At 43.9% G+C, this 70,108-nt stretch overlaps 9 protein-coding genes across 12 annotated transcripts; 5 read left to right on the plus strand and 4 right to left on the minus strand.

The window, feature by feature from the left end:
- Positions 1-1,277: 1,277 nt before the first annotated feature.
- On the plus strand, positions 1,278-5,348 carry mmp9 (matrix metallopeptidase 9). The gene is made up of 13 exons (XM_084480117.1): positions 1,278-1,517; positions 1,681-1,919; positions 2,115-2,263; positions 2,370-2,498; positions 2,642-2,815; positions 2,939-3,112; positions 3,230-3,403; positions 3,521-3,676; positions 3,791-3,971; positions 4,077-4,210; positions 4,427-4,577; positions 4,882-4,985; positions 5,103-5,348. Exons 1-13 carry the CDS (start codon positions 1,383-1,385, stop codon positions 5,225-5,227), a joined length of 2,025 nt encoding a protein of 674 aa, XP_084336243.1. The 5' UTR covers positions 1,278-1,382; the 3' UTR covers positions 5,228-5,348.
- An 891-nt stretch (positions 5,349-6,239) lies between these two features.
- znf335 (zinc finger protein 335) lies at positions 6,240-20,205 on the plus strand. 4 transcript variants are annotated; one of them, XM_084480055.1, is made up of 28 exons: positions 6,240-6,354; positions 7,257-7,450; positions 7,815-8,091; positions 8,473-8,550; positions 8,840-10,027; positions 10,260-10,445; positions 10,549-10,746; positions 11,076-11,334; positions 11,612-11,789; positions 12,102-12,214; positions 12,345-12,363; positions 12,513-12,629; positions 12,749-12,825; positions 13,053-13,228; positions 13,678-13,901; positions 14,509-14,608; positions 14,698-14,786; positions 14,889-15,121; positions 16,110-16,224; positions 16,532-16,729; positions 17,079-17,221; positions 17,493-17,635; positions 18,005-18,102; positions 18,240-18,326; positions 18,592-18,675; positions 19,106-19,162; positions 19,269-19,374; positions 19,534-20,205. In XM_084480055.1, exons 2-28 carry the CDS (start codon positions 7,259-7,261, stop codon positions 19,665-19,667), a joined length of 4,869 nt encoding a protein of 1,622 aa, XP_084336181.1. In that variant the 5' UTR covers positions 6,240-6,354; positions 7,257-7,258; the 3' UTR covers positions 19,668-20,205. The 4 variants fall into 4 exon arrangements, with proteins under 4 accessions (XP_084336181.1, XP_084336184.1, XP_084336183.1 ...); XM_084480058.1 differs by having other exon boundaries at positions 13,068-13,228; XM_084480057.1 differs by having other exon boundaries at positions 11,079-11,334.
- Positions 20,206-21,040: 835 nt separating this feature from the next.
- On the plus strand, positions 21,041-22,905 carry LOC311359763 (uncharacterized protein; the record flags this gene model as incomplete). The annotated part of the gene is made up of 5 exons (XM_084479806.1): positions 21,041-21,215; positions 21,388-21,505; positions 21,640-21,749; positions 21,929-21,975; positions 22,738-22,905. 5 exons carry the CDS (start codon positions 21,041-21,043, stop codon positions 22,903-22,905), a joined length of 618 nt encoding a protein of 205 aa, XP_084335932.1.
- Positions 22,906-23,587: 682 nt separating this feature from the next.
- Positions 23,588-25,965, minus strand: LOC311359261 (pepsin A-like; the record flags this gene model as incomplete). Its single annotated transcript, XM_084479249.1, has 9 exons — positions 23,588-23,722; positions 23,906-24,004; positions 24,220-24,364; positions 24,472-24,588; positions 24,679-24,875; positions 24,967-25,085; positions 25,256-25,373; positions 25,508-25,649; positions 25,910-25,965. 9 exons carry the CDS (start codon positions 25,963-25,965, stop codon positions 23,588-23,590), a joined length of 1,128 nt encoding a protein of 375 aa, XP_084335375.1.
- A 1,125-nt stretch (positions 25,966-27,090) lies between these two features.
- On the minus strand, positions 27,091-28,826 carry prok1 (prokineticin 1; the record flags this gene model as incomplete). The annotated part of the gene is made up of 3 exons (XM_084479915.1): positions 27,091-27,210; positions 27,944-28,069; positions 28,749-28,826. 3 exons carry the CDS (start codon positions 28,824-28,826, stop codon positions 27,091-27,093), a joined length of 324 nt encoding a protein of 107 aa, XP_084336041.1.
- Positions 28,827-32,795: 3,969 nt separating this feature from the next.
- Positions 32,796-34,581, plus strand: lamtor5 (late endosomal/lysosomal adaptor, MAPK and MTOR activator 5). The gene is made up of 4 exons (XM_084480070.1): positions 32,796-32,923; positions 33,007-33,068; positions 33,416-33,533; positions 34,218-34,581. The coding sequence occupies exons 1-4, from the start codon at positions 32,889-32,891 to the stop codon at positions 34,276-34,278; spliced, it is 276 nt and encodes a 91-aa protein (XP_084336196.1). The 5' UTR covers positions 32,796-32,888; the 3' UTR covers positions 34,279-34,581.
- A 4,635-nt stretch (positions 34,582-39,216) lies between these two features.
- Positions 39,217-50,802, plus strand: slc16a4 (solute carrier family 16 member 4; the record flags this gene model as incomplete). Its single annotated transcript, XM_084479807.1, has 9 exons — positions 39,217-39,239; positions 42,170-42,305; positions 42,436-42,568; positions 42,996-43,139; positions 43,408-43,569; positions 43,737-44,444; positions 48,913-49,124; positions 49,649-49,742; positions 50,612-50,802. 9 exons carry the CDS (start codon positions 39,217-39,219, stop codon positions 50,800-50,802), a joined length of 1,803 nt encoding a protein of 600 aa, XP_084335933.1.
- A 3,467-nt stretch (positions 50,803-54,269) lies between these two features.
- On the minus strand, positions 54,270-60,621 carry rbm15 (RNA binding motif protein 15). Its single transcript, XM_084480066.1, has one exon. The coding sequence runs from the start codon at positions 60,494-60,496 to the stop codon at positions 57,920-57,922; it is 2,577 nt and encodes an 858-aa protein (XP_084336192.1). The 5' UTR covers positions 60,497-60,621; the 3' UTR covers positions 54,270-57,919.
- A 3,641-nt stretch (positions 60,622-64,262) lies between these two features.
- Positions 64,263-69,425, minus strand: alx3 (ALX homeobox 3; the record flags this gene model as incomplete). The annotated part of the gene is made up of 4 exons (XM_084480069.1): positions 64,263-64,652; positions 65,570-65,695; positions 66,181-66,449; positions 69,077-69,425. The coding sequence occupies 4 exons, from the start codon at positions 69,423-69,425 to the stop codon at positions 64,263-64,265; spliced, it is 1,134 nt and encodes a 377-aa protein (XP_084336195.1).
- Positions 69,426-70,108: the final 683 nt, after the last annotated feature.

Genomic DNA, 70,108 nt, shown 5'->3' on the forward strand with positions numbered 1-70,108 from the left:
GTATGTGTAGACACAAAAATCGCAATCTATTTACTAGGATTTTATTGGTAAATCAATGTGTTTCAAATATTTGTGTATTTGACATGCATGACTCTTCTAATCAAAAACAAAGAAAATATGCAATTCATACTTGCAAAAAAGTGTCAGATGAACACAAGGGTGTTATAATGTGCTAACGTGTTTGTTTGATCAGGGTTAGTGGTAGGGCTAGGGGTACGATGCAGTAAAGAGAGTATTTAGATGCATTAAATGTGGCAATGTGGTGGCAGCATAGAGGGGGGTGACTCCAGGATGCTGGTTGCCAGGGTGCCCACTTGATAACCCCAATGAAATGCTGCATACAGCATACTGCTATTAGTTGGGCCATTTGTCTTGTGTTTTTCACCATTGGTTGGTAGCTTAGTGGCCAGCGTGCTTATAAGGGTTGGTTTGGGCAGGGGCTTCTGAATATGTGTTTTCCTTGGATTGTGGCACAAGGGATTATAACATCTGATCCTGTGTATTAATGAAATCATGTTCCTATATTTGCAACCATAGAAACATATTTTTGTAGTTTGTATGTCCAATATGTCTGACATATTTATGTATTGAGCTTGTTGTAGCCATGGTGATGCTAGATGTTTTGTTTTATTCCTAAAACTGTCATGACCGGTTCATAAAAAGAGCTCTTATCCAGTAAACTTTTATTTAAAAAAAAAATTCCTCTGCATTAGTAATACAATTATCTGGTTCCCAGCAGGAGTGATACATGACACAAGGCACACAGCCAGCATCTGTCTGTACCTCAGGTGTTATCATGAACCTAAAGGGAAACTAACCTTCATTAAAAATCTAAAGCATTGACACATGTAGTATCAATAAGCAGTTGGACATTGAGACATACATACAAAGTGTAACAGGGATTTTAACTGCAACATTGCATTTGTCAATACTGTTGCCAGTTTGAAGTGAAACATTTGTCTTAGTGACTGTAATTAGATGTATTAAATAGTAGGCTATAACCACTAACTACCCCTAACAATCCACCCCCTTTCAATTTTTACAAAAAGAGAACAAAACAATCACAATTCATTGGGTTCTTGTGAAAGGCTAAATGGGGACAGTTTGGAAGTTCCCCACTTCAGTGTATCAACATACGTTTCTAAAGGGGAGGTCCTGAGGTTAGGTGTAAGAGGGGGTGAGGTCTAGTGACTAAGACTCTATGTTGCATAAATACAGCAGTGCTGCACTAGGAGTGCACAAAGGAGAACAACACTCACCACTCGTCAAAACAAAGGAGAGAAGCCAACACATTGAGATAGTTTACTCTGCTGGGTGTCTTTGTTTTAAGTTGAACTGCCTGAGTTCTCTCCAGCCACAGCTCAAATAGTTTTGACCTCAACATGAGGTCCACTGCGATAGCGTTGCTGGTTTTGGGGATGTGCACAATGGAGACGTTGAGCCTTCCTGTCAGATCTGTGTTCGTCACCTTCCCGGGAGATGTCATCAAAAACATGACTGACATGGAGATGGCAGATGTAAGTAGCAGATGGCATGATCACTTGTTTGAGAATTGGCCATCGAGGAGGTGAAGCCTTGAATTTAGATGAACAAAGCTCACCAATGTCAAAACTGATTTTTAAAACACAGTGAGCTCTCCCCTGTACTCATTTGTGCGTGTCTTTGTGTTCTCTACCCCAGAAATACCTGAAGAGGTTTGGCTACATGGAGACTCTGCAACGCAGCGGGTTCCAGTCCATTGTGTCCACCTCCAAGGCTCTGAAGACGCTGCAGAGGCAGATGGGTCTGGAGGAGACCGGACTGCTGGACAAGACCACGCTGGACACCATGAAACGCCCCCGCTGCGGGGTCCCAGACATTCAAAGCTACAAGTCCTTCGATGGAGACCTCAAATGGGACCACAACGACGTCACCTACAGGTGGGCAGGAAGGGACAGGAAGTGAACTGTTTGAAGGATTGCTGAAAGGGAGTTTTAAATAACCATGGTGATGCTTCAATACTTTTTAAATTACAGATTACATAAGAGTATCCAGATACAGTTGTATACACCATCGTCCCACATTGCCGTTGCCTATGAGTGATGTTAATGAATACATGGCTATCTGCCCTGTAGAATCCTGAACTACTCCCCTGATATGGCAGCCTCCCTGACCGACGACGCCTTCGCCAGGGCCTTCAAGGTGTGGAGTGACGTGACTCCCCTCACCTTTACCCGTCTATTTGACGGCAACGCCGATATCATGATATCCTTCGGGAAAGCCGGTGGGTCAAATCCGTCTCTCTCTCTCTCAATCCTTACCGTGATGAACTCGAATATTTGAAAATGAGTTGTTCTGATATACTTATTTCATACAATTGTCTATGCTAGATCATGGGGACCCGTACCCATTTGACGGCAAGGACGGCCTCTTGGCTCACGCCTACCCCCCCGGCGAAGGGATCCAAGGTGACGCCCACTTTGATGATGACGAGTTCTGGACCCTAGGCCAAGGGACAGGTAGGAACACGAAGGCCTATGAGAGAACCGACTTCCACATCACCCGCAGTATTTTACCGAACACCACCACCTAGTGGTCACTTCGTTAATGGCAATAAAAACGAGCTCTTTATTTTCTGTTTATCCCCTCTTTCCCAAACAAGTTGTGAAGACGTTGTACGGCAATGCAGAGGGAGCTTTGTGCCACTTCCCGTTCACCTTCCTCGGAAAGTCGTACAGCAGCTGTACCACGGACGGACGCTCCGATAACCTGCCCTGGTGTTCCACTACAGCCGACTTTGGAACGGACCAGAAATTTGGATTCTGCCCCAGTGAACGTAAGATCGACAAGTTATATTATGGGCCATGTCACAGCGTCTTAAAAGTGAAGCTTTCGGGGATGGGGGATTGCTGACAACATCGATAATCTTTCCCCATCCTTTCCCGTTTACTCCTCGCAGTTTTGTATACGTTCGGAGGCAACAGCGATGACAGCCCATGCGTATTTCCCTTCGTATTTCTTGGGGAGACGTACGACAGCTGCACCTCGGAGGGTCGTAATGACGGCTACCGCTGGTGTTCCACCACTGACAACTTTGACAACGACAAGAAATTTGGATTTTGCCCGAGTCGTGGTGAGTAGCCAACTTTTGCCTGGTGTATGATCGATGAATTACTGCCACCACAGCACAGTGGCTTTTTCCTCTAATACATTTTTTTTAATTTACAATTTAATTTCTTTGCTCCAACAGACACAGCTGTGATCGGCGGAAATTCAGAGGGCGAGCCTTGTCGCTTCCCCTTCCAGTTCCAGGGAAATACGTACGACTCGTGCACTAGCGATGGACGTAATGACGGCAGGCTATGGTGTTCCACCACTAATGATTTTGATACAGACACCAAATGGGGATTCTGTCCTGACCAAGGTGAGCAAAAAAAACAAAACACGACAATTAATTAAACACAGAGTCCCATTTTTATAAGATGACAGATTTGATGAATTATGACTTCTGAAGTTTAATTTGCTCTTTTTCTGCCCCTAGGGTACAGTCTGTTCCTGGTAGCAGCCCATGAGTTTGGACATGCCCTGGGCCTGGACCACTCCAACGTCAGAGATGCACTAATGTTTCCCATGTACAGCTTCATCGAGAACTTTTCCCTAAACAAGGACGATGTTGAAGGCATTCAGTATCTCTACGGTAAGCCCACTTGCTTAAAATAAAAACAAACCAACATCCAGTATTCTCAATAAAAAATGCAAATTCAATCACAAGCAACCATTATTGTCCAATTCTAAAATTGTATTTCCCCAGGCCCTAAAACCGGTCCTGACCCAAATCCACCGGGTCCCATCACCACAACGACCCGCAGACCAACCACACCAACCACCACACACACACCCACACCTGTAGATCCAGACAATGATGTCTGCCAGGTGACGACCTTTGACGCAATCACCGAGATTGGGAATGTGCTACACTTCTTCAAGGATGGGTAGGCCAATAAGCAATTCACCTGTCTGTCTACGTTCAGGAAAGAAAACATAAATTGGAAATGGCGGGGCCTTTGTTCTAACTTTTTATATTTTTTCTCCATCAGATATTACTGGAAGAAGTCCAACAGCAATAAGGCTAAGGGTCCATTTGCTATTTCTGAGGGGTGGCCGGCCCTGCCAGCTAAGATTGACTCTGCCTTTGAGGACCCAGAAACCAAAAAGATGTACTTCTTTGCAGGTGAGTGATCTTCCCTCAGTTTGGTAATGGGACACATAAACCAATTGCGGTGAAGAGCAAGTAGGGGTTAAGCATTTTGTTCAAGGATGCCCACAGTGGTAGGCTGCGGACATTGAGGATCAAACCAAGTACCTTATGGCTGGGATTCGAACACTAGTAGCCTCTACACTATCCTGCCCCCTGCATTAACATAAATATTTCCAATTGTGTTCAAAGGAACTCAGTTCTGGGTGTACACTGGCAAGAAGGTACTTGGACCCCGCAGCATTGAGAAGCTGGGCCTGCCGAGCAGCGTTCAGATGGTGGAGGGATCTGTGCAGAGAAAGAATAGCAAAGTCCTGCTCTTCAACGGGGAGAACTACTGGAGGTGAGATTCGCTGGGAACTGAAAACATAGTGGTTGAAACCTCTGAACCATCCCTACTCAGGTGGACCATGCTTTGTAATGGTCCAGTTCACATGTCACGTTCACATGTTTATCCAGTGCTGAAGTTCAGTCTACCCAGTATCTATAAGTGATTATGTCTATAGTATTGGTATTATGGGTCTACTACTATAATAACACTGAAGCATGCTATATCTACAATAATTTCTGGAGACTTTCTGAGAAACTCACTTGCTATGCCTGTATTAAAAAATCATGGTCAGTATATATGTCTTTCATGCTACCAGGCTTGATGTGAAGACACTCAAGATGGACAAAGGATATCCTCGGACAACTGACTTGGTGTTCGCTGGCGTTCCCAGTGACGTCCACGATGTATTCCAACACAAAGGTGAACATCTGAATAGTTACACACATTATTTGAACTATAAGAAAAATTCAAAGTACTTTATGTGTATGAAAAGTTTTCTACAGCTTACATGTCAATTTGAATCTCTCTCAACTCTAGGTCACATTTACTTCTGCCGTGATCGCTTCTACTGGCGTATGAATTCTCGTCGCCAGGTCAACCGTGTTGGCTACATCAAGTACGACCTCCTCCAGTGTTCAGACGCCTCCAGTCTGCAGGCCTGAGAATTCCTGACGTGAAGAACACTTGTGACAACATACAATCAAAATAACATTTAGTAATATCTTTTTGACTGTTCCTCTTAAACTGTGAACAGTCATATGCAATGCAAAATTGTTAACAGCCATTTTTGGGGGCCTGAGTCCCACACAATCACATGAGCGGCACCACGTAGTTTATTTGAAAGGCTCAGATGAAGGTACTTAAAGTGTGAGACTTTGTAGTTGCATCACTCTTCATTTGTGAACAGGTTATGGATGCGAACAGCAGCAATAGCTGTATCCATAACTGTTCTCTCCAAAACAGTATCTGCATCAGATCAGAATAAAGTTATGTCTGACAGGCTCAGACCATTTCAGTATTTAATTTTTAAGGAATAGATAGGCCCAATGTTTCTTTTGTCAAAATGTTGTTTGTTTTGTATAATTTGTTTATTTTGGCTTGATGCCAGTTATTTGCACTGGGTGGCATTGCGTGTCTCCTTCACTGAAATAATTTATAAAATGAGATATTTTGTATATTTAAGTTGACATTTAATTCCAATAAATATACTACAACTAAATATTTCTGAGTCAATACCGAATTCTTTATTTATGCACACATCATTGATAGGCATGGAATAAATGCATTACGTGACAATATATTCATATATTTTGGGATGAAGCTGCAACCGTTAATGTTTAAATGACACCCCAGGAATATAAATGTCCCTTTGTGCGAACATCCCATATATTTTACGAGTTAGTTTGGGGACTAAATTCAGATGAGTAGTTCATACATTTATAATCCTTCTACTCGAGGAACATATTACTCCGCACCGATTTGCGTAACACGCCTTCCACTCAACACAATAGTCCACCAAACGGCAACAAATATCTCGAATTGAAAAGAGCCGCGTTGGACCAGAATATTGAAAAAATAATGTAGCACTCAGATCACTTAATTAAAAAAATATTCCATCCTACGACTGTTTGTTTTCAGCATAACGATAAATAAGATCCGGTTTGAAGAACAGGAAGCAAGGACATACTCATGGCGCCCGACTAGAATGGCGGAAAAAGTACTGCTCGCAAATGTATTTTCTTTTCAACCGGCCTACAACTAGATATACGATTCAACTCGTGAACACACGGTAAGGAAAACAGACGTGAATCACGGGATGGAGGGTGAAAATTAAATAATTTCCTTCAGGAACGGCATTTGGGCGGTCTGTTGTAGCTCAGGCCCTCGAGGTCCCCAGTAGAGCTTCTAGAATGCCTGAGTGGAAAATAGGAGCTCGGAAATGGCGACGCCGAGCAGGCAAGAAGAAGGACAGCTAGGCCTGTTTATATTAGCCACATAGCTAGCAGGCAGCTAGTCAGTGTTCAAGGTTGTAGTATATGTTATGATACACTCAAGCAAGAGCCCAGCGTACAAGTCAAATATGTCCGGCCATAATAGTTTTCGCATGCGACTTAATTGTGGTCTCTCGATAAAACGCCCAAGTGAAACGTTAATACAGTTTGCAGATTTGTTGTAACGTATCCTTGTATGCGATAGAAGTGCGAAATGCAAACCAGCATCTGGTGAATTTACTTAGCATCGTTAATACATTGTGAACGTACTGCTTTATCTGAACAACTCAAAGTGTGCCGTGTCAGACTTCTCAGAGATTTGAATATATATTGTCAAGAACATACTTATTTTCGGTTTGTCTGCATAATGTTTAAAAACATAACTTAACCATGCTCGCAAATAAACAACTTACTCAATCCGTCCGTTTTTTCTTTTGGAACACACTCCAATCAGTGTGAAAACAAACACATATATTCCATTATTCCTTCTTATTCCTTATTATATTCTTCTTAAATAAGCCTATTTTTTCCATCTATTTTTTTTGTTCCTTGTCTGCATACATAATGTTTAAATTACATAATTTAAGTCCTGTTTTCTGTAATAGAGAAAATAAATAATGACCTAAGACATGTATATTACAATGCTGACTGTATTTTAACACATGGTATGACGTTGGTGTTTCGTGTGTTCTGTGTACAGTGATGGATTTGGAGGAGAATGAGGTTGAGAGCAGCAGTGATGCCGGCCCCTCTGGGCTGGAGGAGCCCTCAGAGAGTGGCATGGGTGTGGAGTCATCGGAGGCCATGTCTGCAGACAGCAGCGATGCTGCTGCTCCGCATGGACAGATCCCAGATTCTGACTGCCACGTGGGACAAAGCTCAGAGGGTCTTTTGGTAATACCTTTTAAAAAGCTCTTTTGAGTTCATAAACGGAGAGACAAATTAAAAGCAACAACAGCGTTGCCTACGCACAGGCTGCTCTCAAAGAAGTTGATAAGAACTTCATTGCCTATTTACTATTTAGTCATTAAGCAGACACTTGCATCCAAAGCATTCTACAGTGAATTTAGTTAACTGTCTTCACTTCAGGAGCAGGAAGGGGTTGGCTCAAGGATGACTGAGGACGTGGGGGATACGTTCCTTTGGACTGGTCGACAACCACCTTAGCCACTTCACTGCTCGGAAGGGACTTGAGTGTCTATTCATTCCCTCATCATAAGCACCTAAGCGTCTTCTTTTTTTTTTACCTCCATGTAAGGTGTTCATCCCGGAGACCAGTTCCAGCACGGACGTCCGGGTGTCTTCGGTGCACCTCCCGGACTCCTCCTCGGTGGCCCAGTCCACCAGCGTTTCCAGCGTCTCCACGGTGACACAGTCTGTGCTGGTGTCAGAGTCGGCCCAGGTGCTGGTCCACTCGAGCGTGGTGTCTGACGGAGCCATGATGGTGTCCGACTCGACCGCATCCACCTCCTCAGACCTGGGCTCTGCCATAGACAAGATCATAGAGTCAACCATTGGACCCGACATTATGAACGGTACGGGGCTGGTCGGTGGGGCGCTGAGAAGTGTTATACAGGTTTTTTGGGGGTTCTTTGAAGTGTTACCTTGGTCTGCTGGAATTTGAAATAAATGCAATTTGGGCTAATAGTTCACAGAAGGGGGGGGGGAGAAGTGTTATCTCAATGGTTATGATTAAGCTATGCTAAGATAGTAACTTTGTTGGGTTTGAGTGTTATGATGAGCGATTTTGCATATGTACTCATAGATTATTATGTTGACGATCATATAAGACATGTTCGTTTCATGTTAATTCTTTATTAAATATAAACAAATAAACCACCCATAATATAAACATTTTGGGTTCACCCCCCTTTAAAATCAACTAAGGATTCCTACCTCTGGTGTGATGTTTGTAGGATGCATAGCAGTAACAAGCGCAGAAGATGGAGGAGCAGAGACCACCCAGTATCTGATACTGCAAGGGCCAGATGATGGTAAGCTTGGTGTATCCTTATGTTGTTTAATATTTTTCCTCATTACTTCTATTCAACTTCAATTGCTTTGCTAATTTCTCCATAGTGTAGAGTAGCCAAGATCATCACATAATACCTACAATTTATTTATTTATTTTTTAGTTTTTTGTTTCTTCTTTAGATAACCCTTATGATAATTTAAGTTTAAGAAGGACAAGATAGGTCTTACCCTCAAATGGCCTACATGTTTGAGGGTATTTTCCTTTGGACCTGTATCTGAGTGGCCACCTATGCTATGTCTCTCCTCCAGGTGCTCCTATGGTAGCCCAGATGTCCTCCGCTCTGTCCAGCAGAATAGCCACCGAGGCCTCCGGAGAGGGACCAACCTCGACCTGCGTGGACCAGGGAGACCTGCATGGCAACCTGGAGCCCAACTACCGGCCTGGATACTCGGGCTACGCTGAGGAGAGCGGCGACCAGCAGCCCGACCAGCCCCAGCACTCCCACCCCTCCCAGTACATGGACTGCGGCCCCGACCAGACGGGCGAATCCTCCTCGTCCGCCTACGGCGAGTGTTCCGGAGACGAGCCCGACCAAACGCGCTCTGGGTCGGACTTCGCCGACTACAGCGGGGGCGACCGGGACCTGCCCGGCTACGTGGAGTGCAGCGGGGCGGACTCCAACCCCACCAGCCACTGTCACTACGTGGTGGAGTGCAGCGAGGAGTACCTGGAGTGCGGTGGCGAGGCGGAGGTGGAGCGTCCGCGGGGCTACATCGACAGCAGCGCCGACCACGGCGCGCAGACGGGTCGGCAGTACCCCACCGAGTACCGAGGGGACTGCGTGGCGGCGGCCGACTCGGAGCAGCCGGGCTATTCTCACTGCACTGCAGGGAGTCACGTTAGTGATGACGAAGACGATGATGACGATGACGACGACGACGACAATGACTTTGGTGGCTTCGACGTTGAAACCCACAACCTCGATCGGCCACACTCCCATCAGCAGCAGCATCCGCTGAACTGCTATGTGGAGAACAGCAGAGAGGGCTACGCGGATGAAGGCTCTTCCTCCTCCTCCTCCTCCAACCACCACCACCCCATGGCGGACACCGCGGGGTCCGGCGGGCTCCCAGAGGCCCTGGAGAGCAGCGAGAGCCAGCCGGGGGCCTTCATCAGCAGCAGCGGCACCTACAGCGCCAACCCGGAGCCAGAGCCGGAGCCAGAACCGGAGTTGGTGCCGATGCTGGACTCCCCCAGCAGGGAAGAGCCCCAGGGCTCCCAGGGGCCCGAGGTTACGCCCGGACCGCTGGGGGACTCGGACATGTCGGTAGAGATGGCGGAGGGCAGTGGGGACCGCCAGCCGAACTTGGCGGAGCTGGAGGAGATGATGGAGGTGGTGATCGTGCAGCAGTTCAAGTGCAAGATGTGTCCATACAAGAGCACGTCCAAAGACACTCTCATAAACCACATGCGGGATAAGCATTTCAGAAGCGCAGGTATAGGTTCTTATCCATAGTGAGTGACACACAATGTTGTTGAGTGACCAGTCAAAAATAAATACTAAAGACCCGCCTCTTCCGGATTCATAAAGCTTTCAAGCAGCACTCACATTTATTGGTTTCTTATTGAATTGTATTGGCTTGAATGTTTTCCGTTCTCAGTTAAATGAGTAAATATAGAACAATGTAATAAGCATTATTCATATTGTCCTCTGTGCTGGCTCTGCAGGGGTTGCTCAGAAGAAGCGAGGGCGCGGACGCCCCCCTAAGAGCGAGACCCTGGCCCGGCGTAAGAAGGAGCAGGAGGAGGCAGAGGAGCGGAGGGCCGCCAGGCAGAAGACGGATGAGCCGCCGCAGCAGGTGGAGGAAGAGGACGACGAGGTTGTGGACGCCGGGGCCATCGACGATCCAGCAGGTCTGGGTGATTTTCAACCTTGTGCTGATGGTCATTAATGTGCTTGTACATGTTTCCCTCTTGTGCTCATTATACCATTGTTAACCCACCCCCCAACCCCCAGAGGATAGCGACTATAACCCAGCTGACGAAGAAAACAGTGGCAAGCCGCCCCCCGCTACTGTGAAGCCCCCCCATCTTCCTCCTCCAATCTCCTCCTCTCCCTCTTCCTCCTCCTCACAGGGACGCCCTCGCCGTAAGGTGGGCCGTCCCAGGAAGTTCAGCCTGGTGGAGGAGGGCTACGGCAGTAAAGAGGGGATCGGTGAGAGCAGTGCCATACCCATGCCCATACACATACCCACAAAAAATTATAAATGATTCAAGCCTGATAAAGGGATTTATTTTGATTTTAAATAGGAATTGGAAAGCAACGACGCACGCCGTAATTAGATCATTAAGTCATTGCTTTATAAGCAGGACACTTTTTATACACTGAACGTGTGATTGATGGAGCATAGTCATTACTTATGGATAGGAATTGAAACAAGATGTGGCCCAATGAGCGCATGGCCTGGGCCACAGGCCTGCCTTTACATAAAGCTCCATGCACCTCCACTGGGACCTCATTTTATATACCCTCGCCTCTTCCAGAAGACGAGGGCAGTCCTGCCAAGAAGCCCAAACTGGAGATAGAGGCTGCAGACCCTGATGAGGCCAGTTCCTCTGGTCTGGGCAATGCTCCCACAGACAACGGATCTCCAGACACGGCTGAGCCCTCGGTCAGCCAATCAGACTCTGAGAACAAAGACCCGTCCTCCAATGCCGGGCAGGAGGATGACTTCCCTAAGAAAAGAGGCCGGCCCTCCAAGAGGTTCCTCCGTAAGAAGTATAGAAGATACATGAACCGCAAGTAAGAGCGCTGCGATTTTGACACCATACCCAGAATTTCTTTCTTACCGGAGTAATGTTTTAGTGTGTATATACCACTCGTGACATAATGGAGCAGGATTGTGTAGTTGCTAAGGTTATGGACTTTCAGTCCAATGGTACTGTGTTTTCTAACCCTTACTGGCTCCATTGATCTGAATTCATTGTACTTCACTCTGGATGTAATCATCTGCTCAATTAGAAAATAGTAATCGTAAATGCTCTCGCCCTAAGCTCAACACTGCCCCACTATGTTCCAGTCGCTATTACAAATCCCTCAAGCCGCTGCTGAGGCCCCATAACTGCTGGATCTGCGGCTCACGCTTCCTGTCCCAGGAGGACCTGCGCTTCCACGTAGACTCCCACGAGGGCAACGAGCCAGAGCTCTTCAAGTGTCTGCAGTGCAACTACCACTGCAAGCGCTGGTCCTCCCTCAAGGTCAGTCGGTGGCACTTTGCACAAGTTGCCCTCTGCATGGCTAAGTAGCAAGCAGTAGCAAGGCAAGGAGCAGTTATGCATAACATACTTATGCAACATAAGGCATGCTTTACAGGTAGGGAAACCTACAATCATAATGTTAATGTATAACCACATTGTCTTTTGTTGATCGTGTTGTAGACGTTTTTTACAATAATTTACACAAAAAAAAGGAAATGTAGAGAAACTGTAAGAACATGAATTCATTCATAAGGTCCACGGAGATGAGATGGATGTATTGTGGTTGTGATGGTTTGTGGCCGTCTATTGCAGGAGCACATGTTTAACCATGAGGGCAAGAAGCCGTTCAAGTGTGAGGAGTGCGACTATAGCAGCGTGTATAAGAAGGATGTTCTGCGCCACTCCGCCGTCCACAACAAAGAGAAGCAAGTGCCATAGTTCTGCATACGCACTAGCCTTGTAGAACAACCAATACAGACAAGACACCTAGACATGTTTGGTATAAACTTATGTTTTATTTGTATTTCTGCTAATCTACTGTTGTTTTTCTTATAGGAAAAGAAAAATGGAAATGGTAAGAATTTTTTTAAAATAAATAAAAAAAGAAATCTTTTTTTGTTAAATAAATAGCATTGAAGGTTTTTGTTTGCTGTTGCAGCGGCAACAAAAATCTGCGTTATGTTGACCTGAGGTGTTAAGTAATCTCTTCCTGTCCTCTCTCAGCTACCAAAAATCTCCCAGTTCCCGTGCCCAATTTGTCACAGGGTTTACCCTATGCAGAAGAGACTCACCCAGCACATGAAGACCCACAGCACTGAGAAACCTCACATGTGTGATAAGGTCAGCCAAACCTCAGTCCCCTCCCTCACTGATACATCTATTGACCTTCATGTTATCAATTATATTACTGTAATTGTATGATATTCCTACAATATCCGTCCTCTCTTTCACCTTGACAGTGTGGCAAGTCCTTCAAGAAGCGGTACACGTTTAAAATGCACCTGCTGACCCACATCCAAAGTCTTGGAGACAGCCAGTCAGTATTGCATTATGAGCCCTTCCTTTGTTATCCCAATAATAAATCATCCCAATCATTGCATCACAGAAGACCACGTTCTGAGAACACATGAGACCATGTTCTCCACCCCCTGTTACTCACTGTCTCCCTTGCATTACATTTCCCAACTGCAACTGTCCCATCTTTTCATAAGCATCTGCATGTGCTCCCTTTTTTTGTTTTTTAATCCTCCTTTTAACATTAAGGTTATCGTGTGGCAGGTTCAAGTGTGAGTACTGCGACTACACGTGTGACAACAAGAAAATGCTGCTCAACCACCAGCTCTCCCACACCAACGACAAGCCCTTCAAGTGTGACTACTGCCAGTACTCCACGTCCAAGGAGGAGTTCCTGGTGTCCCACCTGGCCATCAAGCACACCGGTAAGTAGGACACAAGCCATATCCACTCTAAAGAATAAGCTCACTGTACATGATCAGTCCTAGGTCCCACCATGTGAAGACACTGTTTTAAGTTATACCTCATCAGTTTATCATTAATTCCACAAATCAGACTATGTAAAGTCTAATATAAACAATAAAAAGTGTCTTTCAAGGTTCCAACACTGTGTAGACCAGCACCTGTAGAATCCCCTTTTCCACTTGTAGAAACGGATTCTCTGTTTCAGAGAATATCTCTGTAACAAAACAGGATACAAGGAGCAATTCTTAGCTCTGTGCCCCCTCCCCGCCCGTACAAGTTCTGCTTTAACAAAGTAGTACTGTTAGATCTTAGATTAGTGAATAATTTACCCAATCTCCCTCCCCAGCTTCTCCTTAAAAATAAATCCATTCCAGGCCTAAACCGTCCATGTGCATTCCTCTCCGGACAGGTGAGAAGCCATTCTCTTGCAGCCTGTGTCACTTCACCACCAAGCACCGGAAGAACCTGCGGCTGCACGTGCAGTGCCGCCACCCGGAGGCCTTCGAGGTCTGGAGTGCCACGCACCCTGAGGAGCCGGTGCGCCGCCGCCGCCAGCCCTTCTTCACCCTGCAGCAGATTGAGGACCTCAAGCAGCAGCAGGAGGACGTGCTGCCGGGAATGCAGAACACCATCGTGAGTACCGAACCACCTCCCTCTCGCCGCGCAGTTGTTGTTTTGTGACGTGTGCATGTGTGTCTGGCTGAAGAGGCACACAGGTAGACTCAAGGGTTTGAACGTGGTAACTTTCAGGTACAAGGGTGCAAGTTGAACATTTTGACGCGCGTCCTACTATGTGCCGTTGGTGTCTGGTGTGTCATCTGTGTCTGCCTGCAGTACTGGGTTACTGAAACGCTCCACCACATGGACATCATTGCCTGATGAATCAGCAGTAAAGGGGAAGATAATTCAGAGGGCTGTGTTATTATGGTGCTTTATCTGGCCCACTCCACTTCTTTTACAATGGATTCCACTCATTTAACCACATATATTCAAGCACTGATAGCGGTAATGGCTGTCTACGACACCCCCCCCGCCCCCTCCCCCTCCCCACCCATCTTATCTGGAGCTATCAGGGCTAGGCCCAAAATACACCACTGTGCTTGTCTTCTAAGTAGTGAGTCATGGGTTTAAAACTGGCATCCCTCCAATCAGCAATGGATTCAGCCATGTTCCAGGGGTAGGACAGCTCCCCGTCTGACCTGCTTTATAAGTAACCCCCTCCCTCCTCTCTCGTCACTAGGTGGCGCTAGATCCTTCCACGCTACAGCCCATCCAGGGGTTAGGGAAGGCCTCCGTCTCCCAAGATGCACATGGAAATACCACCATTATCTATGAATCAGGTGAGTGGTGCCTACACACATACCAATCACGTCTTCTTCAATTTGTAATTGGTAGTTGTTATTAAGAAGTCCCTCCCTCCCTCCCTCAGCGGGACCCAGCGACCTGTCGGCCCAGAACGCACTGGACCTGCTGTTGAACATGAGCAACGCCCGGGAGCTGGTGGGCAACTCTCTACAGGTGCCGATGGACTGGAAAAAACAGAAGAAAAAAAACATCCCACCACCACCAAACAAAACGTCATATCCACCTAACCCCTCTCTGATGGGATCTGTCCACCAGGTGGCGGTGATGAAGTCCGACAGCAAGGCCGCCGACGGGTCCACCCAGAAGGTTGTGACCTTCCACGTGTCTGAGAGCGGCGATACGGTGATGCAGGAGGCGTTTGAGGAGGCGGGCGCCATGGAAACGACGGAGCTGGCACAGATCGCCATGGAGGCCTACGAGGCGGGAGGGGACTTTAGTGTGGTGGAGCAGGCCGTGGAGCAGATCCACAGCCCTGACCCGGGATACAGGTAGGGATGGCACTCGGCACCCCACTGAGAATCGAGTGTCTACATGGCATGACCCCTGATGCAGGTGGGCAGAGCTAGGTTAACCCACTTAGAATCTACTGTCTACATATGGTGACCCCTGATGCAGGTGGGCAGAGCTAGGTTAACCCACTTAGAATCTACTGTCTACATATGATGACCCCTGATGCAGGTAGGCAGAGCTATTTTAAGGGGGTCACACACTGAAAGACCACTGTCCAACGACATGTTAAGTTATATAATTATATATAATACAATTTTATATATAGAAAAATAAATAAATTGGAGCACACAGACTTGAGTCAGAATATTACATCCAGGTCTGCTCAAAAGCCTTGGAGAGTCAGCAGCGACCCAGTATATTAGACACAGAACAAAATCCCCCGATGTTTGTTCTACTAAGCCGCACACTGTTAACCCTTCTTAAAGAATGTAGTGCGAATGAGCCCTGACCCAAGATCCTGTTAGAGGGTGGCTCAGATAGCTCACCTGGTTAACACTGTTACAGTCAGTGTCTTTAGGCCTGGAGTGATAATGTAGTGCCCTCAACCATTACATTGTCAAAAAGGAAGTAGGAAGTATTTTCCTTGCTACAATACGACTGCCTTCCAGTAGACCCCAGTCATGTACAATGAGTGCACGGGCAGAGTGTGTGTAGGTAGTCTGTTAGGTAGACCGACATTCAATCATTTCATTCAGGCCGAATACAATAATTGAGGGGCTTATAACAGGCCTGCCAAAAATATATATGCATTTCATTTACCCACTGCTGTTGGGAGGCAGACAAGAGACACAAAAAAGACAAAAAAATAAAGAAAAAAAAGTAAAATATATTGCGTACCCTAGCTTAAGTCTCACACCCTAACAATCCCTGATGATTTCATAGTGTTGAAATACATCCAGTCACCAGCTGTGTGACTGGATGGGCTAGAGTCAAACCTAATGACTCATTACTGTTGTGCGTTTGCAGCAACGATGAGGGAAGTCCTTCTGCCGTGATTGACGTCAGCGAATCAGAGAGCATGAAAAGTGAAAAGTACTACCTCACCTCTACGCTGGCTGACGGAGTGTTGCAGCAGGTGGAGGTATGTCCAAGAGCTCCACACAACTTGGGAGCGCACACCTCCTTTTTTAATGGTTCAAAAACATTGTCACTAAAAGTTTATAAAAGTTTAACTAATGCACCATATACTGTCAGTAATATCTGCCTCAACTGTTCGTAATGCTAAAGTGTAGTACTGTTCTATATGTCCTATCTGTATTTAAAAGGTATTGTGTTGCTATTTGAAAAAGAGATGTTGAACCCGTTTTGGATTCTTATATCGGTCGTGTGCCGCCTGTGACACCCAAACTTCCTGCATTGTTTTAACAAAGCCCTTCTCCTGTTGTCAGTTGAGCAGTGAGGCCCCTCAGTCCCCCTCCGCGGGGGGCTCCCCCGGTCAGAACACCAAGCGCTTCTCCTGTCGGATCTGTATGGAGGCCTTCCACGGCCGCTCGGACATGGAGAACCACAAGAGGGCGCACGTGGACCCCAGCACCTTCAAGTGTCCCGACTGCAACTACACCGCCTCCTCCTGGCTCCAAGTCAGAGTGAGTTGCCTCCACTCCTTTCTCCTTCCTTCCGTCCCTACCCAGTTACAGGTGTTTCTATATGTTAATATGACTTGAGGTGAGATGGATTTGAGGTTTTGTGCACATAGTCTGCCCATTTTCAGGGGTGCAACCATTCCTTTTAGTTTAACCCAGCTTTATTCCAGGATATAGACCATAAACAGATGCAAAATCATATAATGATAATAATAGTATTTTAGTGTTAAATGAATGCTTATTTATGGTAAGATTTATTTTGTTATGCATTATTATTTTGTCAATGCATGGAATAGATGCATACAATGTATATGCATTTTCTATAACTGATCCGGTTTAAATTTGCACCCAGGACCACATGAATCTACACGCGTACCTGCGGCCACACAAGTGCCCCAGCTGCAGCTTCGCCTCCAAGAACAAGAAGGACCTGCGACGGCACATGATGACCCACACCAACGAGAAGCCTTTCTCCTGCAAGCTGTGTGGACAGAGGTAGCGCACCAACCGTCTGGGCCCATCCCTGAATCCTAAATGTCACAGCGATTTGAATCTCCTATTGAATATCAGATCAGGGCTCCTCATTGCACAATAATGAATACCTTCTCAAATGTTCCCCCTTTCCGGTCTTTCTTTTGGTGGTTTCCCCATGTCTATTTGTGAACTTGGCTTGAGGGGGGAGTTGTGTCTAATCCGTGTGGATGCACCTCGGGCTGTAAACTTGACTCTTGACCCACCCACCCTTCCCTTGCACCGTCCCTTACAGGTTCAACCGTAATGGCCATCTCAAGTTTCACATGGAGCGCTTGCACAACCAGGAGAACGCCGTGCGCAAGGGCCGTGCCCAGACGCCCCAGCAGCAGACGATTATCGTCCACAACGAAGAAGAGGCCCTGGCCACACTGCAGTGTAGGCAAACACGACCATCGCATGATGCAACGCCAACCGGCCGAATCAATGCAACTCACACCTGGCACAGCAGAAACCAAACGCAAGGCAACATAACTAGGACTAGATACTATTTACAGTTTGGTAGTTTGGCTGATGCTTCTATCCAGGGTGACTTATAATGAATTAGTTTAAATGTCATGAACCAGTCCTTGAGCAGGTTGGGGTTAAGGCACCGGGCTCGAGACTAGTAGACTGACCTAACCGCCTGGTGACACTATGGTTCGACCCCTAAACCTTTAGGAGCAGCACTTTTGTTTCTATATTGTCATACTTAATACTGGTGATGAGTGTTGATTGGTTTGTGCTTTGTGTCCATGTTGAAAGCAGCCCTACAGTCGGGCCAAGCGGTGCTCACCCAGGAGCGGCTTCAGGCCTTGGGGCAGGAGCACGTCATCGTGACCCAGGAGCAGTCCTTGTCCGACCAGGTACACTCTTGACAGAGCACCGCCATGTTCTGGAGCTCCTTTATTCATCTAGCCATGTTTGTTAAGATCTACTTCTGTCCATTGATTGGGTTGATAACTAAGGATTGATTGATTAATTGATTGATTGATGTTGTCAGGAGGAGGGGTCTTACATCCAGCAGATCACCACTATGGATGGACAGACTGTTCAGCAGCTGATGACAGGGGAGAATCAAGTGACAGAGGTAGGGGTCGCTTTGGAGAGAACATTTACCTCAATTATCATTTTCATTCTGGATAAACCAATGCACCTTGTCCCAACAAGGTGCATTGGTTTACATATTGCGGGTAACTTTTTTTTTACTGGAGCAGCCATGTTTATAAACCAAGTGCTGCACCACGCTGACTCTAGAGTGTGTAGCTTTGTGTATCCTCCCATGGCCGTCCATGCTTTCATGAAACACTTGATGTCAGACTGAGGCTGTTCTCCAACGCTGTGTCTCCCTGCAGGTGCAGTACATCATCTCAGAGGACGGTGTGCAGCACCTGCTGCCCCAGGAGTACGTGGTGCTGGGCGATGGGAACCACATCCAGGTATTGACCACAGCCTGGCCTGTGAAGCCTGCAAGATCCTGACCCAAATGACATGCATTGTGTTAGACCAATAATCATGAATACTAGTCTCTAAATTCAATCACTTTTCTAGATATAGAATAATAATAATAATAATAATAATAATTATAATAATAATAAACAAAGTCAGAAATCATTAAAAAGCCACAGGAAAATATTCAAAAGCATACAGTCGCAGTAAGAGGGACGGAGAACGGAGGGAGAGATATTAAAAGGTATTAAAGTGTTTTGAGTGACGCTTTGAACAAGATTTGAGGGACAGGGCCTCCAATATGTTTGCGTACGGAGCTCCAGCTACAGGGGGGTTGAGATGTAGACCCTCCTCTCCCCCAGGTTGTGGTTCTGCTTGTGGTTGTTTAACGTTGTGGTTTCACATCGTCTCTTTCCCCAGATGGCAGATGGACAGATCATCCAGTATGAACACGACGGGTCATTTCTGCAGGAACAGGTGGGTTCAACCTTAAACCTTAACTTTTCTCTCTGATCACTCAGAGGGTGCAGAGAAAACCAAGTCCAAACTGAATGCTTCTCTCCACTTTCCTCTGTGTGTGCAGATTGCAGTGAGTCATGATGGTCAGATCCAGTACTTGCCTATCAGCTCCAAGCAGCAGATCGTCATCCCAGAAGAACTGGAGGCTGCAGCCCATTCTGCTGTCACAGGTTAGAACACACACACACACACACACACACACACACACACACACACACACACACACACACACACACACACACACACACACACACACACACACACACACACACACACACACACACACACACACGGTGGTTGATAATAGTTTTGTTTTTAACTATTATTAGCAGTGGCGGATGCAGCAGCCATGGTCGAGTCCCAGACAGTGTACACAACAGAGGCCACGGCCGAACAGCTGGAGCAACTCCAGCAGCAAGGCATCCACTACGACGTCATCACCATCACCGAGGCCCAGCAGTGAGGACGATTCAGACACGACCAGAGGAGCGCCGAGAGATCTCGCCTTGTCCGTTTAAGCGACCTGGGATTGTCACATAGAGGGTTTGGGTGGGAATGTATTGCACTGTTAAAAAAAGATAAATGGCTTTTTGTACATTTAGAATTGAGGAACAATCTTTTTTATTTAAATTGTAGGAACTCTTCATTTAGGATGCACGTCAAGCAAGATAGGCCTGCTGTGTAAATATTTGAACGGATCCACGTCCATGTGCCTCGAATGCTTTGATTTGCAAGTCAATGTTGGTTAAGAAGAGATCTTTTATGTTATAGAGTATGTACTGAACATTTCAGTTACAGAGTTACATGCAAGCAGAGTGTTTATTTTTGATCTGTAAAAAATACTATTTGGCTGATTATTAGCTTTGTGGCAACTGCTTATGAGTAATTTGTACATACTGTTCTAAGTCTCTTTCATGATGGATGGGGGAAACATTTCTTGCTGAATGAAAGCAAACTGTTTACTAAGTCATGGGGAAAGAACCAATAAAGAGCCACAATTGAGTTTTAAAAATAATGTTTAATAATTTGTTTGTTCATTCACTTTAACCTTACCTAAATGTGGGATATTTTTCATTGTTAATAGCTAACAATCCCATCAAACAAATCTGAATTCTCATAATACAAAACGTTCTTGAAGGAAGCTATTTGCTACCATATTTTGCACCAAATACATTAACATAGAGCTATGAAAAAATAACATCACTATGAAATGCCAATATTCTGTCAATGTTTTTGTCGAGAAATTGTAGGCCTATTTCATAAAAAAAATCAAATCAACATTATATTCAATAAATAAACTGATATTTAGGCCTACTAATTATTTATTTCTGATAGCCATAGGCCTGTATCATTTACAAAACGTTGGTATATGTAATAGCTCTACAAATCAAAAGCAAAACATAAATACTGTTAAAATGGTCAAATATTTTTGCCCACTTATTGAGAGTGGCTACAAATTTAGAGAAATGTTCCATGGTCAACTCTTTAAACACAACTTCTCCTTTCTGACACCATTTTTATCCTCAACGGTCAGGAGCCAGGACTGCCTGCTAACCGCCCGACCTGTGTGGGCATTTCAAGATGAATATCCCAATTTTCTTACTTATTTTATTAGGTGAGTGGTAAGATAATTTCCAATGAATGAATTGCCTTGTCATTTAACTGAAAAAGCATTTATCAGACCTTCTGCATTAACTTTCAGGTGTACATCTTTCGAAAGAGCAACAGACGACTGAGAGGTTTGGAGAAATAGTGCTCAGATTGGACTTCCCTCTGCACTTCGACAGCTTCGACAAGTCCTGCTGTAGGCTGTTTCCCGCAGGATGTTTCATAGTGATGGACAACAGAGGCTATGTGTGTAATCTTCTCCGGGGACGGGCCACCCAGACAGAGAGGAGCGGCTCGGTGGAGTTCAGGATAACCAATGCGCAGCTCATAGACGGAGGCCATTACAGGTGTTACGTTAAGGGAAGCCACTACGTCTTCAAAGACTTTGTCGTCGAGATATCTGGTATGACAATGCCTCAATTCATGGCATTGAATAGGCCTACAGCGAATTATTTAAGATTCAGCTTTGACTTGTTCATTATAAGCCATTACATCATATACTATTACATTAAACCCCTTTAAGTGTGTTCTGAAAAACGCGGTATTGAACACATAACATAACGTTATGTTTCCAGAACCTTCCGAGCTTCGTCCACACTCACTGGTGTCGACCCTCCAACCCTCGTCAACAATAACGACCCCGCCGACCCCTCCTACTGGGTCCAGTCCGCCCCAGTATAAGAGAAGTCCTATGTAAGCATACTGCGAATTACCACCTACTCATTCTGTTTATTCCCCTTTGCCCCCCCCCCCCCCCCCCCCCCCCCCGTGCTCATTGATTTCAATATCAGACAGTCTCTTATGATCTGCGTTTATTGTCCCGTTAGTGCTCCCTGGACGTTATACGTGCTGTTGGCTACGAGTTTGTCAGTCGCCACCATCGCTCTCATTGGATGTGTGACTGCCGTCGTTTGCTGCCTACGCAGCAAGTCTAAAAGTAAGATATGAGAGGTGTAACAGGACATTTTAAACACTATATCATGACAGATATTGGTGATGATATTATGAATGTGTGTATATATATATATATATATATATATATATATATATATACGTTTATTTAACAGCTTGAAGTCTGTTATCTATCTTGTAAAATATAATTTTCTCTGTCCTCAGACAAAGTTGTTGAAAGCCAGCCTGACTCATCCAAACACATGACCCCTGTAAGTGCTAAGCACCAACCACGGCTTTACTACCTGACTCACTGTCACTGTGCTTTGCTGTTTTGTTCCTGCTTTGCACTTATTTAAAATATACATCTTAGATTTTTCAACCTGGGCCCTATTTTCCCATTATTTTTCATCTAAGTGACTAATAACTAACAACCTTTTATAAAATCCATTATTGAGGGATACCACTTCAGCCATTGCAGATCCTTCTTGAATGCAATGTAACCAATAGCGTCCCGTAATTGTACAACCTCTAAAATCTTTTTTTATTTTGCCTCAGATTCAGATTGTTGATGTAAGTGTCTCACAACATTATGGAAAGGATCACAAACTTTTTATTTCCCTTTTGCTTGAGCCTGGCTGTTTTCATTGTGTCTTAACCAAGTCTCACTCAATGAGAAGTCTCTCAGTAATCTTGCACTCCAAAGAGTTGATTGAAAGGGGAAAGATTTATTTCTCTGTAGGGATCTTTTCCATAATGTTGTCCGACACACAACTATCTGATCCTCTTGGTGGTAAAAACAAACCCTTTTAGAGGACGTACACTGACGGCTGCTACTGCCCCTAAGAAAAAAGGGTGCAAAGGCTGAATCGCTCTGACTCAGTACTGAAACAATTTTCGAACTATTATTCACATTAGTCACTTAGACCCAAAATGACGGGAAAGTAGGATCCAGGTTGAAAAATCTTGAAGTTGTAGCTTTGTTATAGTCAAAGCTGCTACAAGACCTTGTTTTGTTTTGCCTCCAACCGTAGGAAGCGAGCTCCATAGTCTACACAACAGTGGACTTTAAACACCACCAGCCAACACCCATACAGCTCTATGCAAACCTGGAGATGAGAGCCCTTACCACCAAACAGAGCAAAGATCTCCCCAGACCTCCCCAGACAGTGGAGTACTGCACATTGGCTCCTAGACGATAAATGTAGTGGCACAGCAGCATTCCTTTAGTAAGGTTCAAGGATGAATTGTAATGGACTCTTTTTCTCATCCGTTTTTGGTGGCCTGTTCTAAAGAGCCACATTGATATGTGAGTCATGTGAATTGGTTTGGTATTAATGTACAGAAAACCATCTGATACAAAGTGTTCAAGATGAAAGGATTGATATCTGTTTTTCGTGTTCACCTCAAGTAGTAACCTGTTGAGGTTTCTTTCAGGGCACATTTTCTAAAACAGCTGTGAGGTTAGCGTGTGATAACTCTGTGTGTGATTTTATCAGCTCCTTTTATAAAACTACCTCAGAGGGAATCTGTGTTCCTCTTTTCTTAGCCTTTACCTATCTTTTTTCTTGAAAGGATTCTCTTTGTTCCATCCATGAATGGATGTGGGGTATCTCTTCCAAAGAGTTGAAGATGAAGTGTCGTGGGGTTACAGTCTCGTCCCTGTGATATTTTGGTGCATAGAGGATGACTGTCCTTTATAATAGTCTGAACACCGTTTTGATAAGTAGCTAAATCCACACCTCAAAACCCAACACCAGGAAAGACAAAAGCTATTTTCTTCATTTGCAATGCTCTGTGGTTTAATTTGAAAGAAGCTGTACTTCATAATCACTTCTACATCATCAATTTTCAGCAATATCTTACATACAGGGGCTAGATCGATTAAACAGATGGGGCCAGGCCGATATAGTGGCTCTGGCTGTCGAAGATGGCGTAGAACTCCCTGATGAAGACATCTCCCAGGATCCACAGCTGGTCGTTGCTGCCACCAAAGCCGGTGTGGCAACCATAAGAAGACTGAAGAAACGAGAGGAAATGTCAATTCAACAAATGTTCACAAGGACTGATGAGACCTCTTCTTGATAGTTCACACTGTGTTTGTGCGTAGGTATAATGCAAGCAAGCATTGTGTGTATGTGTGTGCACAAGGGCATAAGCACTCATGCATTCATCTCCTAAGGGTTTGTTTGCACGACTGACCTGAGACACGTAGGTAGAGGCAGGAATGGTGAAGGCATGGCCACTGAGAGTGAAGACGATCTCGGGCATGCTGCCAATGTTCTGGCAGTTCACTATGGCCTGTGGGGGAAAACATCCAACAGAAAACATCTCAGCAATGGGAATCCTAATAATTGAAAGCTATATAGTTGAGGTGAAGGCATACAAACAGTGTATATCGTCCTACTAATACGACAACATTTGCACAATGACTTCAGCTTCCACTCAACCAGGAGTGGGGGATCAAACGTGAACCCTTCAATGAAACCCTCCAACCCAAAGAAACAACGACTCACATCTCCGTACTGGTCGGTGCTCGCTCCCACCCAGGAGTTCATGTTTCTGATGTCGCTGGAGGGCCCAACGATCAGGGAGGTGCCAGTGTCAATGATGGCCTGGCAACCACCGTTGCACGCCACTGGGTTACCGTTGATGGTGACACTGTGGACAGTACAACAGAGGTTTTTGAAAGGTTCTTGCATTTCAACCACGACACATTTCTTCTACTTAAGGTATGGGGTTCAGCTGTACTTATTTCCGGCCATTACCTGTCCATCTTGATCTGCCAGTAGGTGGCAGAGGTCAGGGGGATCCAAGTGATTTGCCCGGAGTAGTAATTCTCCTCAATTCCACCGAAGACCACCACGCTGCCTTCCTGACTTTGGCTAAAGCCCCGAGAGGAGACACAGCGTCATGCATCATATAAGCATGGACAAAAGAACCAACTGGCGGACACCGGAGCTCCTTCACTATACCTGCTCAGGTAGACTGAGAAGAGGGGCTGGGACACCAGATTCTGCTGCACCATCATGTCGAAGACGGGCACAACATTGTCGGAGGCAATGGACTGGAAGGCCAATCCGAGGATGCCGTCGGCAGCCATGTGGGCCATGAAGGGAGCCTCGGTTTGGCTGATTCCAAACACCTGGTTGGCCACAGTGATTCCACCAACCTGCGCACAGAAAAAGGACGTGAAGGGCCAGTATCTATTTGTCTCCAGTACCACTTTAGATGTAATGTAAGATGAACCGTGTCTTGGTTACCTCAACTGTGTCAACGGCAAGATGGCCAGTCATGCTGCCGGTTCCGTACTGGATGGAAATAGACTCACTGCCCCACCTGAAGGTGCTGGACTGCTGTGGGTTGTATTTCCTATGGTTGTCTGTAAAACATAGTGCATTTTTAGCGTTGCTTTTCATGAGAACCCGATTGAATGTTACTACCGGCAAAAACATGCATACATACTTGTTGGTTAGACTTTGTCCCCAAATAATTAAATAAAACTAGTGCATGAAAACAAAATGAATAAACAGCAGTTGTCATGGAACTCACCGCAGGCCTGGCTGCTGCAGTAGACAGAGGGCACCCACAGGTTGGAGGATCCAGTGTCGAAGATGACGGAGAAGGACTGAGGAGGGCTGCCGATGGAGATCACGCCATAGTAGGACAACTAGTTGGCCAAACAAAGACCCTGATGTCACCATTATCACTTCTGAGTGAAAAGTAGTTACTCCAAATCTTAAGAACATGCAGTGTGTCCCGATACAAACTATCTGATGGGGGATCTTTCTGATCAGAACTTACATCAGCATCGTTGGTCATGGACTCACTTCCGTCCTGGATGAACTTGGAACTGGGATTGTATGGGTACGCTTTCCTGTACTGCTCCCACAGACCCTGCTCCTGCAGACTCTGCCTGGCAGTCTTTCCCTTGATCAGGGGAATCCTATGTGCATTACACACACACACACACACACACACACACACACACACACACACACACACACCGTCAGCTTTACAACAGCTCGGCCAAACAGTGTCACTTACATGTTGTTGTTTGTCCACTTTCCTGAGATATAGGGCAGAACATGAGCATAAACTGAAATCACTTGAAATATGTGAAAGAATAACCCCTTAAGGAACATAAACAACATTAGGTATTAGAAAATGTAGACAGGGGTTAAAAAATAACCAAGTTATACTCACTTATGAAGGCATTCAGCAAACGCCACCAACACGGACAACAGAACAAGCCACTTCATCTTGACTACTCTGAATGGTCGACCCACAGTTCAGTTGTTGGTTGAGACTCCAGCTTTTATACACTGCAGATCAAGACTGTTTCCCTGTAATGCCCTTCTGGTTGCCTCGATATCTCTGTGCACTTTTGATAAGAGATCTAAAATTCAAGATAACTAACGACTTATCTGAGAGCAAATACTGAGGTAGGCAACAATTTTGTTTTTTTAAGCTCTTAATATAATGACTATTTGGAACGTTTGGAAAGTTTTGTTTAATGTTGATCAAATATTTCCATGTAGAAATAACCAAGCCATTTTGAAGGGCTTATTTTATAACACCAGTACGCAGATAAGGTTTGAAGTGTACATGGCTTGTGGTACAAACATAAACCTGTTTATATCGTATACTGTTTATATTTTACCTTTCAAGTTGTATAAAGTTGTACATTGTATATATACATTGTATAAACTTAAAGTATACATTGAATTTGATTTCTTATGTTAGGTCAAATAAAATCCCAACAATGAGTTTGTGAAGGGGAAGGGCAAGGCAAGGCACGTCAGACCAACAGAGACCAACTTATTACTTATTCAAGATAACTATTCAAGTCACTCACTATTCAAGATAACATGTATCAAAATCCCATTCCAATCTTACATACCAAAACAAACACACACCCAAACATTCGAGATACATAGAAATGTCAAGCCGGCTTCTGGAAAGAGTTGACTGCGGTCATAGTTTCATTGTTTTAATTTTTTTAACATTTATTTTGATAAATCATTTTACATTAGGCATGAAAAAAGAAACACAGATATCTGAGAATTCACACAAAGCCAGACTTTTGCTGCAAATTAAGAAGTTTGTTGTGGGTTAACTGCGGCACTATTTAGCAGCTATATGAATTTCATTGACCTAAAGGTGCATTAAATGAACCCAGACCCCCCCCCCCCCCCCCCCTTTCCCAAATTGTTATATAATGCATAGTAAACACAGATATAGAGTGAGGTCAAAGTGACAGGATGTGTGTTTCTGCTCCATTGTTCATCATTAGGGTTAGGGTTAGTATTCCTCCTGTAGACTTTGGGTTACTGTAGGTCTATCTGCAACTCTTTTCACTGTTCCTCGTGGTCTGAGGAGATTCTTCAAAAGTCCATGTTCTTGAAGTCGTAAGTACACCTGTACCTGGTGTCTGTGTAGCTTGTGCAGACCAGGTGGGGGAGACAGGGGCAGGTGTGGTGCTGCCTTTTTCCTATGTAGGGCACCTGGAAATGTAAATGTAAATTGTGTGTGAGCAGCAACCACAATCACACTTGCTGACGTGCACTCCCGCAAACTCTCTCTCACACACACACACACACACACACACACACACACACACACACACACACACACACACACACACACACACACACACACACACACATTCATGCCTACACACAAGCACACATACTGCCAAACACAAACACACACACACACACACACACACACACACACACACACACACACACACACACACACACACACACATTCTCCCATCAACTTAAAAGCAGGTGTGGTGATGCAGTTGACTCACAAAGATTAAGGCTTAAGTATCAGGCATTGTGACTTATTGCTTCATTGCTGTCTCTCTCCAGAGTAGCAGTGTGATGCATGGTCCTGGGTGGCCCTGATTCATTGTACTGATCAATAGCATTTGCAGTTATAAGCAGCTTACGCAAAGCCTCTGTCAAGTTGCAAGTGCTTTATGCTATCTTGGCTTGCTGTCATCAAAGTGATAAGGGGGGGATGTGTGTGTGAGACAGGAGTGTTGTTCATTTGTATTTGTGTGTGTGTGTATGTGTGTGCATGTGTTCATGTGGTTGTTGGTGTGTGTATTTGAGTGTCTAGGCATGGGTAGTGCGTGCATGTGTGTATGTGAGTGAAGCGAGCACAGATTAAAATGTGGGAGCCAGGTGGTTCGATATAATGCAGAAGAGAGAAGACTTGTTTTCCCACCTTGTGGCTAAACGGGTGGCATTCCTCCCCTTCGTCTCCTCTGTGCACACACATCCTCAGACCCCTCAACCACAGACTAACAGCACAGCACATCCCGAAGCCACACTGCACATCTCTCTCACACGCCTAGGGGGAGAAGGCACAAGAGACATTATGCATCTCCTATGTTGGAGAGAGAGAGAGAGAGAATGAAAAGTGGGTGTGAGAGAGAGAGAGCTTTGCAGTAATACTGTGGAAATGTCAAACTTTATAACAGGCATAAAAATGAGAGTGAAAGAGAGGGTGCGTTAAAACCTTTGATGCTGCATTCAGTTGCAATCAGTTGTTTCTTTGTTAAATTCACTCATATGCTCTTTAACGTTTGTAGAATAAACACAGTTTCATCTATTACCTGTCATCTGCTAATCCATTTAGAAATGAATTCCAATTGGCTGACTGAACTAGTATTTCCTTCCTTTAGACAAGTGTAATTGGAGAAAAAAAAGGTTGCAGTTCCCCATGATTCGATTGGATAATGAAATCATACAAACTATGACTCTATGAATATGAGTTGTTGACACAAATGGCAGTTACGAAAACAAATGGGAGGATCCAAACACTGATGACAGCATCACACAGTCATATGGCCATCCGGTCAGCAAAGTATGTTGGAAAAAATGTATCGCAAGAACTTATGTTTCACATAACATAATTCCAAGTTTCAATTAAATAACCCATAAATCAATCTAAATCAATAAAACAAAAAAATATATTGTTTTTCATTAAACATATGGTAATAGAGTACTCAGGAGAACCATAGACTCACCCCAGTGATGACCGCTCCTCTGGAGCAGCAGAGACACACCAGGAGGGCGGAGAACAGGACCACCACCCTGGAGCCCATGGCAGCAGCAGCAGTGCAACACAAGCTCCCTAACCGCACACTACCAGCTATAGTAACAACCGCTGTCCCTTCCACTGACCACCCTCTGACTCTGACTGTATCCCTGGCTGCTTGGTCAACGTTCATCCCCAGGTTACTGTAGGATGGAGAAGGGGCGAGCGGCACTCTCTCACTCTCTTTTTATCCGCCCCCCCCCCCCCCCCCCCCCCCCCTCTCCTCCCTCCCCTACCCCTCCTCTCACTTGTCTCCTCCAGACCGTTGTCCTCTTATTCATCCAGATGACAAGGCTGATGGAGGCCAGCACTGCCTGCTGCCTCTCGTCTGGAGGTCTCTCTGCCTCTTACATCCCACCCAAACTACCTCCGGCTGAGGTACATGGATCATGAATAGTCCTGATTTGATTTCAAATCTGACTCATTGAAATGGAATGCTATTTAAAAAAATTCTTGCCAAAATAATTCTCTGCATTTAAGTTAATTGAATATGAATTACATTTTAGTCTACTTTCAACATAGTTATTCATTGCTTTTTCAGCAGAGCAGACACTTGGCTTATGGTACAATCAATAGGATGGATTACACTAGAATCACATTACTAACAACTAATAGGTTAGAGCCAGTAATGACCAGATCACTCAAGTCTTCATACTGCTTCTCTTACCAATTGGGATAAATTATGACCAAATGTTTTGTCTGCATTTTATTGTGAGATATCCTGCCTGGTGAAAAACTGCTTCTTGGTATAAATATTCCTTAAAGGTAAATCTAGCTGTCCTAACTTCCACTTCATTTGGAAATTAAATCCATGAAAAATAATGACTTTATATGCACTGATTTATTTTATTTTATTTGCATTTTCTTTCTTATCATTCAAAAAAAGAATGTGTTTAATGAAAAATAGCACAGAATTTATGCTACTTTACAAAGAGGTATTTAGTGAATGATGGGTTCTGCTATTAACATGCACCATTAGTTTTACATTGGAGAATAAATTTGTGTGTATGTGTGTGTGTGTGTGTGTGTGTGTGTGTGTGTGTGTGTGTGTGTGTGTGTGTGTGTGTGTGTGTGTGTGTGTGTGTGTGTGTGTGTGTGTGTGTAGTGTATGTTTCTGGGTTTAATCATTTATATTGGAAACAGAGTGTATACTTTTTTTATATCTGCAGGTGTGTTTGTGTGTATGTGTTTGTGCGTGTGTGTGTGTGTGTGTGTGTGTGTGTGTGTGTGTGTGTGTGTGTGTGTGTGTGTGTGTGTGTGTGTGTGTGTGTGTGTGTGTGTGTGTGTGAATAGTACGTGTGTGAAGTTCCATATATGTGCGTCCTACCACGGAGGGTGTGCTTGAACTATATGTAAGAAGAAGAAGAAGAAGAAGAAGAAGAAGAAGAAGAAGAAGAAGAAGAAGAAGAAGAAGAAGAAGAAGAAGAAGAAGAAGAAGAAGGAGAAGAAGAAGGAGGAGGGCTTGTCCTCATCAGTAAGTCAGTGAGACATAAGCAGCCGGTGTTCCAGTGATGGATGCCACTGAACACCCCCGGCCACATAATTACATCCACACATTTCTGTACTGTCAGCAGAAGCAGTCTTACTGGCTCCGGGCAGCCAGCAGAAATCATGGAGGGAGGGGTCCCCCCCCCCCACCAGTGAGTCAGAGAAAAGTTTGGAGGAAACACCATTCATAATAGGCAGTCAATTGCTCAATTGCTTCAGTAAGATATGAGGCATATGTCATCATTGAATTATCTCATAAATTATTCTAATAATTTATTGGTAATCAATGCCATTGTACGTTTTCAGTAAGTAAGTAAGTAAGTAAGTATGTGAGTAAGTACTTTATCAAATGCCAGGGGCATTTTGGTTATCAAACCAGAACAAATACTATAGGCCTAATGAACCCTTGATATTTAAGGGTCTGCTTGCATGCCATTTAGAATTGCAAAATCAATTTATTAAATGTTGTAAAAGTTAATTGTTTGTTGTGCAGGAATAAAGGGTAAATATGCTAGATTTATATTGGGCCTATTATTAAACTCTCATGGAAGATGGAAATATAATCAAATGTATATTTCATTTACAGATTGAATCAATGTAAAGATGTAAGGTGATTTAGAAGAAGCATTTAATGCTTCTTTCACTGTTTATAAAAAACATATATCAAACCCTTTAACATATATATGAAAATAATCATCTATGAATCATGAATCTTTGGTAATTTATACTAACTCCATTCCAAGTTTAAGGCATTTATGTAAACAATAAAAAAAAGTCTATCACATAAGCAATTATATGTGGTAAGAAAGCCAAGGCAGCACGGCAAGGCAGCACCTTCACCAACTCAGACAGCTGAAGAAACCCAGTCTCCATGACGATCCTCCAGTCCTTCAGCATCCTGACAGGAAGCATCACTGCCTGGTTCGGCCAAAGCTCCGCTCCCGATAGGAGGGCTCTGCAGAGGGTTTGGCTGAACACAATATTACAATTAACTCCCCTCCCTGGAAAAACAAAAAAAACAGAGCCCACAGAATAATGGTTCAGCCGCTGCGGCCAGGCATGTGCTATCCAGGTCACGCAGCAAAAACAGAGAGAATGAGATAGAGTTTATTTTTCTTTCCAGAGGCCCTCAGGACTGTTAACACTGATCTCACCAAGGCCCCAACCAGGTTTCAAACATTGCCCTTCTCACACACACACACACACGCACGCACGCACGCACGCACGCACGCACGCACACACACACACACACACACACACACACACACACACACACACACACACACACACACACACACACACACACACACACACTTACTATAAATGTTGTTGATTTCCCATAAGCATTGCCACTTTCATCTCACTATAAGCCTTCAACATAGACTTAAGCCCTGTATGTGACAAATAAAAAACTCTATAGGAAACATTCTGGTTAGCCTCCATTGCCTTATTCGCCATACAGATAAATAGCCTGCATGGTGTTCTTTTGGCTATCCAATAGTTTATAGAGTCCGTTTATAGAGCTACTTATTAACGAATGATGTTCTATTGACGCAGACATATTTGTTTCCTAATATTTTTTTTCGTGCCACCGCAGATTTTTTACCACAACATGAGTTTGCAACCAACTGACGTGTGGAGCTCCGTCTGGCCACCGAATTCTGCGACCCACCAAAAACTGTGACCCCAGGGGGCGCTGTTTTTCTGCAACGCAGCACGAGTTTGAAGTAAGACAGGCATGAAGTCGAAAAAACGGTGTGCATTATAACAACAACATGAATAAAACATAAAAAAACAACCTTGGTATTAAATGTGCTTAATAAATAGATTTGATTTTATTAGCATATTACAGACCCATACAATGGATAGGGCGTTTAGTTATACGGCTCATTCTAATGGACTTTATTAACAAGAAAACACTAATATTTTTTTGTGATCTGATTGGCTGCAAGCAATCTCATTGGCTGTGGTTTTGGAGCGATCTGATTGGCCTCAGTTTTTGAGCGATTTGATTGGTTTTTTTGGATATCGCGCTGGTTGTGGCTTTGGAGCGATCTGATTGGCCTCAGTTTTTGAGCGATCTGATTGGGTTTTTTGGATGGATCGCACTGGCTGCGGTTTACCAGCGATTGCACTGGCAGTTTGACAGCCTGGTAGATTCCTTCAAATTCAAGTTCAACGAGCTGTTACTATTAAGGGACAGAAAGTAAAATACGTTTTCTACATAATCTATTATGCAAAATGAACTATGTTGTAGTCACATGGTTTCGGGTTTAAATTATTTAAAAGAGTAAGCCTTATCCATTGATACATGACATTTTCCCCAAACACCATTTGGCTAGTTCATTAAGGGAAAAAGTCATAGGTAGGTAGATTATTTTATGTGCCAAGCTTTTTGTCTCCATGTGTTGCATAGACAAGCGAATATCGAAAACGCGCACGTACTATATTCTGCAATTTGATCCTTACGACTAGCCGTAATGCACGTGACATCAGCTGACTGAAGTTTGAGGAAGCAAAAGCTAAACAAAAACACATACAAAACGCTCAAATACATACAATTATAGCTAGTTTAGTAAGCATGGAGGCGACTCTTGAACAGCATCTTGATGAGACGTAAGTATTTGACAGTAAAAGTGAATAAATTATGTATTATGTCTTACATTAATTGATGCTCTCATGTCTCCTCTGTATGGCAGTATGAAGCATCCTGCGATCGTCGGTGTGCTGGTTACTGATCAACAAGGACACAACTTGGGCTGTAAGACTGCACATATTTGTCTTTATTGTCTAATTATGGTCTCTGACTTGGCGTGTCATGATCTGATCTATATTTGTAACGGATGGATCCAAAGAACAATCTTTCGATAAATCTGGACTAATAATAAACCATTTGTATTATTTGGGGGATTTTGTATATTTGTAGGGATGTGCCGTGGATGGGATTATGTGCAAAAACCAACTATCTACCTGAGCACTGCTCTAATGATCTACATGATCCCAGCATGCATGATCTCAGCATATTTGTGCATTCAGGCCACTAGATATTTAATTGTATGTACAATGTTGCCTAATACAATGATTAATTATTTATTTTATGGTGGCTAGGTCGTGGATCCTTGTCCGACGAACACGGGGGTGTGGTGTCAGTACTGGCCAAACAGGCGGCAGGCCTTAGCAAAGACCCGACGGATAGCCCCACTGTGTGCCTGGAGTCCGATACAGGGTGAGCAAGCGCAGGGACGATTAGGTTTTTCTTGATCTCCTTGTGTATACCGCCATCGTGTGGATGCCGCTTAGTTGAGCTCGTTGCTTTGAAGTTCGAGCTCGATGTGCAAGCATGCACTGCTAACTTTTTGCTTCATTCTATACATGGACTCTCTCTCTCGCTCGCTCTCTCTGAGGAATTTGTGATATGCCCTAATTTCTTAAAAAGGCACACCCTAAATATCCCCAAGCTCCCAGTTTTCTATCATCAAAACTGGAAGCTTGCATTTTCAAACTGGCAGTTAGCAGAAAAGTATTGTACTGGCTCTCCAACTTGGATTTCATGGTACCTGAACAATCCAGTATAGTACCCAGTCATGCTTTTCTTATAAGAATAATCACCAGAGGTTTTACCTTGTTGGTTTTACAAAGTGACATGGACCTAAAGACAGCAGGCTATTGGATTTCTAAACAATTTACCTCATGCAACGTAGGCTATATATATTATTGTTTTATCAATCTACATTAAAAGATCACGTGATTAAAGTCATCACACATTTAGGTGGTTGTTGAGGTAGATAATGAGAAGGCAAATTTTAGGAATGGTAAGAATGTATAACTAGAGATGCATGTTGGTGCATGTGTGGACAGGGTTCACTCTCAGCATGAGTGCATTGCTCATGCTTCGGTCTTCTGTCCCCAGGAACGTTCTGGTGAGGACACACGGGAGCATCACTGTGGCGGTGCACAAAATGGCGTGCTGAAGATGCCGTGTTTCCATGTACAGTTATTTATACGAACATGCAGTCATGAGCTTATAAATGATACCTTTGTATTCTTTTCCTTGTATAAAACCTTTTAAAAAGTGTAGTATTATTATGATTGTCTTTCACGCCAACCCTTCTCACATAAACAAAGTGTGTATATATATGTGTTCACATTTAGAATACAATTGATCTGCATACCATCTTTCCTAATAAGTGTCCTAAAATCGTGCAAGCTTAGTGCTTAGCTTCACCTGTGTCCCAAATGCTGTATATTACATATTAAAATACTACAACTTTTTTGAAATAGATTGGTTTTTAACACTTATTAACATTAAGGACATATTTCTTTCATGTCCTGCCTGTATTTCTTAAGAACATTATGACCTAATATGAATACAGTAAGTATGCAACAGTACCTTTTTGCATATCACCAAATATATTCTTAATTTGCAACTGATCTTCTTGGTCATATCTTTACACATAAGAGTCACCATCCTACTACTACTACTAGCACTAAACTACTACTTCTACTACTACTGTCCTTGTTTAACATGGTTAAAAATCTGGTAAATTATATGTAAAACATAAGTTGGATATCACAATAAATCCCTAACCCCCACAGACAAAGTTATTCTCAAATCATAAACAACGTTTTGAGTGGATTGAGAAGGTGGATCTGATGGGTTGGTTGGCTACAAACCCTTGTGGGTTGTTTGTTCTCTACTGCACCATCTTAAGTATATTTGTTGCCCATAAAGGGTATTCTCTTTAAACGGTAATGCCATTCTGCTTGGACAGTTGTGATCAAAAACAGGCGTGGAGTGATGTCCCTTGCTTGAACGCAATTGTTATCTGCCAGCCTATCAGGAAAGAGTGAACACAGGTAATTCGGTTCCCAGGACTAGTTTAAGAGTTTTAGAGAGAATAGAAGAAGCTTTAGGGAGCCTTGCCCTTCAATTGTTCACGTTCACCTTTGTCTACCAAAGCAAATAGTTCAACCTAGGCAAGGCAAGGCCAGTTTAAATATACAGCACCATTCAAACACAATGCTATTTATAGTGCTTACAAATTAAGGAATCATATGTAAAATCATTAAAAGATCATTAAAAAGGACAAATGTAGAATAAATAAAAGATAAGATGGTAAGAGAATAAATGTAGTGCAGACATTGATATTTTTCCATTTAGTGCTTTTTAAACTATGAGTGATATTCTTAATTCTCTCGTGAAGAGGAAACCAGTACAGTGATCGTACTATACTAAAATAATAATTTAAGTTTTACTAACAGCTGGAGGAAACTGGCACATCCAGTCACTGATTTGCTCAAGGAACCTGATGAGTGACTCAATCACCTGTTGATTAACAAATGTTCTTTTGGGTATAACTGGTTTTACATGTGTCAGAGCTCTCCTCTCAGTGGTGATGGGGGTTTATCCTGTGTACCTTAATTATCCAGTTCACCACAGGTGTCCGGCCTCACCCAGCTCCCAATCCCAAGCTGAAACCTACATTTTAGTTGTAGGAAGAAAATGTAATGATTTCACTTTAAAAGGATAGGTTTACTAAAGTCATGTTTGATATTGAATGTTTGTCTAATTTTCGGTTACTTTTCAGTAAATAACAGGCATAATCTTTGCCTTACGTAATGGAAAGGGGTTCTGGAGCAGATGACACTGGAGGGTTTGTCCCGCTATCCATGGTGGTGAATAAATCACATGCACTATTTATACTTTTGTTGATAGATACTCTTGATAATATTCAAAATATATATAAATGTCATTGGGTATCTGAAGTTTTGTTTTCTCTTCGTTTTTTTGGAGATACGTATACTGATGTTGAATTTCTACATGGGGATTTTTTCTTACCAGAGATTATTTTAACCTTTGTGGATGTGATTGCATTAACAATATTTGTTGCTTTAGAGCTGAAACTATTCCCAAAATCATTCGCCGAGGCCAAAGTGAGTACAGGTGACATAGGTGTTCTCGCCCTCCGTTTTGAGATGACATCTATCCAATTTGCATGGCAGTAATGAACAGAAGTGACCAGTTAATACAACCTTTGGAATATTAAGACATTGGACACAATTATATCCAGTGTGTGCTCCCTGTAGATGGTGGGTCCTGTCAAATTCTGAGATGATCACAAATTGACAGTCAACCGTTATGCATGTCATCAAAGAAGTTTGCAGTGTATTATTTAAATGTGAGAGGAAAATTTCAATATGGGAGCAAGATATTTAAAAATATGCAAGCGTTCTAAATTATATCTGCCTGCATAGGGGAGCATAAAGTAACAGGAATGCCCTCTTCCCCTCCTTATAGCCTGACCCCTCTCATTATGTGGACATTAGGAGGAACATATTCAACCCCACCATTATTTTGATGAACCGTAACACCAAACTTTTAATACGTTTAGTGTGCAAAATACATTTTCAAGGTGATGTTAGACATGAAGAGACACAGGAATCAGATTTGCAAAGTGTCCTGTGCTGTGTTATCATTACATAACTCTGTAAATTGGAATGTTTAAAATTGACTTATGTACAGGAAAACACCGGGGAATTTATTTTCAACCTGAATAAATAAAACAAAAGCTGTTTATTAAAGCACTTGAGTGAACGCAGCATAATGTGTGGTCTATAGGGTCACTGTGTAAACACCCGTATGGGCGAGGCTCCACCGCGGCACAAGCTGTCCGGTGTTTAGTGGGATACCCTCGGGCAAAAGGGTGTGTCCACGTCTTTACGATAAAACTATAGAAAACAAACATCTTTCAGCGTTATAGCCTAAATGTATACTGTATATATGTCACTCTGCGAGATAAGCTAGATAAACACACCGTGCTGACAGTTCGCGTGTGCATTCACCTAAAAGCAACCCAGCTGGAAGTGTTGTGGAAGATGGGGGACCCCAGTGACTCAAACGGGAGTGAAGCCTCTGCCATAGGATGTCCTGTTCCCCGGTGCACATGCAATCAAAATCGACGTGCAAACCCCATTTACCTCCCTGCTTTATTGGATGCGGTCTATCGCAGTGTTCATGGCGTGTCCCTCGCAACTGAATATCAGCACTCCTCACGTTTTAGGGGAATGTTTAACTGGGGGCTTCTTCTTTACGCTGGAGGGCTCTCTCTTTTTTGACGTTTCACGTCACGTGTGTGGTCACTGTGTAGGTTTTGGTTTATGCGTCTCCTCTAGCACAGCGATGTAGTGCTCGGAGATGTGAGGCTCAACTTGGAGGAATTCTCTCGTCGCGACCAAGTTATGGCCCGAGCATCCCCGAGCGAACACTCCGCGCAACTTTCTCCAGCCTGTGATATTTCTGCAGCATCTTCTCCCGCAACACCGAGGATGGCTCGGTCCACATTGTAGTGCAACATTGGCAAGTAAAAACACCACAATACCGTGTTGCATTTGATTGAAATTGGATCAAAGGTGAGTAAACATTTAGTATATATTTTTTATAATTTCTTAAGACAATGTTACAACCAGGTCTGTTGTTGTTTTTTCGGAATTATTACTGTCAATAACAATGGATCATACTTTGTAGTTCTCGCTGTTCGCTATAGTTAAGCTGTTTAATTTTTTTTTATTGTAGGCCTATATCTTTCTATATCATTTGATGTTTGCTCACAAATATTCGATATTGTATTCGGCTATTTATTTGGCAATAGCCTTCCATGATCCGTCATCTCATTAAGTTTCATCAAGTTATGCCGCTTGGTTAACCTTTACCATGAATGACAAACCCCAGGAATATTCATTTACATATGCTTTACATATGTTTCCCTTCGTGTTTCAACCAAACTAATTTATCCTCTCTGAATTAGCATGTTGAGTCCCGGACACAATGCACCAGGAGACAACAACTGTTACACAACTTTACAGAGTAAGACCCCACTTCCATGTTCACAATTGTTTGTGCCGTGCTCCATTCGCCATTCAGGGATAATAGACTAAGCCAGGCTTTCTACCAAACACTGAGCACTTCACGGCATAATCTCACAATTCCTCATGCGGAATATATTTTTTGCCTTTCTCAGCACCCTAAGGAACGCGAATCGTTAGATTATAGGACTCTGTGGTCTCGGCTTTGTTGTTGTGAGGGTCTTGTAGAAACAGCCTTATACCTGAACATTGCATATAGGTTTTAGCTTAAGCTAATATACGATATAACATTTTTTGAAGCAATTACCTTTTACCTTTTTATTTTTTTAACAATAAGGTATTTATCCATGTACCTTCCAAATTGGAAAAAAAAAAATATATAGAAATGTCCTGTATATAAAGAAAATATATTGTCATAACTTCACAAAGTGTCAGTTTTAATCTTTTCATTATTACTGTCACATTTATCAGGGAAGCCTACTAGTTTGACCCACATTTACAAAGCTGATCACCATCACCTTCTTCTTAGACAGTTCGGGGCCATATTCACACCAATCAAAGAGAGGCATGATTGGTAAAGTGTGATGGTCTGGTCTGGTTGAAATATTTTGAACCCAATTACGGTCTTCCGTACTACTATTATCTGTACTATTTACAAAGCCCCCAGCAAGGTTGATCAGGAAAGGTTTAACCCATTCAACAGCATTGTCAGGTTAGTATGTGCAGTACATGGATTTATAAGGGATGGGTTATGCTGCATGAAAACCCTACTTCAACTAATAATATTTTGAAACACCTTTACCATAAAGCAGTTTGAAGGAAATCCTTCAAACTGCTCAGGATAGGCGCTCCGATTTCATGAATCATTCCCTCAGGCTGTGTGGACGGTAATTCAGGTCAAACAAGTCTAACATATCCAGTATGTCAAGTAATGTATTTTTCATTCCTGCCCCAGGTGTAACGGTGTAACTCCATCTGAGGAACACCAGGATGACACCCAGAGGATAATTATTCCCACCTGTCATTCCTCTCCACAATCTGCAGCCATGCTACCAAAGGAGACCAACAGGTAGTGCACTGTTTCACCTGTTTTTATTACTGGCCCCTCCGAAGGACGCCTGTCCTTGGCTAACAGGTTTGGACACTGATGGGGGGGCTGAGGATGGGCATTTTAAGTTGCGGACAACAAACTCTTTAAACAACTTCCTCAGGTGCCTTACCGAACAAAAAGGGTATTTGAAGACCATTGAAGAAGTTGAGGTGTTGGTGGAGGCTGTTTTGCTAAAGGGCTGGTTTTAACTTTGACTCGGTCTGCCATACTTACATCATGGTGTGAAATGTAAATGACAACATTAACAAACAAATAAAACAAATATAAAACAGAAAGCAGTAGAGTTGAGAGAGCCAAAGACAGGAAATAATCAATAGCTCTTTTACATATACATTAATGACAGCTCAGAGTGTTGCATCACAGATTAGAGCAACCCTAAAGTGCTACTCTCTATCTCTTGGAAGCAGCGTTCCAACATAATGAAGGGGCTGTTGTGGACTAAATGACTAACAGGAAAGTGGGGTTGCCATTTGAAAGGTGTTCATTATTTCTCCTCCATTCTGACTCTCTATCACTCAGATAAGCCTTCATCTTTTATTTTAACAGTGCCATTTGTACTGTAGAACGTAATTTATCAGACTAAACAGTGTGTTTGTTTCTTACATTATGAAGTTCTATGTTTTATGTTTCTTGTTGACACTGAGAGGCATTAAACCATCCTACGATTGATTCAGACACAGGCAATAATGTAACCATACTTCTTCACTGGTAGTAGATCCTCCACCATTACTATAGCAAGGCTTTGGGGGTCTTGAAACTGACTATTTAAATGTGATGAATCATAATTTATTAATCAATACACTAAAAAAAAAAAAGATATATAACTCCCTTTAATGTTATTTTGCAAACCAGCACCTGCATGTGGTTTGAGAGCTGTTCTGCATGGGTCTTTTCTTGTACCTCCTCTGTTTTCCATTAGCTCCCCTTCGGATGACACGCATCCTCTTGGCAGACAAATGTTTTCTACTATTACTACTATGTTTACAATTTAGTTTGCCGTGGAATAAATCTGTTGCATGTGTGTTAAATAAAAATGGGTTAAAGGACGTGCTGTCAAACCCCAAAAAATCAAGGATATCCAACTTGACTAATTAGCTGAACCCAAGGTTTAAAAGAGGGTTAGGGGGAAAGGGAGAGAGGAATGGACAGAGAAAGAGATTGGCAAGTGGAAGGGGGAGAGAGGGAGAGAGAGAGAGACAGAGAGAGAGAGAGGGAAGGGAGAGAAAGGGGGTGAGAGAGAGAAAGAAAGGGAGAGAGCTTTACATTTATATCCCAGACTTCAAGGGACTGATCTCAAATCCCACATTGACCGGCCCACAATCACCGCACACTCACCGCCTTGCACTGCGACACATGCTGAGGGGAGACTTGTGAACGGCACATGAGGAGAAATGCTTGCCCTGCAGCACACTGGCTTGATTCATTCGTCTTTCCTAATCCGCTCGGTGCTTAATTTGGAGCTGGACTCTTATCGATGTATATTCTGTGTGTTAAACAGAGAGAGATTCCAAATACATTTTTCCACCATTGCTTGGTTTACGGTGACCTGTGTCAGGTTACTCTATTGGCCTACCTGTGTAGCATCTGACCCTGGACACCAGTGACATCAGACCTAGTGGTATGTTGTTTTGGGGTTTTAACAGCTGGCTTTTGTCAGGGTGAGCAATTAGGGCATTCCACAGAGAGGTGAGATGTTAGGCGATGCTCCACCCATAGAACCTTGGAACTTTTACACAGGGCAACACGATTACCATGTCTAAATGATCCCTGACTGACTACTACTCTAGTGCAGGGCTGTATGAGGATGGATTACCATCCCGCCAATTGCTTATCCTTCAGCCTGTCAATCACTTGTGGCAAATAATTATGCTACACACAATTACACAATCATTGCTCAAGATACAGAATAACATCAGGAATTTAGTCTAAATACATCAGGTTAACGAAACTGTATCTAATGTACAAATGGGAAGACATATTCTAGCACATGGTAAAGTTTAACAAACAATCTGGAAACCTACAAGTATAAGTCAGACATTTCTTAGAAGAAGGTTCTCAGAAAAAAAAAAAAGGTTAATTAGCAGATGATTTCCTAGATTGGACATTCATTGATCTACTGTATATTCGCAAAGCCCAACTCTTGTTCCGTGACCGGGGACACTGAGGGCACTGTTGAAGACGTAGATGGATGGATGAATGGGCAGCAGGTCAGACTGACATGCATCATTTTGCAGCATGAGTTTGGACACTGAAATAGTTAAATATTTACATACTCCACAACACACACCACCAGACACCTGATCCTAACACTGGGGGGTCGCTGCAACACACAAGTAAATTGGCCCTGAAGCCTCACCCCATGGCTACAATGTAATCATTGCATACATTACCCGGCTGAGCAATAAGTCACTGCTCTGGACACAATCCATGGAAGTTGAATAGTAGAATAGAATACAAATTAACCTTTCTCTCTCTCTCTCTCTATCAACCCCCCCCCCCCCTCTCTCTCTTTCTCTCTCTCTCACTCTCTCTCTCTCTGTCCATATCAACCCTCTCTCTCTCTCTCTCTCTCTCTCTCTCTCTCTCTCTCTCTCTCTCTCTCTCTCTCTCTCTCCCTCTCTCTCTCCCTCTCTCCCTCTCTCTCTCTCTCTCCCTCTCTCCCTCTCTCCCTCTCTCTATCCCATTGATTTGATATCTGGAAAATAATATGCAAATTAGACAGTTGCAAAGGGGGAGGCCCTCTTTCGACTATACAGAGCCGACCACCCTGCAGCAGTCTGTGTTTCTATAGACATATGGTTGCCAAAGGAATGGTCAGGATCATGTAGTTTACTTTGTCAAAATGGTTCCTCCATAGGCTCATTATTTGGTCTTACTTTTTCTTTCAGCGAAGTCAAGGCGGTCAAGTTAAGCCTGTTCAGCAGGGCTGCTTCCACTGATAAAAAGAAGCCTGAGAAGCAGGTCCAGTACGTGGATCCTCCAGATGGGGGGTGGGGCTGGATGGTGGTCATACATTGCTTCCTGGTAAGTCCCATGTTACAAGCGTCCATTCATTTTTACATGAATTCCCTCGGAGTAAAGGCACAGAAACAACTGTGTATCCTCTTGCATTTGCACCTCACATGGGGATAAGTCATCGTTTGTGTGACTGCAGGTTAATGTCCTGGTGATGGGAACTCTGAAGACCTTCGGGATCTTCTTTGTGGCATTCCATGATGAGTTTGGGGGCTCTGCTGAGGGTATCAGCTGGATCGGTTCCATCATGTCTAGTCTCCGGCTTTCTGGAGGTTAGTCTTAAATTCCCACGTTCTAGGGCCCCTCTGCAAACTGTCAACATCCCCATTAGGAGCGCCTGGCCAGAAACTTAAGCAATAGCAGCCGCACTTTGTGATAAGACATTGTAATTGTGTACATTTGTGGCGAGACAATACTCCAAAAAAAAAACCAAAGCTCTCCGGCAGAAAGAAACTAGTAAACACATTATATTTGTTACGGATCGCTCAGTGTAGCCAGGAGAGACAGTTACAATTGATAAATCACCCAGACCGGTTTGGTGCTTTAAGTTAGTTTAACATAATCATGTGAGTGTGATGAGAATGACAAAGTATAGAATGCTATTTTATCCTACATAGTGCAGGTTCCCCTTCGGCCATCTTCACTACTGGCGTTGAAGACAAACCTTTCAGTATACCTGTGTCCTGTGGCCCTTTGCAGCGCCCATCGCCTCGGTTACCTGTGCTAAGTATGGAACCCGGGCAACCACCATTGCTGGGGCCTTGTTGGTCAGTGGAGGCTTTATTCTCAGCATCTTTGCAAACAGTGTGGTGTACCTCTACATCAGTATGGGAGTGTTCGTTGGTAAGTTGAAAACAAGCTCCACAGCAGAGAAATATGTAAAAGATGTTGTGTTGTAGCTTAGACAAAAAGGCAAACCTACTATTTATTTTGAATTCAAACTGCTTGGACAACATTAGATGACTGCTTGTAACAACATTAGATGTTAATGTCTGTACCAGTAAAATGTCATTACCTCTATCACTGTGCGTTCTTATTTTGACAATAAAATGCTTAATGAAAATGATCAAACTGTTAGCTAATGAGTTATGTTTATTTTTCCCCTTTTTAGGAATGGGTTTTGCGCTTTTATACCAAGCCTGCTCAGTGGTGACCGCATTGTACTTCAGGAATAGGTTAGCCACAGCGTATTCTATCGGGCGCTCGGGCATGGGCTTGACCTTTGCTTTAGCTCCATTCACCCAATTGCTCTTGGACAAATATGCTTGGCAGGGTAGGTGGAATCATTTTATTATATTATCTTTAATTTTATTCATCTCATAAATTTATTGGTTTCATGTTATATATAGTATTCTAAATTAGTAGAACGTCAATCGTGAATTTTGTATTATGTGCTTGGGGTACAACGTAGGATAAGGATTATGTTTTTGTCACTCACAGGAGCCTTGCTAATCCTGGGCGGTCTCATGCTGAACCTGGTGGCCTCCGGGCTGCTACTGAGACCCATCCACCTAAAACCTTCCAGTATGTCACCCCCCAGCTCAGCCGCCATTCAAAAGAGCCCCACCGCCTCCCTCAAGAGCAGCTCGGATAAGGATCACCCAAAGAGCTGTCTGAATGGCACAGGCTCTGCAAACCTCCACAATGGCGTCTGCAAACCAGACTCACTCCCACTCCCGGCACCCCCTCCTTCTCCTCCTCCTCCTCCATCTAGCTGGGACACAGAGGGCCCTGTAGGGCACAATGCCCAGGGGGGGCAAGTGGGCCACAACAACACACAAAACCCTGAACTGCACAGGCTGGTGCAGAGTGGTGTGAATGGACTGGAGCCCCATCATCAGGACTCTGCGAGTCCAGGGAAACACGCGAGCCCGGGCGCCCCGGCCGAGCTGAACGGCGGCAAGAACGGCTCCGCCCCCGCCGGCTCCCCGGCCCCCGTCAGCTCTCCTGACGAGGCCACCGCTGCCCCCTGCCCCTCAGCCAAAATTTTAGACTTCTCCCTCCTGAAAAGCCCCTTCTTCTGCATCTACACTTGGTCGCTGGTGTTCAGCCAACTGGCTTACTTCATCCCCTACTTCCACCTGTCTGCCCGGGCCAGGACCCTGGGGATTGACGCCATGGACGCCTCCTTCATCATCTCGCTGGCAGGTAAGGCTCCACACACAGGTGCCAGTGTACACTGTTTGCGCTCGCACAACAGCCAGACAGGGTCAGTGACAAACGTAGACTAGATGAAGCTCACAGGGAGCCACACCGCAATAGCTGACCTACTCTTGGTCATGGATTTAATTTGAGGAATTTATAGAATTTAGGACTTATTTTATTTTCAGCTGCTGGCGTTTAGGATTTAAAACTTGGGAAGAATTGGGTGTTGATGGAGGACAATGTAGTTGCTCAATCAGGAACTGAAAAACTTGTAAACAAGGGTGCAAACATACTTTTGAACCAGAGAGGTAAGAGAGTCCAGCCCAGACTTTCAAGCAGTCTAAAGAGAAGAGATCCTCAGTAAATTTTAGCCATGAATTATTTGTGAGCTTCTCAGAGACTCTGCAGTCTTATATAATGAATGTGCTTACATAAAAGCTGAACTTTGGTCTACTGACCAAAGCTGCTGGGTTCAGCTGTATCCCATTGATGAGACCCAAACATATGAAAAAAGAATTGCATTAGCATGTCGTGAGTCAAGTGTCCATGTGCTTATAAATCTTTAACGTTGCTGGGGTAGCACTGCGTCAAGTGCAGGGAATTCTGGCTCAGTCTGCTTGTTATTAACACAAAGGTGGGCAGATACTATACCTATAAAGAGATACCTATAAAAGAATAGAACCGTAAGACCTAAAGAAAGGTTGCCCTGTCTGAAGATGTAATCAAAGGATCGGTAGGACAATCAATGGCATTTATCATAATAATCATCATTTCAATCGTATATAATAATCAAATGTGTCACACAATAATCGAAGGAATTTCCAAAAAATCTAATTTAAAGCTTTCCTTATCATGTCATCTCTGGTCCTGCCCTGGAAGGTTATGTGTCAAAGACCATCGGGCTAATGCCTTTCAAGCGCCGCGCATGAATAAGTCATGACACAAGATGTAGCCTCGCCACTATTGGTCCATTATGACTGCCAGAGCACGACCAATCGGTGAGCCAAATGCAAGTAATGCAACACTTAACAGTAATAATTCAACCTTATTTATTTTCCTAAAACAAGTGTACTGGGACCTGAGCCAACAGTAGCTGGGGGGAAAGTGCTGCAGGAGACAGTGATAGAGAAGTATAGCAGAAAGGGGATCCACGGTCCCTAGTGGTCTCTCTCCCTACAACACATTAACATTTAGTGCCAGCAACAGACAACAGCACATTCTGGAGACACGCCATCTCAAATTGTGGTCCTGTGTCCTGAGACAGACAAAAAAAGAAAGAGAGAGACCGAAAGGGACACAGAGAGAGAGATGGAGAGAGAATAAGAGTGAATGAGAAGGGATTCTCCTGTCACCCTTGCTTGCCCCACCCTGTGCCAATCACAGAGGACTATTGATTTGTCCCTTCATCGCCAAGACGACAATCCTGGTCTCAGTGCCACCATCACCAACCACCACCCAGCCAGCAGCGCATGCTCTATCCCTAGGCAACCCCCTCAGCGAGAACGCATGACACACACGCACACACACACACACACACACACACACACACACATCAAGGGCACGTGATGGCTTTGCTTTGTTTCAGGTTTTTTTGGTCTAATTTTGATGTGATTGAGATTTTGCCAGTGTGCAGTGAAGCAGTGGAGCGTAGAAACAAAGAGAGGCAAGGAGAGCAGACCGACTTTATACTGAACAGCTTCTTCCTGTCTAGTGAGGAATCATTTTTGATAGAGGAAGATGGTATATTTTCTCTGAATGTTGCTCTCTATCTCCAGCATATCAAATCAGGTTGCTATAATTGATATACTACCCCAATAGTACCTGGCATCCCCTTCTCTAGTTATCTTCCAACCACACCACCGCACTGCTTCCTCTACCTCCCTGTGAACATCCTGAGGTACAACCTGGTATTAAAACTTAACTAGCTGAGAGGTAATGTTGCCGCAACTGCCAAGCCTAGAGGCACAATCTTATGTGTTTTACGAATTTAACCTCTAGTTAAACCTATGACCTTGAGTTTTAACCCAGTTTTTAATACAAAAGCGTTGAATAACAGCCCAGCCCTATCGTATAGCTTCAGTCAAACATCCATTCAGCCTCTTTCTGTGCTCTCGGTAAACTGAAAGCCCTTTCAGCAAACTCTCTCTTTCAGCTGTCAACACAATCTGTTTGACCTTTCCAGCCCTGAATCAAGTCTTCAACATGTCTGACTTCAAGTCCTCATTCTGTCACAGATGCTGTAGACTGTAGTGCCAACAGCCATTGTTCAGGCCAGGAGTGTAAGTGTGAACAAGAAAAGTTGTGTTGCGGACACCATCGGCAAGTGCGAGAGTCTTGGGAGACCTAATCCTCATCTCCTAAAGAATCTCTGTCTAAATGTACGCACTGCAGTATGCATCGCTTCCCCCCAAGTCAGCCGGAACATCTGCAGAGCCCAACCTTTCACATTGTAAAAACCACAAACAAGCTCCGCTGGCTTTTGAGCAAACAGGGGGACGCCCCAGGCCTCTCTCTCTGGTCACTCTATGAGGACACACAAACACGGTCCAGCTGCCTCCGGACAGCCGTTTGGTGACTCCGACAGGGCCATATATGTGTGTGTGTGTCTGTGTCAGTGTGTGTGTGTGTGTGTGTGTGTGTGTGTGTGTGTCAGTGTGTGTGTTTGTGTGTATTTGTGTGTGCATGTGTATGTCTGTGCATGTCTTTGTGTGTGCATGCGTGTGTGTGCGTGCACATGTGTGTGTGTGTGCGTGTCAGTGCGTGTGTACGTGTATACTCGCGGAGTGTGAGTGTGTGCCTGCGCATACTTTTATTACATAAGTAGGTCAGTGACACTGCAGATTCTCTCCTTTTCCTCTTCGAACACAGCAAGGAATATCAAAAACCTCAACACAAGATTACGGTTACGAAAAGGCACATCCCCGATCAATCGATGAATGGATTGTTTCCCAGAATGTCACCCTATCTCTAGAACTAGCGTGAGGCTCTCTGGCAGCCGTTGTTTGTCATATCTTAACAGAACACATTGCGTGTTTGGGGCGTATCGATGCGTCTGAGGTGTTGCAGTCCGTCGCTGTCAGGGCGTGGGGCAAGCCGCTGTTATCTGCAGTGGACCCTTTGATCGCATTGATTAATGGTACGGTGCGGCTGGCAGCCAGCAGCTATTCTTGCAGCTGCTCAATACACTCCTGAGGTGGCCGAAGCAAATATCGCATTCCTGTTGACCTCAGCAGTGCAGCGGGTATCTGCTGCTTCATCATATCTGCCAGAGCGACACACAGGGGGGGACAGGATCGCTGCATCGTGTTGGGAGTAAAAGTGGTGCCCCCCCCCTCATGGTATCTGCCATTATCTCTCTTTGTGTGGTAACTGTATCCCAACCTGGTGCTATACATAGCACAGCCGAGGATGCAAAGACCGGTTCATTTTCACTGTGAGACGCACACATATGCAAACACACACACACACACACACACACACACACACACACACAGATCCACTTAGAGGGATCATGTGTATTTCGTGTTTTCCCACATTCATTGACAAATGAACACATTGCAGACTGATGTTACAGGATGTCTTGTCTGTGTAGCCACATGCTGACCCATGGTTTACGGTACATGTCTCCTGTCTCTTGCAATCAGTGACCAGCCGCCCGGCTGAACGGAGCCAGCACCACTGACCTTGATGCACAACACTTTCCTCTGCAGTGCGAATAGTTCCCAGAAGACAAGTCAATCTCCCCACTCGAAGTCATCTGATACACTGCTTTTTGCTATTTAATGACCTAAACGTTTTTTTTAGGTCAGGTTAACAGGCTGTACCTACAAACGGGGGGGGGGCATCCTTGAGCAAAATGCTTAACCCCTACATGCTCACTAAGGACAACTTTGTTTACTTTATATGTCGATATATTGAGTGGTAACGACCCAGGTCAATGTCTGTGCAGGTGTGCGTGTGAGGCTTTCCTAATGAGAGGGGGGTGTCTGGGTGGGGCAGATAAGAATATTGTTGCATTATCACCTTTATCCATACTGTACAAGCTGTGCTGATGGCGTTAAGTCTCGTTCCTACTCTTCTTTAATGTTTTTTTTTGTCCAGTTGCACAATTGCAGCGAATATTCATGAGTGTATTATTATTCATTATTCGCGCTGTATTAGTATTCATTATTCATGAAATGGTGCCAAGGAAACAACTGATAATGACTTAATCATGCCAGAGGTGTGAGGTGTCCTAAGCAGCCTGAATGAAATAGCATTAGCATTTTGTGCTAACGGCGGATTATTTTATACCTTAACCGAAGCCGTGGCACGCACTGTCATGTACGGCTGTGCATTGAAAACATTTTGTAATCCTCTTCATTGTATCTAAATCCCTATTTTTTACTTTTAAACTTTTAAATCTTCTCGTCTAGCCGTCTCCAAATATTCCCTTTATCAATCTACTTATTTATGATGTCGGTCGTTTCAGGCATCACAGAGACAGTGGCTCAGCTGGCGTCCGGTTGGGTGGCGGACAGGAACGGCTCCCACAAGTACCACTACCACAAGGCCTACCTCATCCTGTGTGGCGTGGTCAACCTGCTCTCCCCACTCGCCACCTCCTACTTCCTGCTCATGATCTATGCCATCTTCTTCGCCATATTCTGCGGTGGCTATATGGCGCTGCTGCTGCCAGTCCTGGTATGCCCCCCCCTGTATCTTATCCAATCAGAAGTCACAGGTTGTCTTGTATGCATGTTTACTAACTAGACTATTGGTTCCAAACTCACAAACAAATAATACATTGGGCTGATGCATGATTTTCCACATGTGTTTAACAGTATTTGACTTTGTTACTGTAGTTTATTCATGCCTTTGTTGTTTATTTACACTGCATGGTCGTTGGGAATACATGTGTGAATACATGTGCACACCTCATCATGCATAGGTTGCACATGTGTGTGGAAGAAGGCTTTGTGCAAACATTGACCAATGACCTGACGAATGTGTTGTCTGATGACTAACTACCAATTTTCAACACAAATACAAACCCAAGCCGTTATTGATTTTCAATAATCAGACAAATGTGTCTGGGCTAAAGAGGCTGATTGATTGATTACAGGAAAGGGGATGAAAAGGTGCACTAATTTTTTTTTTTTATCTTTATCGTTAGCAAATAAAGAATTGCAAAAGGAGAATTGACCATTGGATGTTTCCCTCTGCAGGTAGACCTTGTGGGATCAGAGAAGCTCAACAATTCCATGGGCTTCTCCATGTTCTTCGTAGGCCTGGGCTGTCTCACTGGACCCCCTCTTGCAGGTATTAAGATCAATGACTGTGTGTGTGTGTGTGTGTGTGTGTGTGTGTGTGTGTGTGTGTGTGTGTGTGTATAGGCCCCATCTCTGTCAAGAGGGGGCCCCAGTTTAAAAAAAAAATAAGTTATGAGTCTTTTTCACAAATGTTTTTATTTTCAAGGGGCCTTGTGTGTCAGATCTTTTCAGAGGCCCATAAATTCCACCCCTCACCGTTGTGATTGTGTGTCTGAGGTCTGAGAGGGGGGTAGAACTTTTGGCATCTGTCTGAAAACTGAAACCAACAGGAGAAGAACTAACCTATACTATGGGTCTGAAAGCATACCAGCATTTTCAACTTTCAGACTAACTGGGTCAAATTTCATTGTTGGTCAGAATGTATGGTAATTCCTAGGGATTATGCTGATTAGGTATACGACCAGTCCACGTATCTTCAAAGTCTGAGCAGCTCTACTTGAGGTGTTTAAACACCCTGGCTGTATAAACAGTTTTGCATGTCTTGCACTTTTCAACTCTCTGTTGAGCATCAATAAAAAGGGAACTGCGATGGCCCTTGGCTTATTACACCTGGTCCTCATAAGGTCCATCCCCTCGAAACCTCCAAGCTGCTGACTCTAAGGGCAGTTCATCAGGGCTGGGATCCATCAAGGCTTATGGTGCTTAAAGCTCAAACTGGGCCTCCTCCTCCCACCTTGTCTCCTCAGGCTCAAAGTGGGCCTCTAATCACCTTGTCTCCTCAGGGTGAAAGTGGGCCTCCTCCTCTCCCCTTGTCTCCTCAGGGTCAGAGTGAGCCTCCTCTCCCCTTGTCTCCTCAGGGTCAGATTGAGCCTCCTCTACTCACCTTGTCCCGTCTCCGCCCGGTCTGTCCCTCTACAGGTTTCCTGTACGACTACACCCAGACGTACGACGGCTCCTTCTACCTGGCCGGAGTGTGCTACCTGCTCTCCTCCGTCTCCCTCTTCCTGGAGCCGCTGGCCCGGCGCTGGGAGGAAAAGAAGGCGGCCCGGCCGGAGAAGACATCCCAGCAGCCGGGTCGCAGCAATGTGTCCCACAACGGGGTCGTCTAGGAGGGAAGTAACTTCTCCACGAGCCTCGCGGCAGGATAGCACAGAGTTCACCTGGGACCAGGTCTTCTGGTCCAGAACCCCGCCTGCTCGTTCAAACATTAAAGGCCCAGTCCAACGGATGTCAGGTGGCAATTTTCGAGAGAAACTGCCAGTTGGGTTGGAGCTTCGCCTTGACATTTCAATACGTCAAAAACCAAAGCTAGCCGTCAATCACCTTGCTAGGAGGTACAGTAGAGGAATGTCATTTGATTAAGAAGTAGTCAGGTTAATGTCAGCTCAGGCATGTTTCATAACACAGCTGCACAACAGAAGTAAGCGAAAATTTTTGGGCCGCAAATATATGAAAAATACCTACAATCAATAATTTTTGGTTTATATCATGGTATTTAACTAATTGAACTAAAGGCAACACAATTTTGACCTAGGAGAGCTAATCTGACGTTTTGTTGGACCAGAACAGCCGGCCAGAAGAGGTTTTTGGCACCAGGACAAAATGCTGGAGGATGTGATGGGGGCGGGCATGTGACGAGAGTATGCTTTTTAAAATATAATATATATACATGACAAAATGATACATTGTTATGCCATACAGTTTATAACCCCTTTATGTTGGTGTGCGAGATGTGGATGTGCATGTACAAGACATGCCTATAGTTATGTTACCAACTTTGTAACTGTGACTTATAATGGCGTAGTATTTCCAATGCCAGCATATGATAATACCAATAATAATACAAATAATAAGGCTCTCATGTAAGCGTATATATATATTTAACAGTTGCTTAACGGAGGTGCCACTCCCTAAGGGACACACAGGGTATGCAACCGCAAGGTACTGGCCTTCCTTGACCACAGCATGTCCTGGTACTGATGAGAAATATTTGCCAATTTATCTTTCCTATATATTTCCTTTTTTTATTAGAACATTTTTATTGAAGAAAAAACGCCTGTATATAGCGTCTCCTCTTTTAATAATACCTCTAATATACCTGTACTCACAAACATGCACTTTGGGCCCATTCAGACCCCTCTGCATAACACTATTCTGTAACCCCCCCCAGGCAGGGTGCTGAGCCACCCATTTTGGAGTCGCCCACTTGTTAAACAGGAACAGGAGGTCTGCCTTAACTAGTCGCAGTTTCAAATTTGTTATATACATGGTTTTTCCATGGTGATGTACAGAAATACAATGCTGTATATTTTCTAACCCACCAATTAGTCATTCATTTTTGCTTTTGACGGGCAATCTCACCATACACATTTTGCATTTAAGATCTGTGATTGAACACCTAGTCTGGACCATTCCCTTCTGTCCTGTTGCTCTATGCAAAAAAAAAATTACCCTCACCCTAAAACTCACAATCTTATAATTAACCATTAACCACTACTACCCATAAATCAATTTAAATCTTTTTTTTGTCATTATTGTTATGACCAGAGAATCTCCCGTCAAGCAATTGAGTGTGGGTGTGTGGACACAGGAGACAGTGGTGACAAATAATCCTTGTAAATCAGTTTAACTGTGGTAGCCTACATACTTGAATGACGATCTTCCTGATAATGTATTATACACATGATGAATCAATGCCTTTACCTGTCTGGGCTAGTAAGGCTTGTAATATGTTGCTGTTACGTTACGCCACAACAGTGCCTACCTGCAGAACATTGAGGCACCATTGGAATCTCTCTTTAACCCTTCACTTCTTTATGATTATGTTTATTGCCATTTAATTGCCATTTAATTAATTGTTTATGACTGCTGACTGTTGGCCTTGTGACGATTCCACCAATCTTCCCTTTTTTATGTGAACCAAAGACACATTCAATATACTTTACATACAAACTGAGCTCTGTAAATCGAGTCTTCACAAGGCAGAATAAAGTTTATTCTTTAAACATAGTTTTGAGAGTACCCATAGAAATCTTTATGTGATTATATAAATCAACAGCGGCCACGTCTTTCCCGCAACATGAGAAATGTGTGGTCATTGTGCCCTCTTGTGGCAAGGGAAGACCTCTACATTAGGAATGTAATTTCAATTAGACCCAAATCATTTCCCCTCCTGCACTTCCACAATGCTCAGTAGAACTCTTTGTACGCTTTCAAAGAACAACCAAACGATTACCAAGCCCAAACGCCAAGGCTGATCTGATTTACATTCGTTACCCATCTTCTTCTGCCATGTCTCAAGTGGTCACTGAATGACATTCCTTTTATATCGTGACATATTGGGACACTTTAAACTAGTTCAGTTTCTTTAGTTAAGGTTTCCTGATGACATGATGTTTTAAGAAACAGTATGGCCAGGCTGTGTATTAAAGTGTTGCATGTCTCAAATACTGTTACAAAAGGTGCCGGGTTATTCAGATTACCTGATTATCTGAATTTTAATATTAGGCTTTTTTCTATTGTTATAACTACTGTTTATTATTCAAGGTTTGTTGCTCTCAGCCTTCGTTTCCTGTATGAGGAAAGACAATTTGTTTAACAAATCACAGACATTTTGTTGGTCTCTCTTGTTGAAGACTGTGCAATCAGCTGCAATAAAGTGGTATTTGACTTGTCCCTTCTTGTGTTTTCCTGTTTTTACTATCAAACTGCCAATTACTAAAATACTGAGAAAGCTTAATCTCATTAAGAAAAACTCAGTTAACAACACACTTGATTTTTTTCAATCTTTATTCATCAAAAGTTACAAAGTATGGACAAGTTTACATCTGACTTGAATTAACTAAATCATCATATATTTCAGATTTTAAAAAAAATGATACAGTAGAAATGATCAAAATCCAATTATATTTGTACATTTCACCCAAAAAGACATTGTGTGTAACACAATGAACACCCTTTTTGGGTACTATTCAGTGACAGTACATTTGTTGAAATGTTATGGTACTTACAGTAGAGAGACCCAGGATGATTTGATGGCCTGATTTTGATGAGTTGATCTCATCCCAAGAAACCTTAATGTGGAAACACAGAAGTACTCGTTAACATGAAGTTTTATGAAGTTGGATATTTATGAAGTTGACTTGTCATTAAGAACATTAAACATGTTTGATGTCTGTGACACAACTGTGTGTATTGCACATTTCAGATATTATGAGTTAGCTGTACAGCTGTGTCATAGATGTCAATTCCAATTCCTTATTTAGATATTATATTATACCTTTTATATTGCACCATACCATCTCTCCCTATGTGTTGTGGAAGTTGTGTCCATTTATAGACCTGGACTGCTTTATAAAAAAAAGTATCAGTCAGAATATCACCATATGCATGTATTTATTGATCAAGCGGTCAAGGTTATTATATATATATATATATATATATATATATATATATATATTAAACAATAAGATATTTGGTAGATTGGATATTTGAATACCAATCAAACCATTGAAACCTCCGTTTTCATACTTTGTGCAGTTTTGTTATAGCATATATTATTCATATTTAGCTTTTTGTTTTCTTTGCAGTTATTTGCCTTGTTAAACTGTTCAGACACAAATTTGAGCGGTAATTCATTCAAAACCTTACAATTAATGAAAAGATTATGCTCAAATTAGAGCAGTGTTGTGGAGTTGTGTTGTGGTTGAAAATAACTAATTATTATAATTATTTATTATGCATTATAATTATTATAATTATTATAAATATATAATTGTATTATCCTCAAAGCTTTAGTTGTCATCATCATTGGCAGTAGCCCTAATTAAAATCGATTTTCTTACAAAGTTACATTTGGGCCAAAGGTAAAATGTTGCTCTACTGTTATATTCCAAGCTGATAATGTCATTAGGATATTATTCCATACAATGTGTAGCTCTACGATCATATTTCAAGTTGGTAGCATCAATAGGATATTATGTCTCTACAGTGGTGAGAGCATCACTGTGTGTGAACAGAAATATCAATGCCCTCAGTATTTATCTAGGGCTCAGGATTATGGGTTATGCACGTTGCGTTTCATCAATCAAAATCCTTAACCTGGCCAATTGAAAATTCATAGAAATTGGTGGTGGGTGGGTGTTGCTCATGTCAATACAGATGTTTTGTCGATACTGTATACTTACCTGTATGCTGCCTTGGTCCCAAGGATACATACCTGCCAGGCAGCCAGCACCAACTGCATACAGCAATAGTGCACAGGCTAACTGCTCCACGCTAGCTCCCTGCAGTGTAGTTGGGAGGAATGCGGCTTGTCGGTTGGTTGACTGGTGATGGACGAGAAGCAGGTCCCCTCCTGGTCCAGAAGAGGGCAGCGTTTCTCCTCTGACTTGGCCGTCCTTCTCTTGCTAAGCTTACATGACTAACAGGGGATGCTGTGTTAAGTCACTTTGTTAAGTCAAATATTTCAAAAATGGGCTCGGCTAGTAGTAGAAGTTAACAACTGTCACTAACTGTGCGGCGACAACAATAAAAGTTTAAAACAACATAGCGGATGGATTCCTCCAGGTGGTCTTGGGTGGTAGTTTCTGCTCCCAGGGTCAAACAGGGGATGAAGGTAACTGCTGGGGTTCTCTGTGGGCCTTGAGCCCACAATGGGAGCCTTGAGCCCACGATGGGAGCCTTGAGCCCACGATGGGAGCCTTGAGCCCACGATGGATGATCCTCCCTCCGTCCTTCCAGCAGGGAGTCACGTGGAAGGGGAAACCAACACACGGAGCAAAACGTGAATGTGAAGCAAATACTCCTAGCCGTGGTGTTGGTCTAGATCCTCTCCCTTTGAGACATGGGGTCAAATCATGACTTAAAGGAGGACCAGTGCCAGACCCCGGAGCTAGTTCCTGGGAACATTGGTTTAAAATCAGCCCCAGTGGGTTTCAAACAGCCACGGCCTGGTATCTCGGAGCGCTATGGAAACATCAGGATGTCACTCGTGTCTTCCACAGGGGACTGTGTGTTTCTGTGTGTGTTTGCACATGTGTGTGTGTGTGTGTAGGATCGCAGCAATTCATACGACAATGAGGAATGGAGGCCAGCCGGCGGCTGCAAAACAACAGGACCCTGGCTCCCACGTTTTCAGCCTTCCCTGTCATATGTGCGTGACAGTGGGTGCCCGCCACTGCTGTTTCACAAAGCAACAGCGGGCGCGGTGCAGAAGTAGGCCCGCTCCTCGGCTCCGGAACAAGGCGTGGCGCGGCAAAAGGCAGGATGTGGATCACAGGTGATTCTCTGCTTAGTAACTCGAGGTTCAGCAAAAGGCCTCTAAAGATATCAGCGCTCCTCACACGAACAAGGGAACGCTCCTTTCTTTTCGTTAACAAAATCATAAAACGGCGGTCTCCCCTTTGTCGCGCGTGGCCAAACAACAATTCAAGATACAACTCCTTTGAAACACAATTAAGCATGGGGCAGCGCGTTTCTTCAAACTCACTTCCAACGGAAGAAACAGCGTTTTCCTTTCAAATGAAACAATTTATTTCATACTCGGGTCACGCAAGTGCACAGAAGACCTTGAGGGTATTTTTCGCAAAACAGCTTCGCACGGGATGTGCCGATTCTCCGTTTCCCCCCACATCACATGACGGGTACATTTTGTCAATATTTCCACTTTTAACAGAAGTCATGGCGAGTGCAGGTAGGCTGCACATCCTAATAGCTGCCTCGACAGTTGAGACTCACAACATACTTGGGCTGGTTCCGTCATGGCCAAGGTGCTCAACCACCTGAAGCCACTGAATTCTCTGCTGGTCCAAACTTGAGATGGGTGTGATGTTCACAGATACAACCATTGTTTTACACTTTTTTTTTTTTTTTTTCTCAGTACATACTAATCCAAACTTAATTTATAAAACTACAAATCAGCGTGGGTTAATATTTTATGACAGAGTGGCATTAACATAATACTAAGCAGGCTTTGAAATTATGTTAAAAGTGTTTTGTTTTTTTTGCAGATAGAGCTCAGCTAAAAGCCCTAAACATGAAGCTGCTAAGGGTTTAAACACTATAGCTTCAAACAGTTTGATTTAACGGAGCCCTGTTTTATAAATAAATAAGCATTGATTGAGTCATACAAATGATAACCGATATGAATACTCATATTCTTGGTAGTCCTACTAGCTTCAGAGTGAGGAAAACGTCAAAGATTGGTTAATATCAACACAAAAGTTTTAGCCTAACTCTTTTTTATCCATACTATTGGAATCGGTCTTCGTAGGTCACATTTTACAATAGCCATTGCAAGAACAGGGATGCGCAAAATAAAATACACCATTAAAAGCAAGGAAATAAAAAAATCCTTATGGGTTAAGGGCTCATCTTTGGACAATAATCTATAAATATTTAGCATGCCAGATTAGGAGGTATAGGTATCCCAATAAAAATATATATTATGGTAAATGAAGTGACTAAAATGCCACTAGCCCTATACTGAATAAAGTTTCATTTAATTCCAAACAATAGTAATATAACTCAACACTTATTGTCACCAACAGAATACACATTAACAAGTGTTGCTTATATAAAAAGTAGTATTTCTCTTTACCTGTCCAAATATTACAAGATGTGTTTATTTAGAATCGCTGCACTGTTTATCTGCACCCATCTTAACAGAAATATAATTCACCTTCAATTTCCTCCATCACGTGATGCGTTTGGCTTTGGGGAATATAGTACGCATTCATGATTGCATGGAGCATAATTTCTTCCTACAAGATTATCAAACATCATTATCGTTATAGATTGTTGACACTAGAGTTGCATTAACAAATTATGCCAAATAACTTTGGCAGATGAACCAAAATTAAGGAGTTGTAACTGTACTGGTGTTTCAATTCGGGTTAAAATCTCAATATGTTCATTGATGGGGATTTACAGTTTTCATAATATGTATGCTTTACATAAAGAACCCTTTGAGGGTCTGAAGAACTGCTAAAAGTAAAACACTTTAAGAACAAACATTCCCTTAATTGTATGAGGGTAAACAGGTTTGTGTTTTTGTCTTTTCAACTTTAGTGGAACATATAGCTACACACGTACACAGAAAGGGCCCACCACAACAGGCCCCGTAATGCAGAACACACAGCATGCAACAGCTACGGACAGAGCTTTTTTTTTTTTTTTTTACATTGTTTGGATTTTGTGTGCTCTGACATTTTAAGGTTTTGCTTTCTAAGAGGCTCCGCGGACTACAATCATGACCAGGTAGTCCTCCTCAGTTTTAGCCAGAGCTTTGGCAGAGGAATCTAAGAACTGCTGGGAGAAATCACAGGGCGGGAAAGCGTGGAGCACCCCTGCGTTGTCCTTATCTCTGCTGCCCCCCACTGGCAGGCTGATCACCCCTGCCGCTTGCTTTTGCTTTAGGTAGGACACCAGGTTGCGCAGGGGCCGCTGCGTGGAGGCAGCCCCGTCTGGCGTCGTCTCTTCCACGGCCCCCGGGACGGCCAGCAGGATGGCATAGCCGCCGGGGCCTGCCACCTTGATGCGGCGAGACACCTCGTCCAGCTTGGGCTGGTCCAGGCGCAGACGCTGGGTGATCTTCAGCTCGCTCACCTGCCTCCCGGTCTGGCCGTCGATGAGCAGGTCGCTGGCCACGCTGTGGTCCCCCTCCAGCAGGTGCATGTTGGCCGGGAAGTTGCTGTTCTTCAGCAGCAGCATGCCGTGCCAGGCCATGGCCAGCCGGCAGCCCTCCTGCTTGGCCATCGCTCCCCTGGAGCTGCTCTCAGCGCGCTCCCGTTTGGCCGGCACCTTGCCCCCGCCATCTCCGCCGCCCGCCTTTCGCTTGCGTTCTCCCGGGATGGGGAGGCTGCCGCCTGGTGGCCCTCGGTCCGAGAGGCCCTGGTTCTTAAGCCTCCTCTCTGCGCCGCCAACACCGCCGCTGCGCTCCAGGCCGCCGTGGCACTCTCTCCCCGGGGACGGCCTCTCGCCCCTCAGGGGCCGCTCGGAGTCGCTGAATCGCCCGCCGTCTCTGCTGCTGCCGCCGGGGCTGCCGTCGGGGGAGGCACGGCGCCGCCGGGCCTGCCTCTCGGTGCTGTCAGGGGAGCAGTCCAGATGACGACTGTCCTCAACCACGCGCCGCTTACGCGCAGCGTCCCGGCCCTGCAGCTCGCACTCCAGGGGCCAGGGCTCTCTCTGCCGCCGGTCCCGCTCCAGGTGCTCCAGGGGGTCAAACGGAGACGCCCGCACACGCTCACGCATGGCGGGGTTGGCCCACTCGGCTCCGGGAAAGAGCTCTCTCTCCCGGAAGTGCAAGGGCGGTGGAGTCCTCTCCCTGACCCTCAGGGGCTCAGGCGTGGCGCGGTGAACAAACTGCTCCGCCACCATGTCGAACGGCGGCAGCGGCAGGGGCTGCAGGAACTGCTGCTGGTACCGGTGCTCTGTGTCGGCAAAGTCCACACGCAGCCGCCTCTCTGGCCCCCCCAGAGGGAAGCCACGCATGTGGGTGCAGGCCGCCTGCGCCGCGTCCAGGCTTTCGTACTGGATGTAGGCCCAAGTGTCCCCCTTGCGGTAGTCGATGGTCCTTATGGTGCCGAAGCGGTCAAACTCTCTCGCTAGTGCAGCCAGGGGGACCCAGGGGCCGAGACCCCCCACCCAAAGGCGCGTGGTGGGCGTGGCTTTGCCGTAGCCTATCTTTATGGGATTGCGGCCGACTATTTTGCCAGACATGCTCAGTTTGGCACGGTGGGCCATGTCAAGATTTTCAAATTTCAGAAATCCATATGTGCTGGTCTGTCCCCGCGTGGGTCTCTTGATGTCCACTTCTGTTATGACGCCGAAACGGTCAAAGGCTCTCCGTAGGTCGGTTTCTGTAACAGTTATGTCCAAATTACCAAGAAACAACGTCCTGTTTGCCCTTTGGTCATCTTCTGGAGAAATAAAATCCTCCTCGCGAAAAGCCGCTCTCTCCGCTATAAAGGCAGGCCGTGCCCTGGCCTCGAAGAGGGCAAACTCCCTCTCTCGCTCTAGGTCTCTGGCCAGGACAGGGGGAGGTGGAGGAGGAGGAAGTCTACCTAAAGCCAGCTGTTGGAGCCTGTAGTCTCTATATCCAAGCCCAGTGGGTGAGAGAGGCCTCTGTGTATGCAAGTGTCTATGGCCTGGGGCTGCACCATATGGGTCTCTCTCGACGGGAGAGCGACTTCTCCTCCTGTTAATATACACCGCTTCAATTTTCAGCGGACGGTCGTACAGCACCAGTCGTCCCCTGGCATGCTTAGCAGCCCGGGCGTCCTCGGGCTTTCTGAAGTTCACAAACGCAATCCGTTCGTCGTTGCTGCGGCTTATTTTGACACTCACGTCACCAAATTTTTTGAATTCGTGAAAAAGCCCGTCTTCAATGTCCTCGTCGCTCAACTGGGTGCCCAGCTCGCTGATTTTGAGCGTTTTGTACTCACTTTCTGCGGTGGGCAACGGAGCCCTTGGTTCTAGCCGTGAGTTAGTCCTCGGTGCTGCTAAATCCAGTGTCATGTTAAGGCTGTGGCTCTTACCGAGGGAGCTGGCCGCGACAGCCTGGTAGCTGTGGTTGTTACCAGCCCGACCATGTCCGTCGAAATCCCGTTCTCTTTTCTCGCCGAGCAAACTCCTTCGTGTGGAACCACCTTCACTTTTGACCGAGCTGTTTCCATTATTACTTCCACTGGAGATGGAGATAGCACCCATTTTCTTGCTGGCTGGGTGGCATCCTCCCCTGTCTCGGATGTCGTCCAAGGCCCGTGATCGTTTTTTAATCGGCGATCGTTCTTTACCTTTCATTTCACCCCACGCGGACCGTAACCCTTACAACAATCGACGTTTTCTTGATAATATTTTGCAGATTATTTGATTAATTATTGGGAAATAAGTAGAAATGTATTCAGTGACCCTGCGGCAAAATAACAACATTCGCCATTTTGTCCAGAATAGCATTAACCCCGCCCCATCAATCGGATTGGATTGGACGGGAATGTGGGCGGTATACTTTGCCTTGTACGTCAATCATGCAGTTATTTTGACTACTTCCATTCAATGATATTTTCACATCTTAAATACAATGACTGAAATAAAATACAATTGATTTAACAAGACACAGAAACAAACAATAGCAAAAAGCACAATTGTTGTAATAAATATAAGTAAGTACGAGTTGCAACCCACAAGGTGGCAGTATTTAACCAATTCGAAGTTAGTTATCTCGTTTATAAAATTGCTCTATTTTATAAAAATGTCTCTATTGACACTTTATGAGCGTCATTTTATTTTTCAGAAATGCCTCGACTATGTTTTAATAAGTTAAGAATTTAAAATTGTTTTCGTAGCACAAATTCGATTTTAGACACAGCCACTGATCTTTTTAACAAATGGTACAATTCTGAAGTAGCCTATATTTTAGTATTGTTTCATAACATCATTTACCCCTGATAAAGGAACCAATATTTTCACATACAAAAGTGCATAATTCATAATGAGTTCTCTCCACGAAGGGAGAGGTCTATAAATGCAAACCACATCACATTTTGGTAATACCTGAACAGATGTCAATAGTCCTAAAGTTGTAGGCTTTCATGTCTGATCCGGGTTCTTGTGAGTAGGCTTATGTCTAATAGCATTCACACAGCATTCACTATTGTTAATGGTAAGAACTTGACATACTGCTTACTGTCTGGTACAGTTTGGATCAATGTGTGTGTGTGTGTGTGTGTGTGTGTGTGTGTGTGTGTGTGTGTGTGTGTGTGTGTGTGTGTGTGTGTGTGTGTGTGTGTGTGTGTGTGTGTGTGTGTGTGTGTGTGTGTGAACGTGCATGCGTGTGTGCGTGTGTGCGTGTGTGTGTGTGTGTGTGTGTGTGTGTGTGTGTATGTGTGTGTGTCTGTGTGTGTTTCTATACTGTATAAAGTGTTTCCTCTCCTCTTTAAGTGAAAAGCCTTTTCCTCATAATAACAATCACTCTGACGGTGTTGCTTGTTTTTGTCCACACTAAATGCTACAATCATCATTAAAACTGCATTACAGTGCAGTGGATATACTGTAATGTACTGTAATCTAAAGTCCATAACTCATATGGTCAAAGGGCTCCAGCTTTGGGTTAGGATAAATCTTGGCTGGATCAAAGCAGTGCATAACCCAAAGCTGTGTTCCGCAGACGGCTTTCCGATTTTAATGAGCATTGAATCATATTTAAGGGTTATGACCACCTTAACTATGCAATAGTTTACAGACCCCAGGAACTCTCCTCGCAAGATGGCCCTGCAGGAGGTGGAGCGATCTCAAGAGAGAGCGAGAGAGAGAGAGAGAGTGAGAGAGTGAGAGAGAGAGAGAGGGTTGAGAGAGACACACACACACACACACACACACACACACACACACACACACACACACACACACACACACACACACACACGCACACACACACACACACACACACACACACACACACACACACACACACACACACACACACACAGGTAAGCATGTAGATAGACTGATTCATAGATAAACAGCCAGCCAAACATTGACTTAAAATAAAAGTACTAGTTTCAATATTTTAATACTTAAAAACAAAATGATTTGAAACCATTTGTACCACAATCCTAAATGGTAGTTTTACTTTGATCAAATTATATATCGAGCAAATATTTTTGCTATAAATGCTTTGTTTAACATGAAAAACAAGCTTCAGTTCACAATTTCAGAGATAAGTTAGATCCTAACTTAACTGTGTTTGATTGTTTGTATGTTGTCTGAATGAATAGGATAACCAATAATCTGCTGATCTAAGAAACAAATATTATTATAATTCTCAGCTCTCTTCTTCAAGAGGGGGTCGTATTCTGGGTTCCTTATCCATTTTGACAGAGTGACTTATCTCCTCCACTTAATCTGGAACTCCAGCAGCACTGGGGCCCACGTCGTGTCAGCAGTGGCCTCTCTATCTCTTAGAGCCGGGCAGGAATTTGAACCAGTGGATGTAGAAAGTGTTCCTGACTGGATTGTTCACATCCTCTATTGGAACCACATGTGAGCCAGCGCCTCCCTTCACCCCCAGCAGCACATTTGCTGGAAGGGTGCTGGTACCTCCCCCCGGACTCAGCACACACGGCTGTCATGGTGAACCGCGGGAGAACAACACACCCCACCAGCACCACCATCGCCACCACACAGGGCTTTATAATCCCAGAGAAGTCTTACCTTTTCCACCGTTTGCCAATTACATGTCTGGAACTGATACTAGCGCTTACTAGTGATTACTATCATTGACAGTGGATAGTTTGCAGCTACATATGTCATCATTGAATTTATATTATATACGTATATTTTTAATAGTTTATTTGTTTATTTGTGTTTTTGAAATTCACGTAATTATGTTTTGGTGAATTTCTAAATATGCCCTCATGATAGCAGACTTACTGCGCTAGGGTGATCCGTGTAGCCAGATGTGACCCGGGAGTTTGAGCAGGACTTTGATGGAGAGGAGAACATGCTACTTCATCATCAACAGTGGAGCCCGGTCGCTCCGTTGGTTTTTCATTAATGGAGCTGCCACTTTGTTCTGATACATGACGTGCCACCTGAGGGCCTCCTGATGTGAAGGAACATACAGGCCTTTGTATAAATCCCTCCCCCACACCTCACACTTCTCACACACACACAAACACACACACACACACTCACACACACACACACACACACACTCACAAACACACAAAATACATACATACACAAATACACACACACACACACACACACACACACATTTAAACATACAGACACTCACACAAACCCAGACTTATACATATAAACACACACACACACACAAACGCACACACACATGCACATATACACAAACACACAAACACAAAAACATACAAACACAAACACCCTGATACATACATACACACAGGCAAACACACACACACACACACACACACACACACACACACACACACACACACACACACACACACACACACAAACACACACACACACACACACACAAACACACACACAAACACACAGCTTACCAATAACCACAGTTGCCTCACAACTACAGTTGTGGCCTAACAAACTCTTTTCAAGCAAATAAACGTTTATGTATATAATGTGACAATATGTATCAAATCCTTTATTTCACGACACATTATAAAGTATAACAAACATTTATTCATGAGTATACTGGTAATAAACAATTGTAAATGTTTAAATAACACCCCTGTGCTCTATTTGGAAGCAGCAAGGAATGGCAAATCTGGGTAAAACAAAATAAACGTTGAAATTAAATTCCTTGAAAACACTGTCTTCCATGTTAATAGAAACAGCTGTAACGTCCAAAGAGCGTTTGGCCCATTGCGGTCAAAGGTCTCGAGGATGGCTAACATATATGTTACAACAGAGAGGAAAAGAGTAAATTCACTTGTAGTACAACTAGTACAACTTTGACCTGTACACTCACTGATTGGCTATGAATGTGAACGAACTTGAATGGCTATGGACGCTTGGGCGGAGAAGGGCTCAGTCACGGCGTGAATGACACCTGGCACTGTGGTTGTCATGTCGGCCAGGAGAGCAGGCTACCTGGCTCCTTGGCCTTCATGCGCAGGGCCACCAGGCCCGTGGGCTTGTACTCCATCTCCGGGCCTGGCTCGAAGCCAGGGGGGCCCAGGCCCCCGGGGAAGCTGTGGAGCGAGTAGAGGCCGTTGATGCCCGGGTGGTGTGGGGGGTGGTGGTGGTGGTGGGGGTGGTGGTGATGGTGGTGGGGGTGGTGTGTGTGGGGGTGGCCGGGGGACGCCGGCATGCCCATGAAGCCGGGCAGGTTGCCGTGGGGATGGGAGTAGGGGCTCATGCAGGACGAGGCCATGGATTCGGCGCCCAGGACGCAGCCCCCGTTTGGGACCCCGCCTCCTGTTGACGGGACGCCTGGCCACAGGTTGCTCTGCATCTGTACACGGGACAGGACACGGTCACCAGGACATCAACAAAATGATGTGGCGACAAAAACATTTGTTACATCACAGAATGTACAAGAAGATGGTATCTATCTCTGTATCTCTGTGTCTCAGAATGTCCCTGGTATGTGTTCACCTACGGGTCAGTTTGTAACAGTATGTGTTACTTTGTGTTTGCGTGTGTACCTTGAATTGAGTGTTTACCACTGTGGACCGATTATGTGTTATTATGTGTCAGTATGCACTAATATGTATCAGTATGAATGTAACAGTATGTGTCGTTATGTACTGGTACCAGTATGTTTCAGAATGTACCAGTATATCCCTCAGTATGTGGCAGTATGTACCTGGTATATATCACTAGTATGTGAATGTACCAATATGTGTCAGTTTGTGTCAGTATGTACCTGGTATATGTCAGCCTGTATCAGTAATGGTCAGTTGTCAACATGTTTCAATATATATCAGTATGTCTCAGTATGTACCAGTATGAACCAATATCTGTCAGTACAGGGTGTGTACCTGGTATGTGCCAATGTGTCAGTATATCTCAGTATGTCTAAGTATGCAGCATTTGTCAGTGCAGTGTGTGTGCCAATGTGTCAGTGTGTACCTGGTATGTACCCGTGTGTCGGTAGGGTCAGTGTGTACCTGGTATGTACCCTTGTGTCAGTATGTACCTTATATGTACCCATTTGTCAGTAAGGGTCAGTATGTACCTGGTATGTACCCATGTGTCAGTGTGTCAGTGTGTACCTGGTATGTACCCATGTGTCAGTAGGGTCAGTGTGTACCTGGTATGTGCCCGTCTGTCAGTGGGCGTCAGTATGTACCTGGTATGTACCCGTGTGTCAGTAGGGTCAGTGTGTACCTGGTATGTGCCCATGTGTCAGTGTGCGTCAGTGTGTACCTGATATGTGTCATGGCGGGGGAGCAGAGAGATATCGTATGAAGCAGTAAAGTGGTTGCGCACCTCCTGGATCTTTCCGTAGCGCTCTCGTTTCCTCCACTTGGCCCTGCGGTTCTGGAACCACACCTAGCGAGACAAACAGTCGGGTTAACAGGCCGTCTGGCCGTCTGCCCCGACACAGAGAGGGCTCCCAGTACCAGGAAACACGATGGGTCGTACTTGGAAACCATTTGGCAAACTAGTCACTCTACCTCAGTTGTGTTGTTGAGGTTTTATAAAGGTCATATGAAGGCAGCGCTATGGAGCTTGGGGTATTTCAATGAGTAGAAAGCAGGACAAACTACACAAACTACACAAATATTACTAGACACATACACACAAATAGTTGGGTCATATTTGTGTAAATGCATATACTTTGATGTTCTACTTTGTAATTGGAAGTTAGAATATGTCTGTGATAATAAATACCAGTACATGCAGTCATAATAAATGCAGTACTGGGATAACATTAATATAAGGATGTAAGTGGTATGATTATTTGCAAGGTTAGACTGTAGAAAATACATAAAGTACTGTAACTGGTGGTCAGGTGACACCCTGGCATGTATTACCTGTACTCGGGCCTCTGTGAGCTCGGTCCTCAGGGCCAGCTGTTCCCGGGCATACACATCTGGGTAGTGGGTCTTCTGGAACACCTTCTCCAGCTCCTCCAGCTGGAAGGTGCTGAAGGTGGTGCGGTTGCGTCTCTTCTTATTTTTGCCCGATAGGTCGATGGAGTCGGCGATGGAGTCCCCCTGCATTGCACCGGTTTGGTCCTTCAGTTTGGCACAGTAGTCTGAGCCAATCCCAGCGTAGCCCATGGTTTTGGGGGAGGTCTTGTCTGAGACGCAGGGGATAAAGATATGAAACAGATGCGTGTAAGGATAAATTAATACTTAACTAATGAAGGCTGTGAACAGTTTTAAAAAAGTAATAATTTTGTAAATTGTATTTAATTTAAATCATATTAGTTATCTCACTTAATTTGCATTACAACGTCTACAACTATGCAAAATAGATAGATGCATAGTAGTAGATTACAAATGTTTGTATTACCCTTGATATTATGACTTCAGCCTAGTGTTAAATGAGGTCTCCCCGGATAAGACCATCAATGCTCAAATTTAACCATGCTTTGATGATTTATTGATAATGGTTTCACAAGCCATGAAGTTAACATTTCCCACAAATTTAAAAAAACATTGTGGTTTTTTTTAACCAAGGTGTGTGTTTAATGGCATTAGCAAAAGGCATAGGATATAACTCAAATCTTTTCATTAAGTATGGCGTATTTTATTTCACAGCTCATAGAGAAGGCCTTCAAATGAAGCCACAAACCGAGGACTACAAAACGAGTCTGGCAGATATGTGGACTGGCTTTGAAAATAAAACATATCTTTTGGGATCATTACTTTAACATATGCATGCCACCTGGACATTTCAAGTGTCATATGTCATATGAAAATATTTCTTGGGGTAAATACAACAAATCAAACACGTCCATCAAATATGATTTGAGATCCATCTATACAGATATCATACAAAACATGTGACGTGTCTGGCTAAATTGGAAATGAACATTGGGAACTATAATGGAGGTGGAGCAGTCTGTGGAGCAGCAACAGGAAATCTAGCATGGAGTATTTTCCTTAATTCTAACAGACCATGAAAAGGGCTGTTCCCCTCCTGCAGTGTTTGGATGTTGATGTCTATGTTCATTACGTCTAACCACCGTACCCCCCTTCACATGCACACATACACGCACACACACGCACATACAAACGCAGACACACACACACACACACACACACACACACATGCACACGCAGAAACGCACGCACATACGTAAGCACGCACGCACGCACGCACGCATACAGACGCACGTGCGCACGCACACACACATGCACGAACACACTCACATCGATCCCGCTGCATGCAATCACATGGGGCATTTGAGATTACCCAGTCCTTCAATTAAATATCGTTGAAGAGACTTTTTACTGAATCATTAATTCCTATGTATCCATTCCAAGAGGAATCAAACGGGAGATTGTATATATGCTTCATTGAGAGTGGCCGTCTGCGCTCGCTCTCTCCGTCCAAACCCATGCACTCCCATCCGCTCTCCCTGCTGCCAGTGTAATGTGATATTGGTGCAAAATGCCCAGTATTGTGTGTACGGAAGAAGGGAAAGTGCTCAGAGGAATGGGTTGAAGGAAAACAAAGGAGCGATTCTGGTGCACTGACATCATGGCAAGAATTCAGGCCTCTTTTGTGGCCTCTCGTTTTTGATAAAAAGTTTCGATTTTGAGACAAGACGTGTTTATAAGTGGACTGATGTCTGTTGGTAAACAAGCGGTACGTTGTTGTTGTTTTGATTGTATAATTTACCTTTTTACTGGTTCTAAATGTTTTATTCGAAAACGCCCACGCCTTTGATAATAACAGCAAAATCCCTGTTAATAAACCAAAATTAGGTTGACCCTATAGTTTAAAATGTATGGGTTGTTTTAAATGGTATTGTATTGTATAGGTAAAGGGTCACGGTATAATCAATAGTTGTAAAAAAAAAAATTAAATTATTTATAATAAATGAATCATTAATAATAATAAATGAACACATAATTATTAAATTAAAATCAATCTAGAGGTTATTGACACATTGAGCATTCCAGGTGAATCCAGAGGACAAATAAACAACCACAAAATTATTTAGAGGTGTTCTTAATAGCAAAGAACGAAAGAAACAAAAAAATTAGTTAATAGAAAGAAAGAAAGCCTGAAATAAAAATAATGACTATGAAAAGAGTTTAAAAAAAAGAAAAGAAAAAAAAAGTAATTGGCTGTCTTCAACGATAACCCAAATAATTATTGTGTATATTTTTCTAAACATCAGTACACACACAGCCTGTATACACAAATAATATCCTTTCCTCTGCTGATTCACACAAAAGATTACACTAATAAATACGAGAATAGGGCTAAATCTGTATCCTTTGTTTGAAGAATCTCCCCCAGGATATTGAATCAATCATACACACAATTACATTGATGAAGTCTGATGAAGTGTGAAGGATTTTTCTTATGAACGACGGCGAAACACAACTTTTACTGAATGAGGGATTTAATTTTTGGTTTTAACTTTTGTTTTAAGCTACAGATGTGTCCATAAGCTAAATTTTCTGTCATATTTTGCTGCCACCATGAATGAACGGTGTTTTATGTATATTAATCTGCCTTTGTATTAATTTAATGCAGACCTACCGGATTCTTGCACGCTTTTCAAGGCATGGTTGACGTGTTGTTTAAGGGTTCATTAAATGTCAAGGTTTGAAATAAAGCTATATCATGATTATGATTGTTATTATTATCATCATTATTCTTATCGTTATTGTTATTATTATTATTTTTAGATTACTATTTGTCAGAATTAAAATGATTGTCTTATGTACATTAAAGGATCCCTACCTTCGGAGTTTATCTCATAGAACGCCGTCTTCCCACTTATCGCTATCCCCTTTCGGTCTGGATTTATGCTGTCCGAGAACTTGTTGCTGTGTTTGGAAGGCGACGCGCGGTGAGGGTTTGCCGCGGCGGCGCCGTGCGTAAAGTCCGCCGCCGCGTCGCTAAACCTCCCCATGGAGGAACTGTAAAAATCCGCGCGCAGGCTGAGACGATGCGGATGAGGAGCGTGGGACGTCTTCTGAAGCTCATCACAGGGAAGGAAGGAGCTCGAACTGTGCTCGAGTCCCGGGGACGATTCTGGAGTTGTTCTGCTTGCCTGGGAACAGAAAGACAAACAACTTTCTGTCTCCATCTCACGGTCCAGCATCAAGTAATGACCGGGATCCTATAGTGAAGGCGCCTGAGTGAGGGCTCCGCAATGTTTTTTTCCTCCTCTGTTTCATCATGTCAAGTGGGTGGGATTTAGCAGATCAGAAACAAAGACCCGTGAAACTGGGAGTCGAGAGGGTGGTTGGGGTGGGGGGCGCGGGGGGGGGAGGGTGGTTGACAGCAGTCTGATATAATCCGCTAAAAATTCAATCACGTGTGGTTTGTGTCCATCCAATTAACCATTTAATTCCAATTTCGTACACGGCGATATTCACAGAAACAATGTTGACAGTGGGGGCGAGAGGCGATTTTACGCGTGCCAAGAAAAAGGTTTTACGCAACAAAAGATGAGCGAATTATAGCCCGTGTTTCTGATGGATTTTAGGAGATTCAAAACGTCCACCACACACATAAATGTGTGTGATGTTTAATTATATTGTTATGAAAATACAATGGGAGTTATGCATATATAACTATAGCCTATTTTCCCATTCCACTTAACTTAGCTCAAATAGGCCTAAACATTTTGTATTCTTTATAGAAACTTCTCAGTAGAATATATCAGTATTTATAAAGGAATAATTGCAAGATGTCATTTTATTTAAAGAAAAAACTGGTCTATAGCTTTTACTTAAGGCTATTTGGTAGCGTTTTAACTATTTTGTA

Source organism: Micromesistius poutassou, assembly GCF_964030765.1.
Source record: "Micromesistius poutassou genome assembly, chromosome: 15".
Lineage (NCBI taxonomy): Eukaryota > Metazoa > Chordata > Actinopteri > Gadiformes > Gadidae > Micromesistius > Micromesistius poutassou.

What these genes read in the sequence shown, in the direction of transcription:
- mmp9 (XM_084480117.1), top strand. Translation starts at nt 1,383, where the DNA reads ATGAGGTCCACTGCGATAGCGTTGCTGGTTTTGGGGATGTGCACAATG. An exon ending in CTACACTTCTTCAAGGATGG is followed by an intron (nt 3,972 to 4,076) that starts GTAGGCCAATAA and finishes TTTCTCCATCAG; the next exon opens with ATATTACTGGAAGAAGTCCA. An exon ending in CGATGTATTCCAACACAAAG is followed by an intron (nt 4,986 to 5,102) that starts GTGAACATCTGA and finishes TCTCAACTCTAG; the next exon opens with GTCACATTTACTTCTGCCGT.
- znf335 (XM_084480055.1), top strand. Translation starts at nt 7,259, where the DNA reads ATGGATTTGGAGGAGAATGAGGTTGAGAGCAGCAGTGATGCCGGCCCC. An exon ending in TAAGCATTTCAGAAGCGCAG is followed by an intron (nt 10,028 to 10,259) that starts GTATAGGTTCTT and finishes CTGGCTCTGCAG; the next exon opens with GGGTTGCTCAGAAGAAGCGA. An exon ending in CCTCCTGGCTCCAAGTCAGA is followed by an intron (nt 16,730 to 17,078) that starts GTGAGTTGCCTC and finishes ATTTGCACCCAG; the next exon opens with GACCACATGAATCTACACGC.
- lamtor5 (XM_084480070.1), top strand. Translation starts at nt 32,889, where the DNA reads ATGGAGGCGACTCTTGAACAGCATCTTGATGAGAC. An exon ending in GAACAGCATCTTGATGAGAC is followed by an intron (nt 32,924 to 33,006) that starts GTAAGTATTTGA and finishes TCTGTATGGCAG; the next exon opens with TATGAAGCATCCTGCGATCG. An exon ending in TGCCTGGAGTCCGATACAGG is followed by an intron (nt 33,534 to 34,217) that starts GTGAGCAAGCGC and finishes TTCTGTCCCCAG; the next exon opens with GAACGTTCTGGTGAGGACAC.
- rbm15 (XM_084480066.1), bottom strand. Translation starts at nt 60,496, where the DNA reads ATGAAAGGTAAAGAACGATCGCCGATTAAAAAACGATCACGGGCCTTG.